The sequence below is a fragment of the Oryx dammah genome, unplaced genomic scaffold, assembly GCF_014754425.2.
Source record: "Oryx dammah isolate SB20612 unplaced genomic scaffold, SCBI_Odam_1.1 HiC_scaffold_2, whole genome shotgun sequence".
In the NCBI taxonomy this organism is placed as follows: Eukaryota; Metazoa; Chordata; class Mammalia; order Artiodactyla; family Bovidae; genus Oryx; species Oryx dammah.
The window spans coordinates 106795316-106867404 of NW_024070186.1; positions in this window are offsets into that span (position 1 = coordinate 106795316).

The window sequence follows — 72089 nt, forward strand, 5'->3', positions numbered from 1 at the left end:
ATTACCTGCTTCTCCCTGGCCAAAAATACCCATTCATTCTGAATAAATTATGCTCCTCAAAGACCATGAAGCTTCCTACTAAACTCCATGTGATATTTAATACAATCCAAGTGAAAACAAAACAAAACAAAACAAAACAAAACTGAAAGAACTCTACATGTTAGACAGATGAATGAGTAAAAGAGATTTCTAATGCAAACAGAAGTACTATGAGTAGGTAAATTGGAGACTAGCTAACTTGCTGAATAAAGTCATGCAAACTCAATTGAAATAAGTGAGACTGGGTCTGGGTCACAAGTTTGCAACCTTTGCAGAACAGATCAATATTTTTAAGGTTCCTTTTAAGAAAGAGTTATCCTAAAAGACTCCTGGGGCAGAGGAAAAACTTCCATTGTTACACGTGTTAGAGAAACTGCACATAGTACATCTCCCTTTGCAGATTTGTAACCTGATCAAACACGTTAAAACAGTGGTCTCCAAATGGAGTACATCAATATCACAGGGTGCACAAGATAATTCATTAAGAGGTAGGAAGGAAACTTGAGAACAATGTTTTTTAATTTTAATTTTTAATTGGAGGATATTGCTTTACAATGTTGTGTTGGTTTCTGCTGTACAACAGGGCGAATCAGTTATAAGTATACATATATCCTCTCCCATTTAAACCTCCCTCCCACAACCCCCGCCGCCGCCACCCCACGCCACCTCACCCACGTCATCTTACCCCTCTAAGTTATCACAAAGCACCAGGCTGACCAGGCTGAATTCTCTGTGTTATATAACAACTTCCCATTAGCTATCTTCCTAAGTGGCACTGGTGGTAAAGAACCCGCCTGCTAACACAGGAGACATAAGAGATATGGGTTTGATCCCTGGGTCAGGAAGATCCCCTGGAGGAGGGCATGGCAACCCATTCCAGTATTCTTGGCTGGAGAATCCCATGGACAGAGGAGCCTGGCAGGCTACAGTAAAGAGTCAGACACGACTAAAGCAACAAGGCATGCATGCACTAGCTATCTCTTTTACATATGGTGATGTGTATAAATCAATGCTACTCTATTTTTATGATATTTTTATTTTATTTTGTGCATTTTATAAAGTACATATTATTATCATGAGTAAGTTATTCAATTTACATGTGAACACACACACTTCTATTGGGAATATGTGCTCAACTGTTATTGATGAAGTGTATGAAGAAAAAATTTGCACACTTCTTCATTACAGCGTCTGAGAACTTTTGTAGTAAAGCAACATTACTTTGAAGTTGTATCACCATAGGCTACTTTATGTGTGTGTATGCATCTTTGATTATGATCCAGTGAAACATACTCTGTGAATCACAGTTTTAGCAGCCAGAAGGTTGTTTTTTTTCTTTTCCCCCATTAACTATATCTTCTAACAGGCAAATGATAATGACCTGGATTTTAGAGTGTTTTGCAAATGCAGTTATTCCTGAAAAGTCTTCATCAGCGAGAACATAGTAAAGCGAAAGTATCAGGAAGAATTTGTACCTTCTTGGCAGCTAAGAAGTTAGCCTGTCAAACTTTAATGGATGCTGTTAAAAGACCTGAGATTCCTGGGTCACTGATGAATGATGGCCTAACTGGTAGCCAGAGCATCAGCATTTTGGGGTGGGGTTGGGGACCATTCTCTAAGATTCACTTCCCACAGGTAGACATGAGGAAGACTGGCTAACAGCTGCATAGATCACAAGCTGCTTTCAGGTGGGAAATCCTAAGTTTTAGGGGGTTTGGGTCTTTTATAATGGGATAAAGTATGCTTCCACTTCAGATAGACACTATATCTATCTTTCAAGGCTGTTCACTATTGTCCTTGAAAAAAAATTGTCATGAATCAAAGGCAATTGATGCCTCTGCCTTCAAAATATGTAGAAACATGCAAAATCATGGAGAATGTCTCTCATTTAAGCTGTGATCATGGATTTAGCTTTACAAAGAGTAAGCCAGCATACCTGCACCTAACCAATAATCTCTTTCAAATTCTTCCACACAGGATCATGTTTGTGGATACACAACCAGTGCAAACATGCAAAGCCCATGCTCAGAAGCCACATCTTGAACTATGGCTTAATGATCTGTGATTGTTCCTGGTTATTGTCTTGAAACTCTTAATAATGTTATCTTCAGTTAGTTCAGTTCAGTCGCTCAGTCGTGTCTGACTCTGCGACCCCATGAATCGCAACACACCAGGCCTCCCTGTTCATCACCAGCTCTCGGAGTTCACCTAAACTCATGTGCATTGAGTCGGTGACGCCATTCAGCCATCTCATCCTCTGTCGTCCCCTTTTCCTCCTGTCCCCAATCCCTCCCAACATCAGGGTCTTTTCCAATGAGTCAAATCTTTGCATGAGGTGGCCAAAGTATTGGAGTTTCAGCCTCAGCATCAGTCCTTCCAATGAACACCCAGGACTGGTCTCCTTTAGGATGGACTGGTTGGATCTCCTTGCAGTCCAAGGGACTCTCAAGAGTCTTCTCCAACACCACAGTTCAAAAGCGTCAATTCTTTTGTGCTCAGCTTTCTTCACAGTCCACCTTTCACATCCATACATGATCATTGGAAAAACCATAGCCTTGACTAAACAGACCTTTGTTTGCAATGTAATATCTCTGCTTTTTAATATGCTATCTAAGTTGGTCATAACTTTTCTTCCAAGGAGTAAGTGTCTTTTAATTTCATGGCTGCAGTCACCATCTACAGTGATTTTGGAGCCCCCCAAAATAAAGTCTAATACTGTTTCCACTGTTTCCTCATCTATTTCCCATGAAGTGATGAGACCAGATGCCATGATCTTAGTTTTTTGAATGTTGAGCTTTAAGCCAACTTTTCCCCTCTCCTCTTTCACTTTCACATTATCTTAGATCTTATGTTTTGTAAATGAAGTCCTATGAGACAATAGTGCTGTTGCCAGGCCCTTGGAGTCCTGGTTTATGCATAATCCCATCTCTTGCTGCCTCTCTGCCTCCTGATAATCAATTCTATGCCATTTAATATTCCTGACACCTCATACTCTGCCCAGCCTCCCCACCAGAGGAAGCCTGTTTCTCTCTAGGGCAGTGACTGGGTTATGTTAATTGGAGGAGGCATTTGTTGCCCTTCTCCCCAGATGAAGGCCTTGGATGATTGTAAGAGCAACAGTCACACATGCATCCAGAAGGTAGTCAGGCTGAGACCATGGAAGAAGGCTCCTAGCCTCACCTTGATCCAGTGCACTGTAAGTACTGAGGATGCATCCATGTGTGCCTAGGATTTTAAAGACCCTGGATACTTCCTATTCTCCATGGTTTGTGCAGCAAGCCTGTGGAAAGAGGAAGTGCTTAGTTTGACTTTTCCAGGTGAGCCTTGCGCCCTTCAGGGTCCAACACATCCTTCTAACAATAGGAAGGAATAGTTGCCCAGCATGACCTGAGCCAACAGCAGGGCCCCCAGTCACGCTAGTGTTTGCACTAGCCCAGTGAATATCCAGATGCCCAAGGGAGCAGTCCTCTTGCTGCCCTGGCAGGGCATCTTTTCTGCCTTCCAACCTTCCTAAGTCTAGTTTTCATTGTCTTTCCTAGTCATTTTGAGGCATCCTCTGGGGATTAACTCGGGCATAAAAATTGCATAATTTTGGTAATTCTTTAAATAAGTTAGAGCTTTCACATTTCCAGCTAAAACTGGCATTGTAAAATATAAAAAGGAATGCTTAAATTAAATGCCAGTAATTAAATATTTTAACTTTCCTTTATTTAGAGTGATATTATATGACAGAGAAAATACAAAATGGCAAGCCGAGAAAGAGATAGCAGAAGAAAGGGAAAGTTTATATATAGTATTTTTTGGTGCTTTTCCCCCACTCTGTTTTTGCAAGAAGGATCCTTGCATTTTCACTTTGCACTTGGCCACTGTGATTTATGCATCAAGCCCTGCTCACCCAAGATATCCCTGCTTCACCTCACTCATTGCCCTTCACTTCAGAGCTCACTGGATCTGAAAACTGTTGAGGAGGTGGCCAAGCTCTGCATCTGTACCATACTCTTTTTCACTTTTTTTTTTTTAAACAAGAGAAAAGAATCCCTGCTTCTATTGTCAAGGGGACGATCTTACAACCTATCCCCTTGCATACTGCACCCTTTACTCTTGTTCTTGTCAGGAATCTCCACTTGAATTTATCCTTTCACTTGAACCATGTAATCTTCACATTTTTCACCTTTCCTGTACAATTCATACAAACTTATACTGTTAACTTTAACATGTACAAATAACATCACATTCAAAACAGGAAAATCTCTTAACCCTTCAACCCTGCTTTTAGTTGCCTTTTCATTTTTCTCCTTTCATTTGCAGCAAAAATTCTTAAGATTTGTGCACATTCATTGTCTCCCTGTCTTCGCTTCAAATTCAGTTATCTTCCCATGCCACTCCTGCTACTGTCTGTACATCTCCACTGAATTTGCTTATTAAATTACCAAATAATCTCTTAATACCAAATTCACTGCTTGCTTATCCAGTCCCCATCTTACATGGCTCTTCAGCAACATTTAGCATAGTTAATGAATTCCTGGTTTCTGTGACTTCTCACTCACCTCACTATTCATCCACCTTGTTGGCTACTTATCAGTTTTCTGCTGACTCCTTCTCTTTCACCAAAACTTTAAATGTTGGAATGCATCCAAAACCATATGCTAGAAGAACAAGATGGCAGAGAGGTAGGTGGATATGTAGTACATCTCTCTTCATGGATATATCATGAATACACCTTCAGACACAGAAGTGCATGCAGAACACCAACTGAAAATGGACAAGAGTACCTGACCAGATGAAATGAATATATAGAAAAATGAAAAACTCGAGATCAAGCCCTGAGCCTTTGCAGTGGGAGCACTGACTCCAAAACCCTAGATTACCAGAGAACTAATCCTAGGGAGTATAAAATAGTGGGAACTCATACAAAGGAAACCACTTGAATGCAAGACCCAACATCACTCAACCACCAGTAGACCTTGTGCAGGATGCCACATCTAAACAACTAACAAAACAAATACACAAACCAATCATCAGCAGACAGGAGTACCACCTCATTCAGCCTTTCCCATCAGAGGAAAAACAAACAAACAAACAAACAAATGCTTAGCACAAATCTCAGCCTATAGGAAACTTACACAAACCACTGGACCAAACTTAGGAGGGCAGAAACCAAAAGGAAGAAAGAATTCAACCTTGAAGTCTGGGAAAAGGAGACCTCCAACACAATAAGCTAAAAAAAAAAAATAATGAAAAGACAGAGAAATACTACACAAATGAAGGAACAAACTAGAAACACAGAAATCCAAATAAATGATGAGGAAATGGGCAAACTACCTGAAAAAGAATTCAGAATAGTGATAGTAAAGATGATAAAAATCCTTGAAAACAAATGGAGAAAATGCAAGAATCAATTAATGAAAACATAGAAGAATTAAAGAATAAACATACAGAGACAAACAATTACTGAAATTAAAAATACTCTAGAAGGAATCAATAGCAGAATATCTAATGCAGAAGAACAAATCAGTGAACTGGAAGATAAAATGGTGGAAATAACTTCTGAAGAGCAGAATAAAGTAAAAAGAATGAAAAGAACTGAGAATAGTCTCAGAGACTTCTGGGACCATATCAAACACACCAACATTAGAATTATAGGGGTCTCAGAAGAAGAGAAAAAGAAAGGGTATGAGAAAATTATATTTGAAAATTTCCCCAACATGGAAAAGGAAATCGTTAAGAGTCCCGTACAAGATAAACCCAAGGAGAAACATGTCAAGACACATACTAATCAAACTAACAAAGACTATTAAAAGCAGCAAGGGAGAAGCAAGAAGTAACATATAAGGGACTTCAGATTATACTACAAAGCTACAGTCACTGTGGTACTGGCACCAAAACAGAAATATAGACCAATGGAACAAGATAGAAAGCCTAGAAATAAACCCAAGCCCCTATGGGTACCTTATTTTTGACAAAAGGGGCAAGAATACACAATGGCGCAAAGACAGCCTCTTCAATAAATGGTGCTAGGAAAACTGGATAGCTACATGTAAAAGAATGGAACTAGAACACTTCCTAACACCATACACAAAGATAAACTCCACAAGGATTAAAGATCTTAAATGCAAGACCATAAACTATAAAACTCTTAGAGGACAACATAGGCAGAACAATTAATGACATAAATCAAAGCAAGATCCTCTATGACCCTTCCTAGAGTAATGGAAATAAAAGCAAAAGTAAACAAGTGGGACCTGGTTAAACTTAAAAGCTTCTGCACAGCAAAGGAAACTATAAGCAAGGTGAAAAGACACCCTTCAGAATGGGAGAAAATAATAGCAAATTAAACCACTGACAAAGAATTAATTTCCAAAATATACAAGCAGCTCATACAACTCAATGCTACAGAAACTAACAACCCAATCAAAAAGTGGGAAAAAGGCTTAAACAGACATTCTCCAAAGAAGACATACAGATGGCTAACAAATACATGAAAAGATGCTCAACATCACTCGTTATTAGAGAAATGCAAATCAAAACTTCAATGAGATATCATCTCACATCGGTTGGAATGGCCATCATCAAAAAGTCTACAAACAAATGCTGGAGAGGGTGTGGAGAAAAGGGAATGCTCTTGTTCTGTTGGTGGGAATGTAAATTGATACAGCCACTATGGAAGATGGTATGGAGATTCATTGAAAAACCAGGAATGAAACCACCATATGAGCCAGTAATCCCAATCCTAGGCATATACCCTGAGGAAACCAAAATTGAAAACAACACATGTATCCCATTATTCACTACAACACTATTTACAATAGATAGAACATGGAAGCAACCTAGATGTCCATCCGCAGATGAATGGATAAGAAGTGATGGTATATATACACAATCGAATATTACTCAGCCATAAAAAGGAACACATTTGAGTCAGTTCTGATGAGGTGGATGAACCTAGAACCTATTATACAGAATGAAGTGACTCAGAAAGAGAAAGATAAATATCGTATTCTAATGCATGTATACAGAATCTATAAAAATGGTACTGAAGAATTTATTTACAGGGCCGCAATGGAGAAACAGAGAATATACTTATGGACATGGGGAGAGAGGAGGAGGGGATGAGATGTATGGAAAGAGTAACATGGAAACTTACATTACCATATGTAAAACAGATACAACAGGAATTTGCTGTATGCCTCAGGAAACTCAAACAGGATCTCTGTATCAATCTAGAGGGGTGGGATGGGGCAGGAGATGGGAGGGAGATTCAAAAGGGAGTGGATATATGTATACCTATGGCTGATTCATATTGAGGTTTGACAGAAAACAACAAAATTCTGTAAAGAAATTATCCTTTTGTGTTGGATGAAGCACAAGCTGGAATTAAGATTGCCGGGAGAAATATCAATAACCTCAGATATGCAGATGACAGAAAAAATACAGCAGAAAGAAAAGAGGAACCAAAGAGCCTCTTGATGAAAGAGGAGAGTGAAAAAGTTGGATTAAAGCTCAACATTCAGAAAACTAAGATCATGGCATCCAGTCCCATCACTCCATGGCAAATAGATGGGGAAACAATGGAAGCAGTGGCAGACTTTATTTTTATGGACTCCAAAATCACTGCAGATGGTGATTGCAGCCATGAAATTAAAAGATGCTTACTCCTTGGGAGAAAAGCTACAACCAACCTAGACAGCATATTAAAAAACAGCTATATTTGCTCACAAATGTCTGTCTAGTCAAGGCTCTGGTTTTTCCAGTGGTCATGTGTGAATGTGAGAGTTGGACTGTGAAGAAAGCTGAGCACCAAAGAATTGATGCTTTTGAACTGTGGTGTTGGGGAAGACTCTTGAGAGTCCCTTGGACAGCAGGGAGATCCAACCAGTCCATCCTAAAGGAAATCAGTCCTGAATATTCATTGGAAGGACTGATGTTGAAGCTGGAACTCCAATACTTTGGCTACCCAATGCGAAGAACTGACTCATTGAAAAAGACCCTGATGCTGGGAGGGATTGAGAGCAGGAGGAGAAGGGGACAACGAGGATGAGATGGTTGGATGGCATCACCGGCTCAATGCACATGAGTTTGAGTGAACTCCGGGAGTTGGTGATGGACAGGGAGGCCTGCCATACGCAGTCCATGGGGTCACAAAAAGTCAGATATGACTGAGCAACTGAACTGAACTAACTGAATTATCCTTCAATAAAAAAATAAATGAAAAAGAGAAAGAAAAAAAAACAAACATATGCTACATGTCTCTCTAACCTTTTTTTTCTCTCTCTCTCATTTTATCCAGTTTGCATCTCCAAATTATATGTCCAACATCCTCATCTTAGATGCCTAACAGGCATTTCAGAGTTAAGATGCCTAAAATGGAACCCTTGATTTTCCCCAACTGTGCTGTGCTCTGGGTTTTTTTTTTTTTTTTTGAGCTCGGTAAATGATATCATCATTCATTCAGTTATTCGAACCCTTTAACTTCCACATGCTGTTCATCAGCAAAGACCATTTTCAAACCTTTAAGCCCAGTTGAAGTCAGTTCTCTTTTCTGTCTGCTTAGATACCACCATAGCCTGAATCACCAATACTTCCTACTACAAGACCCTTGACTAGTTTCCATACTTACCGTCTGCAAACCAGACAGTAAGTTGAGTGATTTTTTAAAAACATAAATTATGTTGGTGTTTAACTCTTAAAATGGGTCTCTTGGCTTTATAAGATCATGCACTAAACTTGGTACCCACTTAGGTTTCTACGCTCACCCTGTCTTATTTTCCCCAGCATATCCCAGGTGCACTGCCTCCCCGCCCCATTCCTTTCACATCCCACAGAGCTCATTTTCTGGACAGCAGACACCTTAGAGGACTGGCTCATATCTCAAACAGTACTGGGAAGATAGTATCCAATACATGTTAAATAAATAAATTATTTATCTTTCAGTTTATCCATCTTTTCTAGTATGGATTTATTAAGTACCCCATATATTATTATCCAAAGATAAATTTAATATTTTTGCATTTAGAAAATACCCCCCAGAATCTGTGAAACACATACTTTCATTTATAATAGTCTCCGTTTTTAAAGTTGTTCATTTCATTCCCTAAAACAGAAGCACTTATTTGTTACTTTAATGTTGTGGTTTGGTTGTTTCCTTTAGACTATTAGAGTAATTGATTGGTAGAATCATGGTTGTGGGAAACCATATAGTTTAATGGAATTCTTGAGAACTAAGAATTAAAATCCATCCTGACTTTATGCCTCTTATTCTTGACCCTGTGCACATCCTTATCTAGAGAATGGTATTAGTATAATATCTTTATTGGTGATGAATAACTTTACGAAACAGAGTATTAAGTAGGTCTATCCTACTTCTGGTAACATAAGGGCGAAAAGCAAATATGAATAGCCTGGAAGCCTCAGAGAACTCACATTTACATCTGATCTTTTACATTTTGGAGATTCTGATAATAAAACATTTTATCAGTGTAAATTTGGATGCTGTGTAGAGAAATATTTAGATCAATTAATAAGGTTATTAAATTGTCTATTGATTTATATATATATAATTTATTTAATTTTAATTAAAGGATACTTACTTTAAAATATTGTCTTGGTTTCTGCCATAAATTAACATGAATCAGCCACAGGTATACATATGTCCCTTCTGGATTATATAGTCATTCAGTTCAGTTCAGTTCAGTTCTAGGACCACCAAATGAATAGGTAGAAGGCAGGTAAGGGGTGGAGTTTTGGAATACTTCAAAAGTTGACTGAGGTAAGTTATGACTGACAGTGAGGCACAAGAGAAAGGACTTTTTTTTTTTTTTTCTGCCAAGACTAAGCACACTCATCTTCAAGACTGTTTTCTCTGGAAATCCTCTCACATTGTTTAAGTCTCAAATTCTCTTATCACAGGGCTTCTTGTGCTGCACCAGCTTTTCATTCTATATGTCTCAATTAAGCTATAGACTCTGTGAAGACAAGACCTGTAAATGTCCTCACTATGGCTATTCCCCTACTGAATTAAATGATTAAGTGAATGGATAAATAGAGCTAAATAATGAATGGATAGAATGCTAATACAATAGCTCATTATCATCTGAAAGAATAGCATGAAGGTATATAGAAACCTATGACAGATCTTCTTTCATGTTTGATGTCTCTTATTTGAATCAGGTAAAGGGAATTTAAAAAAAACACCCTGGAATGATTTTTTTAATTATTATTTGCACCCTGTATGAGACTGTTTGCTAGGTTTGACAATGATAAAAAAAAGAAAAAGGAATTCCATGGACAGAGGAGCCTGGCGGGCTACAGTCTATGGGGTTGCAAAGAGTCAGACATGACTGAGCGACTTCACTTTCTTTCACTTTCATGACGAAATTCTGACTATTTCTTGCTGTGGTTTATTGGTTATGGTTTATAAAATTAAGAAAATGCCTGTCTTGAAACACATCTTTGTTGTTGCTCAGTGACTCAGTCATGTCCAACTCTTTGTGACCTCATGGACTGCAGCACGCCAGGCTTCCCTGTCCTCCACCATCTCCTAGAGCTTGCTCAAACTCGTGTCCTTTGAGTCAGTGATGCCATCCAACCATCTCATCCTCTGTCATCGCCTTCTCTCCTGCCTTCAATCTTTCCAAGCATCAGGGTCTTTTCCAGTATTTGGCTCTTCATGTAAGGCACCCAAACTATTGGAGCTTCAGCTTCAGCATCAGTCCTTTCGATGCATTGAATATTCAGGATTAATTTCCTGTAGGACTGACTGGTTTGATCTCCTTCCAGTCCAAGGGATTCTAAAGAGTCTTTTCCAACACCACAGTTCAAAACGATTAATTCTTTGGCACTCAGCCTTCTTTATGGTCCAACTCTCACATACATGCATGATTACCAGAAAAACCATAGACTATATGGACTTTTTCAGCAAAGTGATGTCTCTGCTTTTTAGTTCACTGTCCAGGCTTGTCACAACTTCTCTTCCAAAGAGCAAGCATCGTTCAATTTCATGGCTGCAGTCACCATCAGCAGTGATTTTGGAGCCCAAGAAAATAAAGTCGGTCACTGTTTCCATTGTTCTTTCTTCTATTTGCCATGAAGTGATGGGACTAGATGCCATGATCTTCTTTTTTTTAATGTTGAGTTTTAAGCCAGCTTTTCCACTCTCCTTTTTCACTTTCAACAAGAGGTTCTTCTATTTCTCTTCACTTTCTACAGTAAGGGTGGAGTCATCTGCATATCTAAGCTTATTGATATTTCTCTCTGCAATATTGATTCCAGCTTGTGCTTCATCCAGACCAGCATTTCAAATGATGTATTCTGCATATAAGTTAAATAAGCAGGGTGACAATATATAGCCTTGACCTGCTCCTTTCCCAATTTGGAACCAGCCTGTTGTTTCATGTTCAATTCTAATTGTTGTTTTTTGACCTGAATACAGGTTATTCAGGAGGCAGGTAAGGTGGTTTGAAATTCCCATCTCTTGAAGAATTTTCCACAGTTTGTTGGGATGCACACAGTCAGAGGCTTTAGTGTAGTCAATGAAACAGAAGTAGATGTTTTTCTGGAATTCTCTTGCTTTTCCAGTGATCCAGCAGATGTTGCCAATTTGATCTCTGGTTCCTCTGCCTTTCCCAAATTCAGCTTGAACATCTGGAAGTTCTCAGCTCATGAACTGTTGAAGCCTATCTTGGAGAATTTTGAGCATTACTTTGCTAGCATGATATGTGTGCTATTGTGCAGTAGTTTGAACATTCTTTGGCATTGCCTTTCTTTGGGATTGAAATGAAAACTGGCCTTTTCCAGTCCTGTGGCCACTGCTGAGTTTTCCAAATTTGCTGGCATACTGAGTGCAGCACTTTCACAGCATCATCTTTTAGAATTTGAAATAACTCAGCTGGAATTCCATCACCTCCAGTAGTTTTGTTCATAGTAATGTTTCCTAAGGCTCATTTGACTTCACACTCCAGGCTCTCTGACTCTAGGTGAGTGATCACACCATCGTGGTTATCTGGGTCATGAAGATATTTTTTGTATAGTTCTTCTATGTATTCTTGCCACCTCTTCTTGATATTCTCTGCTTCTGTTATTCTCCTTTGCCTTTTGCTTCTCTTCTTTTCTCAGCTATTTGTAAGAACTCCTTAGACAACCATTTTGCCTTTTTGCATTTCTTTTTCTTGGGGATGGTTTGGATCACTGCCTCATGTACAAGGTTTTAAACCTCTGTCCATAGTTCTTCAGGTACTTCTGTCTATGAGATCTAATCCTTTGAATCTATTTTTCATTTTCACTGTATAATCATAAGGGATTTGATTTAGGCCATACCTGAATGGCCTAGTGGTTTTCCCTACTTTCTTCAATTTAGGCCTGAGTTTTACAGTAAGAAGTTCACAATCTGAACCACAGTCAGCTCTGGGTCCTGTTTTGCTGATTGTATACTGCTTCTCCATCTTCAGCTGCAAAGAATGTAGTCAATCTGATTTCAGTATTGAGTACCTGGTGAGGTCCATGTATAGATTGTCTCTTGTGTTGTTGGAAGAGAGTGTTTGGTATGACCAATGTGTTCTCTTGTCAAAACTCTGTTAGCCTTTGCCCTGCTTCATTTTGTACTCCAAGGCCAAACTTGCCTGTTACTGCAGCTATCTTTTAACTTTTTTTCACTTTTGCATTCCAGTACCCTATGATGAAAAGGACATCGTTTGTTGCGGTTAGTTATAGAAGGTCTTGTAGGTCTTCATAGAATCATTCAAATTTCAGCTTCACCTAGGCTTAATGTTAGTAAAATTAGCAAAGTATTAGCCACTAAATTCTCCAGGGGATCTTCCCAACCAATGGATTGAACCAAGGTCTCCCACATTGCAGGTGGATTCTTTACCAGCTGAGCCCCCAATGAAGTAATAATAATTAAATGGTAGATATTTTCATTATTACTTCATTGGTGGCTCAGCTGGCAAAGAATCCACCTGCAATGTGGGAGACCTTGGTTCAATCCGTTGGTTGGGAAGATCCCCTGGAGAAGGGAAAGGCTACCCACTCCAATATTCTGACCTGGAGAATTCCACGGACTGTATAGTTCCTGGAAGAAAAGCTGTGACAACTCTAGACAGCATATTAAAAAACAGAGATATCACTTGGTTGAAAAAGTGCATATAATTAAAGCTATGGTTCTTTCAGTAGTCATGTATGGATGTGAGAGTTGGACTAAAAAGAAAGTTGAGTGCTGAAGAACTGATGCTTAACTGTGGTGTTGGAGAAGCTTCTTGAGAGTCTCTTGGACTGGAAGGAGATCAAACCAGTCAGTCCTACAGGAAATCTATCCTGAATATTCATTGCATTGAAAGGACTGATGCTGAAGCTGAAACTCCAATACTTTGGCCACCTGATGTGAAGAATTGACTCATTGGAAAAGACCCTGGGGCTGGGAAAGATTGAAGGCAGGAGGAGAAGGAGACGACAGAGAATGAGATGATGGATGGCTTCACCAGCTTGATGGAAATGAGTTTGAGCAAGCTCTGGGAGTTGATGGACAGGAAGCCTGGCATGCTGCAGTCCATGGGGTCACAAAGGGTTGTACATGACTGAGCGACTGAACTGAACTGATTAACATTTTCTTGTACATCTTGGAGAACTATTAAAATTTTTATATGTATATTTTACAGCAGTATTAAATTTTGAGACTTTTTTGTCTTTTTTTTTTTCTTTTCCCCCTGTGAGTTAATTCATGCTTAAGATAAGACAATGATTTTTAGAACATATAGAATAAAGCATTGCTCTTTAGAATAATTTCAGTAAGTTATTAATTACTAAGCATTTGCATATTCAAATATCCTTTTGTAGGAGAATTATTTCTTTTTTAAATATCAGACTTCTAAGTTTAAGTTCCAGGGACCTGAAGTTAGAATTTTTAGTTTCAAAAGTAGTTGATATCCCATCTTTGAAAATAGAATTAAGTTGGTAATATTTCTTCTAAAAAAAGTTGTTCAAGTAACTTATATTCTAGACAATGTTCATTGTAACACCCGTGTGCCTCTGGACTATATACTTGTAAATATCTACCATACTGATTACGTCTTTTTTTAATCTCCTCTCATTTCTTCCACCTCTTCAATTTGCAGATAAAGATTATGGTACATGAGTTAATCTGTTTTGAAAAAAAACAAAAAGCCACTGCACTCGACTCGTATGCACATTATTTCTCCCCTTATTTTGTACTTACTTGAAATAATCATATGTATTAGTATAAACAGATTTAAAAGAGATTAGGCTCTTGTTTTATGAATTGTTAAACGGTACCGTAATTTTTAAAAATGGCTTTTCAGAGGTGAATTACTGGTTCAAACGTGGGTAAGGTAGAAACGATCAGAAGTTATTACCCTCTGAAAGTTTATAGGTAATTTTTGCCCAGTTTATAGCTTTCCCATGGACTGGTGCCCAGCCTTAACTATTACAGGTATTTTAAGACTGCTGATAGGAGCTTTCCCTGAGAAGGGACACATGACTGGTCCCTGGAGTCTGGTATTAGAGAGCTATCCTAACTCAGGAATAAAATACAGTTGAAAACTTTTCTTGTAACCTTTTAATAATTCCATATAATACATAACTTTCAAATCAATCCAGTTAGATGAAATGAATACTTCTGTATCAATAACATTCAAGGTACACAGAGATTAGTAAATGCTAAGAAGTACTATTCAGAAGACACTAAAAATCAAGCTCACTTCAGTATTTTTGGTGTTGTTTTTAGGATACTATAGTTTTCAATTGATAGTTATATATATATAACCACCTTTCTCCTGATTTCTCTCCACACACGGAAGTTTGAGTTTCAGTTGAATTTAAAAGGGGAAAATTGATTTTTACTGGGACACTTGTGTGTTAATGAAGGTTCTTAAAATCTGCCAGGGCAAGTATTTCTTTGGTAAACCATACCAATTCATATTTATCAAATTTGACAAAAGATATTTGGGAATAACTCAATAATAGCACATTTCAGGGGAAATAAGAGTCAAGCATAATTTAAAGAGTTAACCTCTTCCTTTAAGAATGGGTATTATTATTACTAAATGTTATCAGGAATATCTGACACCACTCTCACTTTCACTTTAAATAGTTGGTAGTCATTTGTCAGATCTCTGTCCCAGCCCATCCATGCTTCATGGTCTGGATTCATGATTTATGGCCCTGTGTGTTTGTGTGTGTGTGTATTTATATATGTGTGTATGTGTTTACATGTGTTTGTGCTTCAGTTTTTTGTTGATCCTATTGGCTGAATTGATAATAATTTCTTGTATTGTCTTTGTTCAGATTGTGTGTCTATTGGAATTCTTCAGACACCTTCAACAATACCTCAAACTACAATCACTCCTGAGCTTGCTGACTTAATTACAAATATCTAACAAATATCTCTGCTTATCTGTTTATCTGCTTTGTTGTGCTGCATTTCTCACTTTCTCACACTTCCCTAGTTTTTCTCCAGCGTTTATATCTGTATTTGGGCAGAAAACTCTTTATGCTTGAGATTTGTTCTCTCCCATTTTCTGAATGAGGTGGAGATATTCCAGATTTGAGGATAACCCAATTTGAGGTAGGAACGTTTTGGTTTTATGCACTATTACTAGGAGCAGTTATTTGGTATAAAACAAAAGAGAGATTGTTTTCTGATACATTTTCTTGCCTGCTGTCTTGTTCTTTCTCCTTCATTTAAAAAGCAGTATATATTAATTGTAGAAAAAATTGAACATAAATACAAAAGAAAAAATGAAAATTCCCCATATACGCAACTCCTTGAAAGAACCAACTATATGCTATACTGCCTTCTGGCCCTTTCTCAGTAAATATGAGTGCTGGTTTGCATATGTTTTAATACATTTAAATAAAATGCATTTGTATATACATGTACTTATACATAGGAGAAGGCAATGGCACCCCACTCCAGTACTCTTGCCTGAAAAATCCCATGGACAGAGGAGCCTGGTAGGCTGCAGTCCATGGGGTCGCTGAGTTGGACATGACTGAGCGACTTCACTTTCAGTTTTTACTTTCATGCTTTGGAAAAGGGAATGGCAACCTACTCCAGTGTTCTTGCTTGGAGAATCCCAGGGATGGGGGAGTTGGACACAACTGAAGCGACTTAGCATCAAGCAGCAGCAGCAGCAGTATTTATACATGGGCTTCCCAGGTGGCTCAGTGGTAAAGAATCCACCTGCTGGATGCAGGAGACGCAGGAAACGTGGATTCAATTCCTGGGTTGGAAAGATCTCCTGGAGGAAGAAATGGCAACCCACTCCAGTATTTTTACCTGGAGACTCCCAAGGCAGTGGAGACTGTTGGGCTCCATAGGGTTGCAAAGAGTCAGACACGACTGAAGCAACTTAGCACCAACACCACACATATACTTATATCCTGGGATCATAGTTTATATAAAATATTTTAGCCTATTTCTTTTCTATTATATTGTGAAATTTTTCCATGTCATTAAACTTCTTTAAAAAATTTATTTTCAAAACTTCTTTACTATAAATTGAAACATATAGTTGTAGAAGCATGATAACTTAAAGAAAGAAACTCAACAGTCACAACACCTAGAGATATCTTTCACTGTTAACATTTTCTTCTCTTTCCTCCTAGACTTTTACATACATATGCAGAATAATTTAAAGATAAACACTAGTATTATATGGTACAACCCATTCTATAACAATCTTTTGAATTTATTCTATTTTTCTGTCATAATTTTAGTGTAAATATCCTTTAAAATAACTGCATAATAATCTAATTCTTCATGTTTAAAGCATTTTGCTAGCCAAGTCAAGGCAACAGTGATTGAATTCTATTCAATCAGCTATTCACTCACTGGCAAAAATGTCATCTTTCAAACCTTATTGTGAATTTTATAAGAGCAAGAAGAAAAAGGGGAAGATGAATTAATAAATATTTGCATATCTTGCCCTTCTCACTTTGGAGTTGAGTGTTATAAAACCTTATTGTCATTATTTGTATTACAATATTTCTTCAGCCATAAGAGTATTAAACTGATTATGGATTAGCTGGTGATATCTATTCTGTGTTATAATTTATTCTTTTCCCTATTTTTAAAAAAGTCTTTTTTATAGAGATTTAGAGACAATAATACAAACAACATTAGATTTAAATGACAAATTATTAACAAAATGTGGATTATGTGTTTGGAGGAGAAAGACCTGATTATGAATTTGAAGTTTAGATTCAAATCCTTATTTGAAGTTCAGGTTCAAGTGTTTCAAATGGAATTAACCCATGAATGCAATAGGGAAGTAGTGGAGAACAGTGGCCTCTAGGAATGAGGTGGGAACAACACAAAAATGTTGCAGTGTCATTGTAATGTAAAGATGGGACACTGTTACCCACTGTAAGATCTGAACCCTGAAAGGAGTTGAAGGAAGGCCAGATCCCAGTTTCATGAAGATTAAATCTCATATCATTTTACAAGTCCTCAAGAAAAGTGATGACAAAACTATGACTATAAATTTGGGTAGGAAAATAAAAGGAATATTTAGTATGAGAAATCATAACAAATTACAAATTATAAAATGTTAAAACATACCACAATCATCACAAAATCTAGAATAATATCCCAATATATTCATTAATGAAACTTCTGACAGACCTCTATAATCATTTTCCTACATTTCTGGCAGCAAACTCTTTGCTTTTTCATATGATAGATATTTTGTTATATCATCTGCTATGGAGAATAGAAAGATAATTAAGTCTTTCCTCTAGCAAGGTTCATGTGAAATTGCTCTTTGTTATTGATAGTTTAAAGAAGTTTCTTTCTGCTTCATAATTCATTACTGATAATGTCATACTATATTTCAGGATTGTTGTCAAATTTGAGAAAGCTGCTCTGAATTTATCAAATGTGAACAGGGAACTTAAAATTTCTCTTGTGCAATGGCTAACTTTAAATACTTTTTGAATTCACAACATTCATAAACCACTGTGCCAGAAGTGTCATTATGTCCTTGTTAGGGCATATTACTATGTTACCTTCTTTGATATGTTTTCATGTCAAGTCAGCAAGAAACTCAAATTATTTTCCGGTGATTCATTCTTTACTTAGATTATTTGTAAAAATCCTCAAATCTATTTATTGTTTCTATTTGAAATGCCTCTTTCACTTAATAAGTACTTTGGTAAATTTTTTTTGTTATTATAATTCATTTCCTAGAGTTACAATTTTTTTTTTCATTTCACTGAGAAGGAATATCTACATACAGTAAAATGCAGATATTAAATGGACAATTCAAGGTTTTGACAAACATACATGCATGTCACTTCAATCACTCAGTCGTGTCTGACTCTTTGGACTGCAGCACACCAGGCTTCCCTGTCCTTCACCATGTCCCAGAGTTTGCTCAAAATTATGTCCATCGAGTTGGTGATGCCATCCAACCATCTCATCCTCTGTCATCCCCTTCACCTGCCTTCAGACTTTCTCAGCATCAGGGTCTTTTTCAATGAGTCAGCATTTCACATCAGATGGCCAAAGGACTGGAATTTCAGCTTCAGCATCAGTCCTTCCAGTGAAAATTCAGGACTGATTTCCTTTAGGACTGACTGGTTTGATCTCCTTGCAGTCCAAGGGACTCTCAAGGTATTGGGGTCTTCTCCAATACCACAGTTCAAAAGCATCAATTCTTTGGTGCTCAACTTTATTTATAGTCCAACTCTCACATCCATGCATGACTACTGGAAAACCATAGCTTTAACTAGCTATCAGGGAAGCCCTGAAAGCTCAGTTTGTAAAGAATCTGCCTGCAATGCAGGAGACCCCAGTTTGATTCCTCGGTGGGGAAGATCCACTGGAGAAGGAATAAGTTACTCCCTCTAGTATTCTTGGACTTCCCTTGTGGCTCAGCTGGTAAAGAATCGACCTGCAAAGTGGGAGACCTGGGTTCAATCCCTGGGTTGGGAAGATCCCCTGGAGAAGGGAAAGGCTACCCACTCCAGTATTCTGGCCTGGAGAAGTCCATGGAGTATACAGTCCATGGGTTAACAAAGAGTCAGACCCGACATCCATGTCACCAATATCTTAACTATAGATGATTTCTATGAGTGCAAGAACATTGTTTTTGTGCCTTTTCAGTCAATCCTCACCCTCACACCCTTGTAGGCAAGTATCTTAGTTCTAACACGATTTATTCATTTTGCTTATTTTTATATTTCATGTGATGCTGTTCAGTTGTGTCTGACTCTTTGTGATCCCATGGACTACAGCACAGGCTTCCCTGTCCTTCAGTCTTTCACAGAGTTTGCTCAAACTCTTGTCAATTGAGTCAATGATCCCATCCAACCATCTCATCCTCTGTCATCCTCTGCTCCTCCTGCCTTCAATCTTTCCCAAATTCAGGGTCTTTTTTAATTGCTCAGCTCTTCACAACAGATGGCCAAAATATTGAAAAGTCAGCTTCAGCATCAGTCATCCCAATGAATATAAATATTGCAATGAATATAATTAAATATTTATATTTCATATAAATAATGTCATGCAATATTTTCTCTTTTGGTCATGGTTTCTTTTATTTGATGTTTTTAAGAATCGTCATACTCTTACATGTAACAACAATTTATTCTTTTTAAATTGATAAGTAGAATTCCATTGTATATGATTATTTGTCTACTTTTGTTAGGAATTTGAGTCATTTTCAGGTTCAAGCTATTATGAATATATTTATCCAATTGTTTTAACACTATTTGTTGAGAAGTCTCTGTATTGTATGATTATCTTTTAGGTAATCAATTGACTATTCATTGAATTATTTGTTTATGCTTACACTAAATCCTGCTGCAGCTGATTATGGCAGAATAGGACATGTGCTCATCTTCTCCTGTGAGAACTCCAAAACTACAACTCGCTGCTGAACAACCATTGACTAGAGAATGTTGGATCCCATCAAAAAAAGATAACCCATGTCCAAGAGCATAGGAGAATCCCCAGAAAGATGGTAGAAGGGGTGAAATCATGTTTAGAATCAAGCCCCATACCCACCAGAGGTGCTCAGAAGGCTCTAACAAACCTTGTGCGCACCAGGACCCAGAGACCCCTCAGAGACTGAGCCAGAACTGTGTTTGAGTGTCTCCTGCAAAGATATGGGTCAGCAGTGGCCTGCTGCAGGGGCAAGGGCTCTGGTGCAGTAAACTTGGGTATGGCATAAGCCCTCTTAGAGGAGGTCACCATTAACCCCACCATGGAGCCATCAGAACTTAGCCAGGACTGGAGAAACAGATTCTTGGAGGGAACAAACCAAACCCTGTGTGCATCAGGACCCAGGAAAAAGGAGCAGTGACCTCATAAGAGACTGACCCAGACTTGCCCGTGAGTGTCCAGGAGTCTCCAACAGAGGTATGGGTCAACTGTGGCCTGCTACAGGATTGGGGGCACTGAGTGTAACAGTGCTTGCATGGGACCTTTTGAAGGAGGTAACCATTATCTTCATTACCTCCACCATAGTTTGGCCTCAGATCAAACAACAGGAGGGAACACAGCCCTGCCCTTCAACAGAAAATTGGATTAAAGATTTACTGAGCATGTCCTGGCCCATCAGAACAAAACTCAGTTTCCCCCTCAGCCAGTCTCTCCCATCAGGAAGCTTCCATAAGCCTCTTATACTTCTCCATCAGAGGGCAGACAGAATGAAAACCACAATCACAGAAAACTAAGCAAACTGACTGCATGGACCACAGCCTTGCATAACTCAATGAAACTATGAGCCATGCCGTGTAGGCCACCCAAGATGGACAGGTCATGGCAGAGAGTTCTAGCAAAACGTGGTCCACTGGAGAAGGGAATGGCAAACCACTTCAGTATTCTGGCCTTGAGAACCCCATGAACATCATGAAAGGCAAAAAGATAAGACACTGAAAGGTGGAACTCCCCAGGTCAGTAGGTGTCCAATATGCTACTGGAGATCAGTGGAGAAATAACTCCAGAAAGAATGAGGAGATGGAGCCATAGCAACAACATCATCCAATTGTGAATGTGACTGGTGATGGAAGTAAAGGCCGATGCTGTAAAGAGCAATATTGCATAGGAACATGAAATGTTAGGTCCATGAATCAAAGAAAATTGGAAGCGATCAAATGAGATGGCAAGAGTGAACATCAACATTTTAGATATCAATGAACTAAAATGGACTGCAATGGATGAATTTAACTCAGATGACCATGATATCTACTACTGTGGGAAAGACTCCCTTAGAAGAAATGGAGTAGACATTATAGTAAATGAGAGTCTGAAATGCAATAAGTAAGGAAGTACATGTTAGTAGATCAGTCATGCCTGGCTCTGCGACCAGGCTCATCTGTCCATGAGATTTTCCAGGCAAGGATACCGGATTGGGTTGCCATTTCCTTCTCCAGGGGATCTTCCAAAACCAAGGATCAAACTCGGTTCTCTTACCGACTGAGCTACAAGGGAAGACGAGAAATGCAGTACTTGGATGCAATCCAAAAAATGACAGAATGATCTCTGTTCGTTTTCCAGACAAACCACTCAATATCACAGTAATCCAACTCTATGCCCCAACTAGTAATGCTGAAGAAGCTGAACAGTTCTATGAAGACCTACAAGACCTTCTAGAACTAACACCTCCAAAAGGTGTCCTTTTTATTAGAGGGGACTGGAATGCAAAAGTAGGAAGTCAAGAAACACCTGGAGTAATGGGAAAATTTGGCATTGGAGTACAGAATCAAGCAGGGCAATGGCTGATAGAGTTTTCTCAAGAGAACACACTGGTCATAGCAAACACCCTCTTCCAACAACACAAGAGAAGACTGTACACATGAACATCACCAGATGCTCAGTACCGAATTCAGATTGATGATATTCTTTCTAGTTAAAGATGGAGAAGCTCTATACAGTCAGCAAAGACAAGACTTAGAGCTGACTGTGGCTCAGATCATGAACTCCTTATTGCCAATTCAGACATAATTGAAGAAAGTAGGGAAAACCACTAGACCATTCACGTATGACCTAAATCAAATCCCTTACATATATACAGTAAAAGTGATAAATAAATTCAAGGGATTAGATCTGATAGACAGAGTGCCTGAAGAACTATGGATGGAGGTTTGTGACATTGTAGAAGAGGCAGTGATCAAGACCATCCCCAAGAAAATGAAATGCAAAAGGCAAAATGGTTGTCTGAGGAATTCTTAGAAATAGCTGGGGGGGGGGGGGGGGGGGCGAGAGAAGTGAAAGGCAAAAGAGAAAAGGAAAGAAATACTCATTTGAATGCAGAGTTCCAAAGAATAGCAAGAAGAGATAAGAAAGCCTTCTTCAGTGATCAATGCAAAGAAAGAGAGGAAAACAATAGACTGGGAAAAACTAGAGATTTCTTCAAGAAAATTAGAGATACCAAGGGAACACTTCATGCAAAGATGGGCTCAATAAAGGACAGAAATGGTATAGACCTAACAGAAGTAGAAGACATTAAGAAGAGGTGGCAAGAATACATAGAAGAACTATACAAAAAAGATCTTCATGACCCAGATAAACACAGTGGTGTGATCACCCGCCCACAGTCAGACATCCTGAAATGCGAGGTCAATTGGGCCTTAGGAAACATCACTATGAACAAAGCTCACGGAGGTGATGGAATTCCTATTGAACTATTTCAAGTCCTAAAAGATGATGCTGTGAGAGTGCTGAACAAAATATGCCAGCACATTTGGAAAACTCAGCGGTGGGCACAGGACTGGAAAAATTCAGGTTTTTTTCATACCGAAAAAAGGCAATGGCAAACAATGTTCAAATTAACACACGATTGTGCTCTTCTCACATGCTAGCAAAGTAATGCTCAAAATTCTCCAAGCCAGGCTTCAACAGTGTGAACTGTGAACTTCCAAATGATCAAGCTGGATTTTAAAAAGCAAGAGGAACCAGAGGTCAACTTGCCAATATTCTTTGGGTCATCAAAAAAGTTCCAGAAAAATATCTACTTCTGCTTTATTGACTACACCAAAGCCTTTGACTATGTGGATAACAACAAACCGTGGAAAATTCTTCAAGAGATGGGAATACCAGACCACCCGACTTGCCTCCTGAGAAATATGTATGCAGGTCAAGAAGCAACAGTTAGAACTGGTCATGGAACAACAGACTGTTTCCAAATGAGGAAAGGAGTATGTCAAGGTTGTATATTGTCACCCTGCTTATTTAACTTATATGCAGAGTATATCACGTGACATGCTGGGCTGGATGAAGCACAAGCTGGAATCAAGATTGCTGAGAGAAATATCAATAACCTCAGATATGCAGATGATACCACCCTTAAGGCAGAAAGCGAAGAACTAAATAGCCTCTTGATGCAAGTGAAAGAGGAGAGTGAAAAAGTTGGCTTAAAACTCAACATTCAGAAAACTAAGATCGTAGCATCTGGTCCCATCACTTCATGGCAAATAGATGGGGAAACATTGGAAACAGTGACAGACTTTATTTTCTTGTGCTCCAAAATCACTGCAGATGATGACTGCAGCCATACAATTAAAAGATGCTTGCTCCTTGGAAGAACAGCTGTGACCAACCTAGATAGCACATTAAAAAGCATTGCCAACAAGGGTCCATCTAGTCAAAGTTATGGTTTTTCCAGTAGTCATGTATTTATATGAGAGTTGGCCTATAAAGTAAGCTGAGTGCTGAAGAATTGATGCTTTTGAGCTGTGGTGTTGGAGAAGACTCTTGAGAGTCCCTTGGACTGCAAGGAGATCAAACCAGTCCATTCTAAAGGAAATCAGTCCTGAATATACATTAGAAGGACTGATGCTGAAGGTGAAACTCCAGTAAGTGAGCCCACTGATGCGAAGAACTCGGCTCATTGGAAAAGACCCTGATGCTGGGAAAGATTGCATGCAGGAGGATGCACAGAAGATGATGACAGAAGATGAGATGCTTCGATGGCATCACTGACTGATGTCATGAGTGTGAGTAAGCCCTGGTGGTTGGTGATGGGCAGGGAAGCCTGGCATCCTGCAGCCCATGAGGTCGCAAGGAGTTGGACACAACTGAGTGATTGAACTGAACTGAACACTAAATCCATGCGGTCTTGATTACTGTAGAGTATAAATAGAGCTACTATAAACATTCTTGTGTAAGTCTTTTTGTGGATATATTTTTAGTTTTTGGTTTTGTAAATAGTGGAATTCCTTTTTCATAAGGTAAGTTTATGTTGAACTTTTATAAGAAAATACCAAACAATATTTCAATATTGTTGAAATTATTGTATCAACTTCACTCTTTATCTTAATTTGCTGCTGTCATTACATGTCGTGTTGCTGTTGCATATTCAGTTTTGCCCTACTCTTTGCAACCCTATGGACTGTAGCCCACCACACTCTCTGTCTAGGGGATTCTCCGGGCAAGAATACTGGAGTGTGTAGTCATTCCCTTTTCCAGGGTATCGTCTTGAACCAGGGATCTCTTATGTCTCCTGCATTACAGGTGGATTCTTTGCCTCTGGGGGAAGCCTTTTTTGTTGTTAGTCTTATTTATTTTTCCAGTCTGGTGAATGAATCTCCTTGTGTTTTAATTTCCATTTACTATATTCAGTCATTAGTTCTGTTAGTATTTTGTAGATCTCTTATGATTTTCTGTAGAATGGTGAGGGTACCTGTTAATAAAAGGATTTTACTTCTTCCTTTTAAACAATGCTAACAGTAAGTGAAATTAACACTTTTGCTTTGTTCCCTGTTTTAGAGAAAAAGTATGCAATATGTCATTATTAAAATGATGTTAGTTGGAAGTTTTATATAGCTGCTATCTATCATGTCAAAGTAGTTCCCTTTCATTTCTAATTAACAAATTATATTTTTTCTTTTCATTAATGAATGGTGAATTTATCAAATAATTTTTCTGCATTGATTGAGATTGTTATATAGTTTTTCTCCTTTATTCAGTTGCAGTGTATACCTAAATGCCCATTTGGAATTCCAGCATGTGACCTTATTTGGAAATGGGGTCTTCACAGATACAGTGGAATTAAGGGAATGCAAAAGTAGGAAGTCAAGAAACACCTGGAATAACAGGCAAATTTGGCCTTGGAATGCAGAATGAAGCAGGGCAAAGACTAATAGAGTTTCGCCAAGAAAATGCACTGGTCATAGCAAACACCCTCTTCCAACAACACAAGAGAAGACTCTACACATGGATATCACCAGGTGGTCAACACCGAAATGAGATTGATTATATTCTTTGCAGCTAAAGATGGACAAGCTCTATACAGTCAACAAAAACAAGACCAGGAGCTGACTGTGGCTCAGATCATGAACTCCTTATTACCAAATTCAGACTTAAATTGAAGAAAGTAGGGAAAACCGCTAGACCATTCAGGTATGACCTAAATCAAATCCCTTGTGATTATACAGTGGAAGTGAGAAATAGATTTAAGGGCCTAGATCTGATAGAGTGACTGATGAACTATGGAATGAGGTTCATATCATTGTACAGGAGACAGGGATCAAGACCATCCCCATGGAAAAGAAATGCAAAAAAGCAAAAGGGCTGTCTGGGGAAGCCTTACAAATAGCTGTGAAAAGAAGAGAAATGAAAAGCAAAGGAGAAAAGGAAAGATATAAGCATCTGAATGCAGAGTTCCAAAGGATAGCAAGAAGAGATAAGAAAGCCTTCCTCAGCGATCAATGCAAAGAATTAGAGGAAAACAACAGAATGGGAAAGACTAGAGATCCCTTCAAGAAAATTAGAGATACCAAGGGAAGATTTCATGCAAAGATGGGCTGATAAAGGACAGAAATGGTCTGGACCTAACAGAAGCAGAAGATATTAAGAAGAGGTGGCAAGAATACACGGAAGAACTGTACAAAAAAGATCTTCATGACTCGGATAATCACGATGGTGTGATCACTCATCTAGAGCCAGGCATCTTGGAATGTGAAGTCAAGTGGGCCTTAGAAAGCATCACTATGAACAAAGCTAGTGGAGGTGATGGCATTCCAGTTGAGCTATTTCACATCCTGAAAGATGATGCTGTGAAAGTGCTGCACTCAATATGTCAGCAAATTGAAAAACTCAGCAGTGGCTACAGGACTGGAAAAGGTCAGTTTTCATTCCAATCCTAAAGAAAGGCAATGCCAAAGAATGCTCAAACTACTGCACAATTGCACTCATCTCACAATGCTAGTAAAGTAATGCTCAGAATTCTCCAAGCCAGGCTTCATAATACGTGAATCATAAACTTCCCGATGTTCAAGCTGGTTTTAGAAAAGGCAGGGGCACCAGAGATTAAATTGCCAACATCTGCTCGATCATGAAAAAAGCAAGAGAGTTCCAGAAAAACATCTATTTCTGCTTTATTGAGTATGCCAAAGCCTTTGTGTGGATCACAATAAACTGTGGAAAATTCTGAAAGAGATGGGAATACCAGACCACCTGACCTGCCTCTTGAGAAATCTGTATGCAGGCCAGGAAGCAACACTTAGAACTGGACATGGAACAACAGACTGGTTCCAAATAGGAAAAGGAGTCCGTCCAGGCTGTATATTGTCTCCCTGCTTATTTAACTTATATGCAGAATACGTCGTGAGAAATGCTGGGCTGGATGAAGCACAAGCTGGAATCAAGATTGCAGGGAGAAATATCAATAACCTCAGATATGCAGATGACACCACCCTTCTGGCAGAAAGTGAAGAGGAACTAAAAAGCCTCTTGATGCAAGTGAAAGAGGAGAGTGAAAGAGTTGGCTTAAAGCTCAACATTCAGAAAACGAAGATCATGGCATCTGGTCCCATCACTTCATGGGAAATAGATGGGGAAACTGTGGAAACAGTGTCAGACTTTATTTTGGGGGGCTCTAAAATCACTGCAGATGGTGACCGCAGCCATGAAATTAAAAGACACTTACTCCTTGGAAGAAAAGTTATGACCAACCTAGATAGTATATTCAAAAGCAGAGACATTACACTGCCGACTAAGGTCTGTCTAGTCAAGGCTATGGTTTTTCCAGTAGTCATGTATGGATGTGAGAGTTGGACTGTGAAGAAGGCTGAGCACCAAAGAACTGATGCTTTTGAACTGTGGTGTTGGAGAAGACTCTTGAGAGTCCCTTGGACTAGAAGGTGATCCAACAAGTCCATTCTGAAAGAGACCAACACTTGGTGTTCTTTGGAAGGAATGATGCTAAAGCTGACACTCCAGTACTTTGGCCACGTCATGCTAAGAGTTGAGTCATTGGAAAAGACTTTGATCCTGGGAGGGATTGGGGGCAGGAGAAGAAGGGGACGACAGAGGATGAGATGGCTGGATGGCATCACTGACTCGATGGACATGAATCTGAGTGAACTCTGGGAGTTGGTGATGGACAGGGAGGCCTGGCATGCTGCGATTCATGGGGTCACAAAGAGTCGGACACGACTGAGCAACTGAACTGAACTATACTGGATTAGGTAAGCCTTAATACAAAGGTTAATGTCATTTATAACTTTATTGCTACTTCCATCTTGGGTATTCCTTTGGAAAAATGTATGGATTCATTACATATTCTAATGTATTATCTATAGATTATAAGATAAAGTCAAGCATGTACCTGCTGATACTGTTTATGTTGACCTGTCTTGTCAACTTAGAAATGTCTCTTAATAGTAGGCTTCCCTGGTGACTCACATGTTAAAGAATCATCCTGTAATGCAGGAGACCACGTAGGGAAGATTCCCTGGAGAAGGAAATGGCAACCAGCTCCAGTCTTCTTGCCTGGAGAATTCCATGGACAGAGGAGCCTGGGAAATTGTAGTCCTTGGGGTCGCAAAGAGTTGGAGACAACTGTGTGTGAATATCCCTCACTCACTCCAATACAAAGATTGACATCTTTAGAAGAGAGAAATTTAAGCACAAAAACAGAAAGGAGAAGCCATTTGAATCTTAAGCCAGAAATTAGAATATTATATGTACAAGCCACGGAATGTCAAGAATTGCCAACAATCACCAGAGGCTAGGACAGATGTGTGGGGCAGATTCTTTCTTAGAACCTTCAGTAGTAACTGACACTACTATTTTGATTTGGGATTTATAACATCTGGAAGAATTGTAAGAGATTAAATTTCTTTTAAGTCATTCAGTTTGTGGTACACTGTTACAACTCTAGGAAACTAATACAGATTTTTGATATTAGTTTCCCACACTATTATTTCCTATTTCCTGGAAAGCAGAGTCTGAGGTGGATATCTGTGTAGAGGATTTTTTTTTTTTTTTTCTGAATCAATACTTGAGTCAGACCAAAGGAGTCAGAGGTGATCAGAGGAAGAAATTGGACTTTTGATGCAATCACAACAAAAGCCTCACCTGAATCCACATGTACTTTGAGAGTAGAATGACCTTTGACCTGTCCCACATTAGAGAATGGAGACTGGGATTTTACTCCCACATCAGTCACTCACTTCTAGCACTCAAGGAGAATGAAGGTTTCAACCCAGAATATGTCGGGAAATCTGAACAGCACTGCAGCCTCTACTGTAGTCACTTATTGTACTATTTGGATCTATAGTTTTTGTACTGTTTCTGGGAGCAGTTCTTCAGAATTCTGACGAGAGTTCTTGGGAAGAAGATTGTTAGTGGCATAAATTAAAGCCTCTGCATTTGCAGGTAATGTAAGACTAAGGTTGATATTCATATTTCATGATTTATTTACTCTACTCTCCATCTTAGTTTTCCCTCATTCATGATGTGATTATTCAGATCATAATCCATGAGTGATACTCTGGTCACTGCTTTTTTCTCAGATTATGGCTATTGCAGTTGTTCAAATATGATTTGGGGGGAAGGAAATGGCAGCCCATTTCAGTATTCTTGCCTGGGAAACCCATGGACAGATAAGCTTGGTGGCCTACAGTCTGTGGAGTCATAAAGAGTCGGACACAACTGACCACACACACATATATGATTTAAGTGGGGCAAAGAAATAAAAAAGACATCCAATTGGATCTCTCTGTGCTGTAAAATATACTCTTTCCATCACCTATTGTGTATCTTCAGCCCTATCTGCTCCTAATTGACAGGGTAAATTATATTTGCCATGTAGTGACTTCATTTTTTGCATGCTTGTCTCAGCACACAGCCTAAAGTACTCAGGTGATACCCGTAGCTTGAAATTTGATGAAACTATGATTATATTTTCCTAATGGACCCATTCTGCTTCTGTATATCAAGACCTCTTTGCTCATAAAATCTAGAATTGTAGAATGGCTGTGCAAAGAGTCACTGAGAGTGATGTTAAGTGAGGCCATTTCGGATTCCACATTTTGTTCTCCAAACCCTGTGTTATTGGGGATACCACACTATAAAAGGGTCATTGATTTAGAATACATATTACATCCTGGATGATGGTACCAATCCTTGCAACATATCATCTTCAAGCTTAAATCCCAGCTGTGCCTTTAAATTCTGTTCTCTATCTTAATAGGCCCATAGCTTTGGGTGTTATGATATATGATAGGATGAATGGACACCATAGTCTTATACCAACTTCCAAACCTTCTTTGCTGTAAAATTTATCTCTTAATTTTTAAAAACCTTTTATTTTGTATTGGTGTATAAATAATTAATAATGTTGTGATAGTTTCAGGTGAACAGTGAAGGGACCCAGCCAAAAATGTATCTCTTACAGATGCAGTCTTATGTTGTGTGAGATCCCATGATGCTGCATCCAAAACTCTGAGAGCTTTCACAGAGTGATTCTTTGGGCTGGGTGGCAAATGAATGTGCAATATATATGCTGGTTCTAGTAAAATAAACCTCTGACTTTTCCAGGATTGAAGGTGTCCAAAAAAGTCAACTTACTATGAATTGGGTTAGTTTGGCTATTTTGAGGGATAGTAGTGTATCAGTGACTCAGCAATGGTCTCTGTTACTAGCAGGTTGAAAATTAAGTAGCAGTGGTGTGTAGCTCAGATGTGGTGAGTATGTGCTCACAATTTTGGGCTCATACATAGCTTCCATACCTGTAGCCATATACTCACTGTGCCAGGAATAGTCAAAGACAAAAACTAACTGATGTTAACTGATCACATACAACTGTTTAGCTGTCTTTGACTCATTAGTAAGGAATGTTCTTTGGTGGGAATTAAAATGGCACACAGATCACACTTTGTGCCTATTCCAATGAGTTTTTTTTTTTTTTCAAAGATTTTATTATTTTTTGGTAATTTTTATTTTTACTTTATTTTGCTTTACAATACTGTATTGGTTTTGCCATACATTGACATGAATCAGCCATGGGTGTACATGAGTTCCCAATCCTGAACCCCCCTCCCACCTCCCACCCCATATCATCTCTCTGGATCATCCCTGTGCATCAGCCCCAAACATCTTGTATCCTGTATCGAACATAGACTGGCGATTCATTTCTTACAAGATAGTATACATGTTTCAATGCCATTCTCCCAAATCATCCCACCCTCGCCCTCTCCCACAGAGTCCAAAAGTCCGTTCTATACATCTGTGTCTCTTTTGCTCTCTCGCATACAGGGTTATCATTACCATCTTTCTAAATTCCATGTATATGTGTTAGTATACTGTATTGGTGTTTTTCTTTCTGGCTTACTTCACTCTGTATAATTGGCTCCAGTTTCATCCATCTCATCAGAACTGATTCAAATGTATTCTTTTTAATGGCTGAGTAATATTCCATTGTATATATGTACCACAGCTTCTTATCCATTCATCTGCTGATGGACATCTAGGTTGTTTCCATGTCCTGGCTATTATAAACAGTGCTGTGATGAACATTGGGATACATGCGTCTCTTTCGATTCTGTTTTCCTTGGTGTGTATGCCCAGCAGTGGGATTGCTGGGTCATAAGGCAGTTCTATTTGCAATTTTTTAAGGAATCTCCACACTGTTCTCCATAGTGGCTGTACTAGTTTGCATTCCCACCAACAGTGGGAAAAACTCCAATGAGTTTTACATAATTCTGTGGTAAAAGGATTATCTATTTGATGGTGAGTGGCTTACATTATTCCCAGGTGGCTCTAGTGGTAAAGAATCCACCTTCAATGAAAAATGAGTTCCATCACTGGGTCAGGAAGATCCTCTGGAGGAGGGCATGGTAACTCTAATATTCTTTGGCAGAGGAGCCTGGCAGGCCACAGTCTATAGGGACTCAAAGAGTCAGACACCTGAAGCAATACACAACTGAAGCTTACATCCTAAAGTCTCCTATGCTCTAGAAATGCAAATTTTATATTAAAAGAGCATATGGTTGAAAAGAACATCTGTGGGTTGGATATTGAGGTATAAATGAGGAATATTGGATGAGGCTGTGATACTAGCATTATGAATGACATATAACCACTACCCCATTATCTTCTACTTTGTCTTTTGGAGACAGACCAATTTATGTTTAAGTCTCACTTTCTACCTGGGACACAAACAGGAAGAACCTAATTTATAGTGTTGCTTTGTTTTCCCACTTTATAAAAAATAATAACTATACATGGAGGGGAATAAAACTTTCCAAAGACTTCAAGTTTCATTTTATGCTCTTTGTTTTTAAGCTTAGTGTCAGATTGATTAGCAAGCAGAAAAAAGTAGTTCTTCAGCTTGTGAACTGGGGAGCAATTATCACTAAATGTAGACAGTATAAATATTATAAATTCAATCCCAAGCTACTTTCTGTGAGAGGAGTAGTGGGTGTCCTTGCTGTGTTCATGTGTATGTCTACAGGAACAAAGAGCAGAATGTTTCATTCATATAAATTGGAAGGGATATTAAAAATAACTTTGAAGTTATTTAATATCTTGCTCCTGAACTCACACCTTGAGTATTTCAGAGATTAAGGACTGAATCTACCTATGACACAATTGCCCTCATCTCACTGGCTAGCAAAGTAATGCTCAAAATTCTCCAAGCCAGACTTCAACAGTATGTGAACCATGAACTTCCAGATGTTCAAGCTGGATTTAGAAAAGGCAGAGGAACCAGAGATCAAATTGCCAACATCCGCTAGATCATCAAAAAAGAAAGAGGGTTCCAGAAAAACATCTACTTCTGCTTTACTGACTATGCCAAAGCATTGACTGTGTGGATCACAACAAACTGGAAAACTCTTCAAGAGATGGGAACACCAGACCACCTGACCTGCCTCCTGAAAAATCTGTGTGCAGGTCAAGAAGCAACAGTGAAGATTGGACATGGAACAACAGACTGATTCCAAATTGGGAAAGGAGATCATCAAGGCTGTAAGAATTGTCACCCTGCTTATTTAACTTATATGCAGAGTACATCTTGTGAAATACCAGGCTGGATGTAGCACAAGCTGGAGTCAAGGTTGCTGGGAGAAATATCAATAACCTTAGATATGCAGGTGACACCACCATTATGGCAGAAAGTGAAGAACTAAAGAGCCTCTTGATGAAAGTGAAAGAGGTGAGTGAAAAAGTTGGCTTAAAACTCAACATTCAAGAAAATAAGATCATGGCTTCCAGTCCCATCACTTCATGGCAAATAGATGGGGAAACAATGGAAACAGCAACAGACTTTATTTTGGGGGGCTCCAAAATCACTGCAGATGGTGACTGCAGCCATGGAATTGAAAGGCATTTTCTCTGTGGAAGAAAAGCTATGACCAACCTAGACAGTATATTAAAAAGCAGAGACAGTACTTTGCCAACAAAGGTCCATCTAGTCGAAGTTGTGGTTTTTCCAATAGTCACATATGAATGTGTGCATTGGATTATAAAAAAGAACTGAGTGTTGACGAATTGATGCTTTTGAACTGTGGTGTTGGAGAAGACTCTTGAGAGTCCCTTGGACTGCAAGGAGATACAACCAGTCCATCCTAAAGGAGATCAGTCCTGAATATTCATTGGAAGGACTGATGCTGATGTTGAAGTTCTAATACTTTGGCCACCTGATGAGAAGAGCTGACTTATTGGAAAAGACCATAATTCTGGGAAAGATCGAAGGTGGGATGAGAAGGGGACGACATAGGATGAGATGGTTGGATGACATCACCGACTTGATGGAAATGAGTTTGAGCAAGATCCAGGAGTTGGTGATGGACAGGGACGCCTGGCCATGCTGCAGTCCATGGCATTGCAAAAGGCTGGACACAACTAAGCAACTGAACTGAACTGAATGTTCAGAAAATAGGCAAAGAAACCTATTTGTGTAAATGCTATTTCATCAGAGGTAGACTTTCCAACTGATCACTTTATTCACATGCTCAAGTCTTCAGGAGACCTGATCAAGTTCTTGTCTGAGCATGCCTAGAGTGATTCTTTTAAGGCTGAGCTTCAGGTATGACATACTATATTATATCCAGAACCTTTTTACTATGTTATCATCTCCCCCACTGGTTTAATTTATGTATTTAATTTTAGCTTCCAGGGTGCCATGTAGCTAATTACTTGAGAACTACAGAACCTTACAAATGGAATTTTTGCTTCTATAATTTGTGGTATATTAAGTATAATAATGTACATTTAATTTCCTCAAAAAAGATGATTATGCTAATAGAAATATTTGAATAAAAATTGCACTTTGTGCTGGATTATGTTCTTTACCTACTAATTTATATTAATACAAGTCAGTAAGGAATTTCTAATAAGCCACTTCAACCCTAGGCAGGCAAGTCTGTGAATATCATAGAAGCACAACCCTCGCCTTTGATATGTTGAGGAAAAGTGGCTATCTCACAGTTTAGGAGAGCCAGAATTCCTATTAGATAAAAGTTCATGGGGAATATTATCTAGTTCTAATGTGTAAAAGAGACAATTTGGGTATATGGACTTCAGTGGAAGAAATAAACTTATATGTGGATATCTGAGAACAAAGACATCTTCTTTGATAATTATTTTGTATTCATTATAAAAACCAATCAATAATTGTGTGATCATTTTGTGGAAAGAGGTCTTATCTCTATTTCTATATTTAAGGAAATATCATTTTTAAACTCAAATTCAGACTTCTGATAGGTTCTCCTTAACCATGGTAGAGTATGGAGTTTGAGGGAGGGTAGAAATTAAAACTATGAACCAAGTACTTTGGTTTTATTGTGGCCATTTTTATTCATGTATTCTACATGAGAATTAGTATTTTTTTTCAAGTTTCATTGCCTTTGTTTTGAAAATATAAGTACTCATTTAGGAAAACACAGACTTCTAACTCATCATTAGATATGAAGTGTGCAATTAATATGCTTGACTGGAAGACCAGTACTGGTCACTACTTATTAGAACACTCAACCTCAACAGGTACATTTGGTTGGATATTGTTGCTGAGTTACTAGGTGGATTTGGTTTGTGCTTAGAAACTTACACCTCTTTGTTCACTTACATGAAAGACAAAATTAGAGAATATGTAAATTTTCTCATACTTTTATTTTTTGTCATCATAAATGCATTAAAACTCACTAATTCAACAAACATGCATATTATGTGCTCATTATCAGTCAGTTCACTTCAGTTCAGTCTCTCAGTCATGTCCAACACTTTGCAACCCCATGGACTGCAGGACAAAAGGCTTCCTTGTCTATCACCAACCCCTGGGGCTTGCTCAAACTCATGTCCATTGAGTCGGTAATGCCATCCAGTCATCTCATCCTCTGTCATCCCCTTCTCCTCCTGCCTTCAATCTTTCCCAGCATCAGGATCTTTTCCAGTGAGTCAGTTCTTCTCATCAGGTAGCCAAAGTATTGGATCTTCAGCTTCAGCATCAGTCCTCCAGTGAATATTCAGGACTGATTTCCCTTAGGATGGACTGGCTTGATCTCCTTGTAGTCCAAGGGACTCTCAAGAGTCTTCTCCAACACCACAGTTCAAAAGCATCAATTTCTCAGTGCTCGGCTTTTTTTTAATAGTCCAACTGTTACATCCATACATGACTACTGGAAAAACCACAGCTTTGACTAGATGGACCTTTTCTGGCAAAGTAATGTCTCTGCTTTTTAATATACTGTCTAGATTGATCATAGCTTTTCTTCCAAAGAGCAAACATCTTTCAATTCCATGGCTGCAGTCACCATCTGCAGTGATTTTGGAGCCCCCCAAAATAAAGTTTGTCAATGTTTTCATTGTTTCTCCATCTATTTGCCATGAAGTGATGGAACAAGATGCCATGATCTTAGTTTCCTGAAAGTTGAGTTTTAAGCCAACTTTTTCACTCGCCTTTTTCACTTTCATCAAGAGGTTCTTTAGTTCCTCTTTGCTTTCTGCCATAATGATGGTGTCATTTGCATATCTGAAGATATTGATATTTCTCCCAGCAATTTTGATTCCAGCTTGTGCTTCATCCAGCCTGGCATTTTGCATGATGTACTCTGCTTATAAGTTAAATAAGCAGGGTGACAATATTCAGCTTTGATGTACTCCTTTTTCAATTTGGAATCAGTCTGTTGTTCCATGACCAGTTCTAACTGTTACTTCTTGACCAGCATACAGGCTTCTAAGGAGGCAGGTAAGGTGGTCTTGTACTCTCATCCTTTGAAGAATTTTTCAGTTTGTTGTGATCCACACAGTCAAAGGTTTTGGCATAGTCAATGAAGCAGAAGTAGATGTTTTTCTGGAACTCTCTTGCTTTTCTAGTGATCCAGCACATATTTCCAATTTGTTCTCTGGTTCTTCTGCCTTTTGTAAATCCAGTTTGAATATCTGGAAGTTCACGGTTCACGTACTGTTGAAGCCTGGCTTGGAGAATTTTGAGCATTACTTTGGCCCCTATGTGCTGAAGAAACACAAGCTGGAATCAAGATTGCCAGGAGAAATATCAATAACCTCAGATATGCAGATGACACCACCCTTCTGGCAGAAAGTGAAGAGGAGCTAAAAAGCCTCTTGATGAAAGTGAAAGAGGAGAGTGAAAAAGTTGGCTTAAAGCTCAACATTCAGAAAACGAAGATCATGGCATCTGGTCCCATCACTTCATGGGAAATAGATGGAGAAACAGTGGAAACAGTGTCAGACTTTATTTTTTGGGGCTCCAAAATCACTGCAGATGGTGACTGCAGCCATGAAATTAAAAGATGCTTACTCCTTGGAAGAAAAGTTATGGCCAACCTAGATAGCATATTCAAAAGCAGAGACATTACTTTGCCAACAAAGGTCCATCTAGTCAAGGCTATGGTTTTTCCTGTGGTCATGTATGGATGTGAGAGTTGGACTGTGAAGAAGGCTGAGCGCCGAAGAATTGATGCTTTTGAACTGTGGTGTTGGAAAAGACTCTTGAGAGTCCCTTGGACTGCAAGGAGATCCAACCAGTCCATTCTGAAGGAGATCAGTCCTGGGTGTTCTTTGGAAGGAATGATGCTAAAGCTGAAACTCCAATACTTTGGCCACCTCATGTGAAGAGTTGACTCATTGGAAAAGACTCTGATGCTGGGAGGGATTGGGGGCAGGAGGAGAAGAGGACGACTGAGGATGAAATGGCTGGATGGCATCACAGACTCGGTGGACGTGAGTCTGAGAGAACTCTGGGAGATGGTGATGGACAGGGAGGCCTGGCATGCTGCGATTCATAGGGACACAAAGAGTCGGACGTGACTGAGTGATTGAACTGAACTGAATTGTATGTCAGTTGTTTGTTACTTGTGATGGTTTCTATTGTGGTAAAACCAGACTAATATCTGCCTGCACAGAGTTATTAGACATGTATTATCACAGATTTAAAGGACTTAAAGTTGGACCTATCCATTACTTTTTCTGTCTATAAATGTAATAAGCTATTAAGGCAATATCCAAATAATATAGAACAATAAAGAATGAAAGCTTTCTATTAAGGCTACATTGGAAGGTCATGACTAAGAGCAAGGGTCTGATGTGTAGAATCAAAAAGGCTCAGCTACAAATCCTGCCTTAAACATGTATTAGTTCAGAGTACTTCAGTAAGTCATTTTCATTCTCTAAGTCTTAGTTTCATTGTCTTATAACAGAGACAGTTATAATAGCTACCTAATAAGCAATACCTTGCACATAGTAAGCACTCAGTAATTAGTAGCTATTCATAATACAACATTTGATGAGTCACTTTAGTAACTCAACTAGCAAATGTAACATACAGATGCATCCTGGCATTTTTAAACGAATTATCTACCTCAACTCAATAGAAATGTGTTACCCAATTTTTGGATAAATCTCAAAGCACTGCAAAAATTAAAGAAGAAATTCTGCCATTGTAGTTCAGTTAATCTATAATGGAGAAGGTGCCACTCTGGTTCTTCAAAAGCAGACAATGTGACTGTTGACATTAAAAGTCTTAATTTTCTATAAATATAAATAAAATTTTAGAATCAGAATGGTGATCAGAGACCTTATTTACTGGATGAGAAAACAGACAGAGATATAAGAAATGAAGGATATTAAGACTTATTTTGCTATTTTCCCCAATTATCTTTCTGTAATTTGAAATTTGGAAGAAAAATATAATTTTCTTCAAATACTCCTTAGACATTTACTTAATTTCATACAATGCTCTTTAAATGCATGAAAGGTAAAACTATGTAGAGGTGAGGCAAATCTATGAAAACAACACTGTGAATTCTAGTGACATTCTCATGCCACTTTCTTGGGCTAATAAGATGTTTGAAGTTTGGTCTCTTGTTCATAAGAAAACTCTTCCTTTTGTCTGTTTGATGGCATTTTTTTTAAACACAAATTTTCCTGTAAAAATCAGTGGTGGCAACAAGCCAAGATTTGAAAGTAAGACTCATGGAATGCATTCTCAAAGAATTTAGTCAAAGTCATAGTTCTCTGATGAGGGATTTGGTGCTTTTATGTCAGCACTGTTGGCATTTCATCCTGCAATGTCAATAATCTTTTTCAACAATTTTAGCTTATGTACCTGAGGATTGTCTGCCTATAAATTACATCATAAAATTAATACTATATTAATATTGAAGACGATTGTTCTTGTGCTTCTGAGCTTTTGGAGTACAGTGGAAGCTAATTATACTCTAGCTTATGGGAAATTCTAGGCTTTTAATATTTTCTTTGTCTAATGAGCTCACAAGCGATGTTACCTGTACTCTGAAAAATTGTGGTTGTTTTATTAATTATTCCTCTAAATTAGCCTGTCTGAGGTTACTTTGCCCTTGGACAATTAATTGTTCCTTTCTCTGTGTTCCCGTAACACTCTGTTCACACCATTATTGTAGCACAGAAGACATTGTCTTATAATTAACTATTTACATTTATTTGTCTTTCTCACTAGACTTGGAGCCAGTTGAGGGAGAGAGATCTAGCAACCTTTATTGTTAATAGACCAACATCTAATTCGGGGAGGATCCAGGCTAGACTTGATATATGGTAGCGCCATGCACACTTATACATATTTGCAGAGGTTTGCTGTATTAGACATTTCTCATGAATTTGGTTAAAGTTTTCATGGTGATAGTCTATGTAAGGATGATAGCAAGTGGAGAATTAGTATTTATTGAATGTCTACTGTTTACACTGTTTGTAGACTGTGCTGTGCTTAGTAGCTCAGTCATGTCCAACTCTTTGCAACCCCATGGATTATAGCCCGCCAGGCTCCTCTGTCCATGGCGATTCTCCAGGCAAGAATACCTGAGTGGGTTGCCATGCACTGCTCCAGGGGATCTTCCCAACCCAGGGATTGATCCCGGGTCTCCCTCATTGCAGGCAGATTCTTTTACCAACTGAGCCACCAAGAAGCCCAAGACTATCTCATTTAATTGTCACAGTAACACCTGCATAGTGGTAGCATCTACAATTTCTTTTAATATTAATATTAGGAAGATTTTACTCAATACATTTAGAAATCTTTCCAATTTCATCAGGTCCTAAAGAATTAGGGCTTGAAAGCATTACTTTAGCCTTCCAAAGCCATGGTGTTATCATTCAGTCTTCTGGCCAGACAGAAAGGATCAGATCAAGGTTTAGGAGAGAGTAAAACAGTTAAAAACAGCCAAGTGATTTTCTAAAAGGACAAGGTACTTCATAATTACAGGGAATAAAGTTTTACTCATAAGATAATGGAAAGAAAGGAAATGCTCTACTTCAGGTCTTTGGTGGCCATTTGTCCATTGGTTGCTTATTGCTTTCAGTTCAGTTCAGTCACTCAGTCGTGTCCGACTCTTTGCGGCCCCATGAACCGCAGCACGCCAGGCCTCCCTGTCCATCACCAACTCCTGGAGTTCACTCAGACTCACGTCTATCGAGTCAGTGATGCCATCCAGCCATCTCATCCTCAGTCGTCCCCTTCTCCTCCTGCCCCCAATCCCTCCCAGGATCAGAGTCTTTTCCAATGAGTCAACTCTTCGCATGAGGTGGCAAAAGTACTGGAGTTTCAGCTTTAGCATCATTCCTTCCAAAGAAATCCCAGGACTGATCTCCTTCAGAATGGACTGGTTGGATCTCCTTGCAGTCCAAGGGACTCTCAAGAGTCTTCTCCAACACCACAGTTCAAAAGCATCAATTCTTCAGTGCTTAGCCTTCTTCACAGTCCAACTCTCACATCCATACATGACTACTGGAAAAACTATAACCTTGACTAGATGGACCTTTGTCGGCAAAGTAATGTCTCTGCTTTTGAATATGCTATCTAGGTTGGTCACAACTTTTCTTCCAAGGAGTAAGCGTCTTTTAATTTCATGGCTGCACTCACCATCTGCAGTGATTTTAGAGCCCCCCAAAATAAAGTCTGACACTGTTTCCACTGTTTCTCCATCTATTTCCCATGAAGTGATGGGACCAGATGCCATGATCTTCGTTTTCTGAATGTTGAGCTTTAAGCCAACTCTTTCACTCTCCTCTTTCACTTGCATCAAGAGGCTTTTTAGTTCCTCTTCACTTTCTGCCAGAAGGGTGGTATCATCTGCATATCTGAGGTTATTGATATTTCTCCCAGCAATCTTGATTCCAGCTTGTGCTTCATCCAGCCCAGCATTTCTCACGATGTATTCTGCATATAAGTTAAATAAGCAGGGAGACAATATACAGCCTGGACGGACTCCTTTTCCTATTTGGAACCAGTCTGTTGTTCCATGTCCAGTTCTAAGTGTTGCTTCCTGACCTGCATACAGATTTCTCAAGAGGCAGGTCAGGTGGTCTGGTATTCCCATCTCTTTCAGAATTTTCCACAGTTTATTGTGATCCACACAAAGGCTTTGGCATACTCAATAAAGCAGAAATAGATGTTTTTCTGGAACTCTCTTGCTTTTTCCATGATCGAGCAGATGTTGGCAATTTAATCTCTGGTGCCTCTGCCTTTTCTAAAACCAGCTTGAACATCAGGAAGTTTATGATTCACGTATTATGAAGCCTGGCTTGGAGAATTCTGAGCATTACTTTACTAGCGTTGTGAGATGAGTGCAATTGTGCAGTAGTTTGAGCATTCTTTGGCATTGCCTTTCTTTAGAATTGGAATGAAAACTGACCTTTTCCAGTCCTGTAGCCACTGCTGAGTTTTCCAAATTTGCTGACATATTGAGTGCAGCACTTTCACAGCATCATCTTTCAGGATGTGAAATAGCTCAACTGGAATGCCATCACCTCCACTAGCCTTGTTCATAGTGATGCTTTCTAAGGCCCACTTGACTTCACATTCCAAGATGCCTGGCTCTAGATGAGTGATCACACCATCGTGATTATCCGAGTCATGAAGATCTTTTTTTGTACAGTTCTTCCGTGTATTCTTGCCACCTCTTCTTAATATCTTCTGCTTCTGTTAGGTCCAGACCATTTCTGTCTTTTATCGAGCCCATCTTTGCATGAAATATTCCCTTGATATCTCTAATTTTCTTGAAGAGATCTCTAGTCCTTCCCATTCTGTTTTTTTCCCTCTATTTCTTTGCATTGATCGCTGAAGAAGCCTTTCTTATCTTATTGCTTACTGTGAGTCAAATATTATCCTGGTAAACTCCGGGAGCTGGTGATGGACAGGGAGGCCTGGCATGTTGCAGTCCATGGGGTCACAAAGAGTCAGATGCAATATAGCGACTGAACTGAATGGAACTGAACTGATCCTGGTATATGGAGATTTTCATACTGTTCATGGGGTTTTCAAGGCAAGAAGACTTAAGTGGTTTGCATTCCCTTCTCCAGTGGACCACGTTTTGTCAAAAATCTCCACGATGACCAGTCTGTCTTGGGTGGCCCTACACGACATGGCTCATAGTTTCATTGAGTTAGGCAAGGCTGTGGTCCATGTGATCAGATTGGTTAGTTTTCTGTGATTGTGTTTTTCATTCTGTCTGCCCTCTAATGGAGAAGGATAAGAGGCTTATGGAAGCTAGCTGATGGGAGAGACTGACTGAGGGGAGAACTGGGTCTTGTTCTGATGGAAGGGGTCATGCCCAGTAAATCTTTAATCCAGTTTTCTGTTGAAGGGCAGGCCTGTGTTCCCTCCCTGTTATTTGACCTGAGGTCAAACTATGGTGGAGGTAATGAAGATAATGGTGACCTCAGACTGCAAGGAGATCCAATCAGTCCATCCTAAGGAAATCAGTCCTGAATTTTCATTGGAAGGACTGATGCTGAAGCTAAAACTCCAATACTTTGGCCATCTGATTCAAAGAACTGACTCATTTGAAAAGACCCTAATTTGGGGAAAGATTGAAAGCAGGAGGAGAAGGGGACAACAGGATGAGATGGTTGGATGGGATTATTGACTTGATGGACATGAGTTTGAACAAGCTCTGGGAGTTGGTGATGGACAGGGAAGCCTGGTGTGCTGCAGTCCATGGGGTCACAAAGAGTCAGACACAACTGAGCAACTGACCTGAACTGATATGGAGATTAATAAGCAATTGCCCCTCATTTCAAAAAGAGTTAACTACCATAGTAGTAGGAAATGGATATTTAATCAAACAGATTTCTTGTTATAGGGATTACAAGTATCTATGACACCATGTGAAGCAATGAAAAGTAAAAGTGTTAGTCAGTCAGTTCAGTTCAGTCTCTCAGTCATCTGTGATTCTTTGTGACCCCATGAGTCACAGCACACCAGGCCTCCCTGTCCATCACCAACTCCCAGAGTCTACCCAGACTTATGTGCATCAAGTCAATGAGGCCATCCAACCATCTCATCCTCTGTCATCCCCCTCTCCTCCTGCCCCCAATCTCTCCCAGCATCAGAGTCTTTTCCAATGAGTCAACTCTTCACATCAGGTGGCCAAAGTATTGGAGTTTCAGGTTTAGCATCATTCCTTCCAAAGAAATCCCAGGGTTGATCTCCTTCAGGATGGACTGGTTGGACCTCCTTGCAGTCCAAGGAACTCTCAAGAGTCCTCTCCAACACCACAGCTCAAAAGCGTCAATTCTTTGGTGCTCAGCTTTCTTCACAGTCTACTCTCACATCCACACATGGCCACTGAAAAAACCAAAGCCTTGACTAGACGGACCTTTGTTGGCAAAGTAATGTCTCTGCTTTTCAAAATGCTGTCTAGGTGGTCATAGCTTTTCTTCCAAGGAGTAAGTGTCTTTTAATTTCATTGCTGCATTCACCATCTGCAGTGATTTTGGAGCCCCTCAAAATAAAGTCTGACATGGTTTCCACTGTTTCTCCATCTATTTCCCATGAAATGATGGGACCAGATGTGCTTACTATTATTAATTATTAGTACCTACAGGCTATTATTATTCAAGGTAAACAAAGTTAAGTAGGCACTTACTAGGTAGACAAAACAAAGAACTTTCAAAAGCTACAGCTTATGAGAAAGGGAGGAGGTGACTTTGTTTTTATTAAGATTTTAAAAAGCAAATTAAAGATTCAGAAATGACCTAAATCAAATCCCTTATGATTGTACATTGGAGGTAATGAATAGATTCAAGGGATTAGATCTGGTAGACCAGTGCTTGAAGAACTATTGATAGAGGTTTGTAACTTCATTCAGGAGGCTGTGAACAAAATCATCTCAAAGAAAAAGAAATGCAACAAGGCATAGTGGTTGTCTGAAAAGGCCTTACAAATAGCTGAGAAAAGAAAGAAGTGAAAGGCAAAGGAGAAAAGAAAAGATATACCCAACTGAATGCAGAGTTCCAGAGAACAGCAAGGAATGATAAGAAACCCTTCTTAAATGATCAATGGAAAGAAATAGAGGAAAAGACTAGAACAGGAAACACTAGACTTGAGATCTCTTCAATAAAATTAGAGATTCCAAAGAAATATCTTATCCAAGAATGGGCACGATAAAGGAAAGAAATGGCAAGGACCTAACAGAAGCAGAAAAGATTAAGAAGAGGTGGCAAAAACACACAGAAGAACTATACAAAAAAGGTCTTAATGACCTGGATAACCCTGATTATGTAGTCACTCACATAGAGTCAGAGAACCTAAATGTGAAGTCAAGTAGGCCGTAGGAAGCATTACTATGAACAAAGCTAATGGAGGTGATAGAATTCCAGCTGAGCTTTTTCAAATCCTAAAAGATGATGCTGGAAAAGTGTTGTATGTCAACAAATTTTGAAAACTCCACAGTGGCCACAGGACTGGAAAGGTTCAGTTTTCATTTGAATCCCAAAGAAAGGCAAAGCAAAAGGATGTTCAAACTACAGTTGTGCTCATTTCACACACTAACATGGCTTCCATGGTGGCTCAGGTTGTAAAGAATCTCCCTGCAATGTGTTCAAATCCTAGGTTCAGAAGATTCCCTGGAAAAGAGATAGGTTACCCACTCCAGTATTCCTGGGATTTCCAGGAATTCCTGAGTTGATAAAGAACAATGAGGGAAACCTGAGTTCAGTCCATGCGTTGTGACAATTCTCTGGAGGAGGGCATGGCAACCCACTCTAGTATTCTTGCCTGGAGAACTCCCATGGACAGAGGAGCCTTGTGGGCTACAGTTCATAGGGTTGCAGAGAGTTGGACACAACTGATTGACTAAACTCAGCAGAGCACTTCTAGTTGTGCAAACTAGATTTAGAAAAGTCAGAGGAACCAGAGATCAAATCGCCATAGAAATCCATATCAAATTGATTATAGAAAAAGCAAAGGAATTTCAAAAAGCATCTGGTTCTGCTACATTGACTATGCTAAAACCTGTGTGTGGATCATAACAAACTGTGAAAAATTCTTAAAGAAATGGGAATACTAGACAACCTTATCTGCCTCCTGAGAAACCTATATGCAGGACAAGAAGCAACAGTTAGAACCAAACATGAAACAATGGACTGGCTTAAAATTGAGAAAGGAGTACTGCAAGGCTGCATATTGTCACTCTACTTATTTAACTTGTATGCAGAGTACATCATGTGAAATGCCAGACTGGATGAATCCCAAGCTGGAATCAACATTGCCAGGAGAAATATCAACAACCTCAGATATGCAGATGATACCACCCTAATGGCAGAAAGCAAAGGGGAACTAAACAGAGTCTTGATGAGAGTGAAAGAGGAGGGTGAAAAAGCTGGCTTAAAACTCAACATTCAAAAAACTAAGATCATAGCATCTGGTCCCATCATTTCATGGCAAATTGATGGGGGCAAAGTGGAAACAGTGACTTTATTTTCTTGGTCTTCACAATCATTGAAGTCAGCGACTGCAGACATAAAATTAAAAGCCACTTCCTCCTTGGAAGAAAAGCTATGACAGAGCTAGACAGCATATTAAAAAGCAGAGACATCACTTTGCCAACAAAGGTCCAAATGGTCAAATCTATGGTTTTTCTTGCAGTCATGCATAGATGTGAGTGTTGGACTATAAAGAAAGCTAGGCACTGAAGAATGATGCTTTTGAACTGTGGTATTGGAGAAGACTCTTGAGAGCTCCTTGGATAGCAAAGATATCAATACAGTCAATCCTAAAGGAAATCAGATGCTGAAGCAATACTTTGGACACCTGATACAAAGAGCCAACTGAGTTGGAAAAGGCCCTGAAGGTGGAAAAGATTGAGGATAGGTGGAGAAGAGAATGACAGAGGGTGAGGTGGTTGGATGACATCACTGATGTAATGGACATAAATTTTTAGCAAATGCCTGGAGATAGTGAAGGACAGGGAAGCCTGGCATGCTGCAGTCCATGGGATCATATGAAAAGAGTCTCATATGCATATATTTAGTTTGAAGATGAAACTGAATGAAACAAATGAAAGACATTTCCAGTTCACACATTTTAGTTAAAATATTTGTAAGCTCCCATGCATATAGAGGGGGTTTCCAGGTGTGCTAGTGTAAAGATCCCACCTACCAATGCAGGAGATCTAAGAGACTTGGGTTCAGTCCCTGGGTTGAGAAGATCCCCTGGAGGAGGGCTTGGCAACCCACTCCAGCATTTTTATCTGGAGAATCCAATGGATAGAAGAGCCTGATGGGTGGCAGAGAGTTGGACATAATTGAAGTGACTTCAGTTATGTACAGGTCAGAAGTGGACTGCTTCAGGGGCAGGGGGGCTGGGTGCAGTAGACCTGGGTACGGCATAGGCCCCCTTGGAGGAGGTCACCATTAACCCACTATATAACCACCGGAACTTACACAGGACTGGGGAAACAGACTCTGGGAGGGCACAAACAGAACCTTATGCGCACCAAGACACAGAAGAAAGGAGCAGTGACTCCACAAGAGACTGACTCAGACTTGCCAGTGAGTGTCCAGGAGCCTCTGGCAGAGGCATGGGTCAGCAGTGGCCTGCTGCTGACGTGGGGGCACTGAGTGTAGCAGTGCCTGCATGGGACCTTTTGAAGGAGGTCACCATTATCTTCATTACCTCCACCATAGTTTGGCCTCAGGTCAAATAACGGAAGAAACACAGCCCCGCCCTTGAACAGAATATTGGATTAAAGATTTACTGAGCATGAGCAATATTGCATAGGGACCTGGAATGTTAGGTTCATGAATCAAAGCAAATTGGAAGTGGTCAAACAGGAGATGGCAAGAGTGAACGTTGACATTTTAGGAATCAGCAAACTAAATTGGACTGGAATGGGTGAATTTAACTCAGATGACCAATATAGGTACCACTGTGGGTGCTGCTGCTGCTGCTAAGTCACTTCAGTCGTGTCTGACTCTGTGCGACCCCATAGATGGCAGCCCACCAAGCTCCCCCGTCCCTGGGATTCTCCAGGCAAGAACACTGGAGTGGGTTGCCATTTCCTTCTCCAATGCATGAAAGTGAAAAGTGAAAGTGAAGTTGCTCAGTCTTGTCCAACTCCTAGCGACCACATAGACTGCAGCCCACCAGGCTCCTCTGTCCATGAGATTTTCCAGATAAGAATACTGTGGGCAGGAATCCCTTAAAAGAAATGGAGTAGCCATCATAGTCAACAAAAGCGTCTGAAATATAGTACTTGGATGCAATCTCAAAAACGACAGAATGATCTCTGTTCATTTGCAAGGATACCATTCAATATCATGGTAATACAAGTCTATGCCCCAACTAGTAATGCTGAAGAAGCTGAAGTTGAACGGTTCTATGAAGACCCACAAGACCTTTTAGAACTAACATCCAAGAAAGATGTCCTTCTCATTTTAGGGGATTGGAATGCAAAAGTAGAAAGTCAAGAAACACCTGAAGTAACAGGCAAATCTGGCCTTGGAGTACAGAATGAAACAGGGCAAGACCTAATAGAGTTCTGCCAAGAGAATGCACTGGTCATAGCAAACACCCTCTCCAACAACACAAGAGAAGACTCTACACATGGACATCACCAGATGGTCAATACCAAAATCAGTGTGATTATATTTTTTGCAGGCAAAGATGGAGAAGCTCTATACAGTCAGCAAAAACAAGACTGGGAGTTGACTGTGACTCAAATCATAAACTACTTACTGCTGAATTCAGACTTAAATTGAAGAAAGTAGGGAAAACCACTAGACTACTCAGGTATTACCTAAATCAGATCCCTTATGACTATATAGTTGAAGTGACAAATAAATTCAAGGGATTAGACCTGATAGACAGAGTGCCTGAAGAACTATGGACAAAGGTTAATGATATTATACAGGAGGCTATGATCAAGACAATCCCCAATAAAAAGAAATCCAAAAGTGCAAAATGGTTGTCTGAGGAGGCATTACAAATAGTTGTGAAAAGAAGACAAGCAAAAAGCAAAGAGAAAAGAAAAGATATATCCATTTGAGTGCAAAGTTCCAAAGAATAGCAAGGAGAGATAAGAAAGCCTTCCTCAGTGATCAGTGCAAAGAAAGAGAGGAAAACAATAGATGGGGAAAGACTAGAGATCTCTTCAAGAAAATTAGAGATACCAGGGGAACATTTCATGCAAAGATGGGTACAATAAAGGTCAGAAATGGTATGGACCTAATAGAAGCAGAAGATATTAAGAAGATGTGACAAGAATACATAGAAGAACTATACTGAAAAGATCTTCATGGTCCAGATAATCATGATGCTGTGGTCACTCACCTAGAGCCAGACATCCTGGAATGTGGAGTCAAGTGGGCCTTAGGAAGCATCACTACAAACAAAACTAGTGGGGGTGATGGAATTCCAGTTGAGCTATTTCACATCCTGAAAGATGATGCTGTGGAAGTGCTATGTAAGCAAATTTGGAAAACTCTGCAGTGGCCAAAGGACTAGAAAGGGTTAATTTTCATTCCAATGCCAATGAATGCTCAAATTACCGAGTACTTATCTCACTCACTAGCAAAGTAATGTTCAAAGTTCTCCAAGCCAGGCTACAACAGTATATGATCCGTGAACTTCCAGATGTTCAAGCTGGACTTAAAAAAGAGGAAAAAGAGATGAACTTGCCAACATCCGTTGGATCATCGAAAAAGCAAGAGAGTTCCAGATAAACATCTACTTCTGTTTTGGGTTTTGTTTGTTTGTTTGTTTGTTTGTTTGTTTTTGACAATGCCAAAGCCTTTGATTGTGTGGATCACAACAGACTCTGGTAAATTCTTCAAGAGATGGGAATGCCAGACCACCTGACCCACTTCCTGAAAAATCTGCATACTGGTCAAGAAGCAACAGTTAAAACTGGACATGGAACAACAGACTGGTTCCAAGTTGGGAAAGGAGTATTTCATGATAGTACATTGTAACCCTGCTTATTTAACTTATATGCAGAGCACATCATGAGAATTCTTGGACTGGATGAAGCACAAGCTGGAATCAAGTTTGCCAGGAAAAATATCAATAACCTCAGATATACAGATGACACCACCCTTATGGCAGAAAGCAAAGAAGAACTAAAAAAGCCTCTTGATGAAAATGAAAGAGGAGAGTGAAAAAGTTGGCTTAAAACTCAACATTCAGAAAATGAAGATCATGGCTTCTGGTCCCATCACTTCATGGCAAATAGATGGGGAAATAATGGAAACAGTAACAGATTTTATTTTATTTTATTTTTTTGGCTCTAAAATCACTGCAAATGAGGACTGCAACCATGAAATTAAAAGATGTTTGCTCCTTGGAAGAAAAGTTATGACCCACCTTGACAGCATATTAAAAAGCAGAGACATTACTTTGCGAAAAGAGGCCCATCTAGTCAAAGTTTGCTTTTATAGTTGTCATGTATGGACATGAGAGTTGTACTATAAAGAAAGCTGAGTACCAAAGAATTTGAACTGTGGTGTTATAGAAGACTCTTGTGAGTCCCTTGGATTTCAAGGAGTTCCAACCAGTCCTTCCTAAAGGAAATCAGTCCTTAATATTCATTAGAAGGACTGATGCTGATGCTGAAGCCCCAATATTCGGCCACCTGATGTGAAGAACTGACTCACTGGAAAAGACTCTGATGCTGGGAGGAGATGGGGTCGACAGAGGTTGAGATGGTAGGATGCCATCACTGACTCAACATACATGAATTAAGTCAACTCCAGGGGTTGGTGATGGACAGGGAAGCCTGATGTGCTGCAGTCCATGGGGTTACAAAGAGTTAGACACCACTGAGCCACTGAACTGAACCGAACTCAGGTGACTTAGCACATGCTTGTAGATTTTAAGTAAAATTGTTAGCAACTGTATTGACAAATAGTATTCTGAATAATTGCTTGTTTGTTTTTACCTAGGAACGTATCAGTCAGTCAGTCAGTCAATTCAGTCGCTCAGTCGTGTCCGACTCTTTGCGACCCCTTGAACTGCAGCATGCCAGTCCTCCCTGTCAATCACTGTCTCCGGGAGTCCACCCAAACCCATGTCCATTGAGTCGGTGATGCCATCCAACCATCTCATCCTCTGTTGTCCCCTTCTCCTTCTGCCCTCAATCTTTCCCAGCATCAGGGTCTTTTCCAGTGAGTCAGCTCTTCGCATCAAGTGGCCAAGTATTGGAGCTTCAGCTTCAGCATCAGTGCTTCCAATGAACACCCAGGACTGATCTTTTTTAGGTTGGACTAAAAGTATTGATATCCTTGCAATCCAAGGGACTCTCAAGAGTCTTCTCCAACACCACAGTTCAAAAGCATCAATTCTTCGGTGCTCAGCCTTCTTTATAGTCCAACTCTCACATCCATACATGACCACTGGAAAAACCACAGCCTTGACTAGATGGACCTTTGTTGACAATGTCTCTGCTTTTGAATATGCTATCTAGGTTGGTCATTAATTTCCTTCAAAGGATTAAATGTCTCAATTTCATGGCTGCAGTCACCATCTGCATGATTTTGGAGCCCAGAAAAATAAATTCAGCCACTGTTTCCACTGTTTCCCCATCATTTGCCATGAAGTGATGGGACGAGATGCCATGATCTTAGTTTTCTGAATGTTGAGCTTTAAGCCAACTTTTTCACTCTCCTCTTTTACTTTCATCAAGAGGCTCTTTAGTTCTTCTTCACTTTCTGTCAGAAGGGTGGTGTCATCTGCATATCTGAGGTTATTGATATTTCTCCTGGCAATCTTGATTCCAGTTTGTACTTCTTCCAGCCCAGCGTTTCTCATGATGTACTCTGCATAGAAGTTAAATAAGTAGGGTGACAATATACAGCCTTGACGTACATACTCCTTTTCCTATTTGGAACCAGTCTGTTGTTCCATGTCCAGTTCTAACTGTTGTTTCCTGACCTGCATACAGATTTTTCAAGAGGCAAGTCAGGTGGTCTGGTATTCCCATCTCTTTCAGAATTTTCCACAGTTTATTGTGATCTACACCATCAAAGGCTTTGGTATAGTCAATAAAGTAGAAATAGATATTTTTCTGGAACTCTCTTGCTTTTTTGATGATCCAGTGGATGTTGGCAATTTGATCTCTGGTTCCTCTGCCTTTTCTAAAACCAGCATGATCATCTGAAAGTTCAGAGTTCATGTATTGCTGAAGCCTGGCTTGGAGAATTTTAAGCATCACTTTACTAGCATTGTGAGATGAGTATAATCGTGCAGTAGTTTGAGCATTCTTTGGCATTGCCTTTCTTTGGGATTGGAATGAAAACTGACCTTTTCCAGGCCTGTGGCCACTGCTGAGTTTTCCAAAATTGCTGGCATATTTAGTGCAGCACTTTCACAGCATCATCTTTCTGGATTTGGAATAGCTCAACTGGAATGCCATCACCTCCACTAACTTTGTTCATAGTGATGCTTTCTAAGGCCCACTTGAGTTCATATTTCAGGATGTCTGGTTCTAGGTGAGTAATCACACCATCCAGATTATCTGGGTCATGAAGATCTTTTTTGTACAGTTCTTCTCTGTATTCTTGCCATCACTTCTTAATATCTCTGCTTCTGTTAGGTCCATACCATTTCTGTCCTTTATTGAGCCCATCTCTGCATGAAATGTTCCCTTAGTATCTCTAATTTTCTTGAAGGGATCTCTAGTTTTTCCCAGTTTATTGTTTTCCTCTATTTCTTTGCATTGATTGCTAAAGAAGGCTTTCTTATCTCTCCTTGCTATTCTCTGGAACTTTGCATTCAAATGAGTATAACTTTCCTTTTCTCTTTTGCTTTTCACTTCCTGTATTTTCACAGCTATTTGTAAGACCTCCTCAGACAGCCATTTTGCTTTTTTACATTTCTTTTTCTTGGGGATGGTCTTGATTCCTGTCTCCTGTACAATGTTGCAAATCTCTTTCCATAGTTCATCAGGCACTCTGTCTATCAGATCTAGTCTCTTAAATCTATTCGTCACTTCCACTGTATAGTCATAAGGGATTTGATTTAGGTCATACCTGAATGGTCTAGTGGTTTTCTCCACATTCTTCATTTTCAGTCTGAATTTGGCAATAAGGAATTCATGATCTGAGCCACAGTAAGCTCCTGGTCTTGTTTTTGCTGATTGTATAGAGCTCCTCCATCTTTGGCTGCAAATAATATAATCAATCTGATTTCAGTTTTGACCATCTGATGACATCCATGTGTAGAGTCTTCTTTTGTGTTGTTGAAATATAGTGAGTAGCTGGTAGTATGTTTGTTATGTCATATCATGACTTTGATGTGAATGATTAGCATGTATTCAAATAGTTATGATCAATGAAATACACGCTTACTGTATATATAGATTGTCTGCACTAAACATTCCATTTTGTAGAATCCTCTAGATATGTATTTATTACTCAAGCCTGATCACATATTTTCACTAATTTAAAGTTAAACTTGCATTGTAACCTAGTTCTCTTTAAGAGGCACCAAAAGCATTACTTTGTTTGATCAAGCCAAGTAAATATTTGAAGTTCTTTTTTAAAAGTCTTTGTTGATGAAATAAGACTATCTAAACCACTTCTACCACTTCGATAGCAACTTGGTTCTTGAATCTGGCTGATTACTTCTCTGACCTTTCATAAGATGTCTGTCAGAAGATCAATTCATGGACTTCCCTTAGGAGTTAAGCCTATTGTCCAATTGTTCAAAGTATTAAAAAAAATCTTTCCCCCGCCAAATGTAAGTTCAAAGTACCTTTTCTTTAGCTCTAGGGAACTGATCTTTTCCCTATTTTATTCGGAGACTGTGAATAACTCCGTAACTTCATTTATATTTTTAACTTGAAGTTATAGACTGTGATCAAGTGTCGACTAGTCATTTTTTTATCGCCTCCTAGAGAGATATGGTGCCCCCTCAGTATTTCTCTTCTTTTTATCAATCAACCTTTTTGTCAGTTCTGCTATCTTTTTGCCTCCAGGTTTTTCCCTCTCTTTCATTTACCTGCAGGAGTTTGGTCTGTACCACAGTATCCCTTCTGATTGTCACACTAGGACTAGGTAGCTTTTGCTATTCATCGGCCATGCAGCCTCTTTGTCACGTAGCCCTTGTATTGTATCTGTCCCAGCTGCGTGTTTTTCTTTCTTTGTAATGCTAGTTATACTCAGGAGTTGGTTTAAGTGCCCACAGTCACATTCCAAAGTTACTAAGAATTACATCTTTTCCTCAGTCTGAAACTCCATTTGACCTGAGTAGAATATAGGTGATTTCATGCTTCTAAACTTGTTCCTTAGGTTTTATCAGAGCTGAGTTTGCAGGGCCAGAAGGTTTTATTCAATATTATTTGAAGGGGAAGATTTTTTAAGAAATAATAAATTATTTTTTTCTGAATTGTGTCTTTCTTAGATTGTCATACACTCTGAATTTAATAAATATTTGTGAAAAAATTATGTAAAAAAAGTATGTGTAAGGCATGGGTTAAATGCTTCAAAAATTAAAATTATTCATAGGAAAATTGTTCTTTCATTTATTAACTGTTTTTGTAGGCATGGAAATGTATTTGGGCTCATGCAGCCACAGTGTTTCCAATGCTACAGCTGTTTGAGACTGGTATATAAAATGGATAATAGTCTCACTTACGGAACCGTAGCTGTTCAGATCCTGATTTTCCCACTTACTTGACTTGCTTAAATCTTTTGCTTCTCCTCTGTAAAACTGAATATAATAATAATACCTATCTCATGATATTGTTAAAGATTTTAAATGGGGTCACCTATGTAAAATACTTAGTGCTTCCAAGCACTCAATAGGGGTTGCTATGTTTATTTTGTGCTTGTAGAGGACACTTCACCTATTGGCTGCCTTGAAATCACATATTTTTATTATTTGGAGGAGATCTCTAAATAAAAACTGGAATAAAGGCCAAAAAATCTGGACTAAGTGGAAAGAAAGGGGAAGTAATTGCTTTGCCTGCCTCTAGAAGTTACAACATTATCTCCTGAGCTTGAAATAAAAGCCCATACTGTGTTGAAAATTGGTATTTGTAATCATCATGGGGATTATGGGGCAGCAAAGTGAAACACCAGTCCCAGTGATGGGTACTGTAAGGTTATACTTTGTAGGCAGATAATTTCTTGGCTTCCCCAGACTTGACTGCCTTTTCGATTCAGAAAAAGCTGCTGGTTCTGTCTGAGTTTCTCATACCTGCATGGACACTCTCAATAGGCAATAACTGGTGCAATGATAGAGCTCATCTCATTGTTTTGTCTCTAAGGAATTGTTGTCTTTTGTTGCCTACTGTCTAGTATCTTGAGTGCCTTTATTTTTCCCCATGTATTTTGTCCATTTGTTTTAGATATTTCATGTGGGAGGGTGAATCTGTTCTCTGTTACTTTCTTTTGACTAGAAGTGGAGTCTGTAATCTAGTTTGTGTCAAGCACCCAGATCCAAATCAGGGAACGTTGATGAGACAGGTTGTATACTGATGCCCTTTGTTCCTATCTAAGATCTGCTATATGTACCTATTCAGTTCAGTTCAGTTGCTCAGTCTTGTCTGACTCTTTGTGACCCCATGAATCACAGCACGCCAGGCCTCCCTGTCCATCACCAACTCCTGGAGTTCACTCAAACTCACGTCCATTGAGTCAGTGATGCCATCCAGCCATCTCATCCTCTGTCGTCCCCTTTTCCTCCTGCCCCCAATTCCTCCCAGCATCAGAGTCTTTTCCGATGAATCAACTCTTCACATTAGGTGGCCAAAGTATTGGAGTTTCAACTTTAGCATCATTCCTTCCAAAGAACACCCAGGACTGATCTCCTTTAGAATGGACTGGTTGGATCTCCTTGCAGTCCAAAGGACTCTCAAGAGTCCTCTCCAGCACCACAGCTCAAAAGTATCAGCTCAAAAGTATCAATTCTTCGGTGATCAGCTTTCTTCACAGTCCAACTCTCACATACATACATGACTACTGGAAAAACCATAGCCTTGACTAGACGGGCCTTTATTGGCAAAGTAATGTCTCTGCTTTTGAATATCTTGGTCGTGAAGATTTTTTTTGTACAGTTCTTCTGTGTATTCTTGCCACCTCTTCTTAATATCTTCTGCTTCTGTTAGATCCATACCATTTCTGTCCTTTATCGAGCCCATCTTTGCATAAAATGTTCCCTTGCTATCTCTAATTTTCTTGAAGGGATCTCTAGTCTTTCCTATTCTGTTGTTTTCCTCTATTTCTTTGCATAGATCACTGAGGGAGGTGTTCTTATCTCTCTTTGTTATTCTTTGGAACTCTGCATTCAGATGCTTATATCTTTCCTTTTCTCCTTTGCTTTTTGCTTCTCTTCTTTTCACAGCTATTTGTAAAGCCTCTCCAGACAGCCATTTTTCTTTTTTGCATTTCTTTTCCATGGGGATGGTCTTGATTCCTGTCTCCTGTACAGTGTCACGAACCTCATTCCATAGGTCATCAGGCACTCTATGTATGAGATCTAGTCCCTTAAGTCTACTTCTCACTTCTACTATATAATCATAAGGGATTTTATTTAGGTCATACGTGAATGGTCTAGTGGTTTTCCCTACTTTCCTCAATTTAAGTCTGAATTTGACAGTAAAGAGTTCATGATCTGAGCCACAGTCAGCTCCTGGTCTTGTTTTTGCTGATTGTATAGAGCTTCTCCATCTTCGGCTGCAAAGAATATAATCAATCTGATTTCGGTGTTGACCATCTGGTGATGTCCATGTGTAGACTCTTCTCTTGTGTTGTTGGAAGAGGGTGTTTTCTATGACCAGTGCATTTCTAGGCAAAAGTCTATTAGCCTTTGCCCTGCTTCATTCAGTATTCCAGGGCCAAATTTACCTGGTACTCCAGGTGTTTCTTGACTTCCTACTTTTGCATTCCAGTCCCCTACAATGCAAAGGACATCTTTTTTGGGTGTTAGTTCTAAAAGGTCTTGTAGGTCTTCATAGAACCCTTCAACTTCAGCTTCTTCAGCATTACTGGTTGAGGCATAGACTTGGATTACTGTGATATTGAATAGTTTGTGTTGGAGACGAACAGAGATCATTCTGTCATTTTTGAGATTGCATCCAAGTACTGCATTTCAGACTCTTTTGTTGACCATGATGGCTACTCCATTTCTTCTAAGGGATTCCTGCCCACAGTAGTAGATATAATGGTCATCTGAGTTAAATTCACCCATTCCAGTCTCTTTTAGTTCGCTCATTCCTAGATGTCGATGTTCATTCTTGACATCTCCTCTTTGACCACTTCCAATTTGCCTTGATTCATAGACTTAACATTCCAGATTCCTATGCAATATTGCTCTTTACAGCATCAAATCTTGCTTCTATCACCAGTCACATCCACAACTGGGTATTGTTTTGCTTTGGCTCCGTCCCATCATTCTTTCTGGAGTTATTTCTCCACTGATCTCCAGTAGCAAATTGGGCACCTACCAACCTGGGGAGTTCTTCTTTCAGTATCCTATCATTTTGCCTTTTCATACTGTTTCATATCTATAATATACTAACAAAAATTGACATTTTTCCATAAGCAGAATTGGTTTCTGTTGGTTAACTCTGGAAACAGGAGGTTTTAAGTCTGTCCAGTATGGCTTCAGTTGTAATTGTGGGAGTATATTCCTCACTTAACTCTTGGGGCTTGAGGTTTGTAGTTGATTTAATAAATATTTCTTCCCAAATATTCATCTGGCATTCTGCTCTCCTTTGTTAACTGAAGAGAATAGGTAGGTGATAATTCTGATATGTTTATTATTAAACATTCTATTTATGCCTTTTTATAGTGATATGTTGACTCTATAAAATTGTGACACTATATTGAATTATTGATAATGGACATGAAGGGGGAACTTAGCCAATATCATGAGTGCCATTGGAATTTTCAATGAATATGCCTCGACCTGAAGTAGAGTCATCAAGATGCTGACCATGGTATCATGCCTGGTGTAGCAGTCTTATTCTTCCATTTTCAGAGGATGAAGATTTTGTTAATCATTCTACCCTTCATGTTCCTTATCTGTTAAATGGAGGTCATGGATTATGAAGATTATATAAATAAACTCAGTCAATTGTACTTATTATTTTCAACTCATATTCCATTCTTATTTAAGAAAAAAAAAATTCCAAAATGTCACTCCATTGTATATTAAAAATTATGGGTTGAAAATTCCTTACAAAAGCTTTGAGATATTATTACAGTGTCAAGATTATACTGCAAAATAAAACCATGGTCTTGATATTCATCACTTCTTTCTTTTTTTATTTCTTACATAGAATTTCTGCCATACTCAAGAATATTTCCTCTGCATTGTCTTTGTTTATTTATCATATGCCTATTTCAAAGACTCTTCAAACTTCACTTCTCTAGCAGATACTCTTTCCTCATAGCTCACCAAAATGTATCTCTTCTTTCATTTGGTCGCAAAGAGTTGGACATGTCTGAGCGACTGAACTGAACTGAAAATTGTTTATTTCACAAAACTCTCCACTTATCACTGAAGTTTAAGTTTGGCAACCTCTGCAATAGTGAGGCTTAGTAAATAAAAATTATCTTATACTTCAGCACTTTTAATAATATGGACTTTGCTGATGGCTTATCATTTGGTCTCCATATTTTAGTATTTTCCTTAATTATTTGTTTTATTTTATTTTATTTAGTTTTTACTGGAGTATAGCTGATTTACAATGTTGTGTTACTTTCTGCTGTGCAGCAAAGTGAATCAGTTATATATATATATATTTATACATATATATATATATGCATACATATATCTAGCCTTTTAAAAATTCTTTTCTGATATAGATCCTTACAAGAGTATTGAGTAGACTTCCCTGTGCTGTACATACATCATTGTTGGTTATCTATTTTGTATATGTGTGTTCTTAGTTGCTCAGTCGTGTCTGACTCTTTGAGACCTCATGAACTATGGCCTTTCAAGTTCCATTGTCCATGGAATTTCCAGGCTAGAATATTGAAGTGAGTTGCCATTTCCTGCTCCAGGGGATCATCTCAACCCAGGGATCAAACCCACGCTTTGCATCTCCTGCAATGACAGGTGGATTCTTTACCATTGCATCACTTGGAAAACTCCATTTTAAAGTGTGTATATGTCAGTCCCAATCTCCCAAGTTATATCCATGCCCTTTCCCTCCAGTAATCATAAGATTGTTTTCTACAGCATAACTCTACTTCTGTTTCGTAAATAAATTCATTTGTACCACTTGTTTAATTTCCACATATAAATGATATCATATGATATTTGTCCTTCTCTAACTTACTTTACTCAGTATGACAATCTATGGATCCATCCATGTTGCTGCTCAGCCATAAAAAAGAATGAAATAATGCTATTTGGTTTATTGTAAATAATGAATTACTAAATATGAATATCTGTATGTAGTGCTCTTTTAAAATAGGGTTACTGCCCTTGCTAATTTTATTTTATTTAATAGAAGTATTCTAGTTTAAAAATTCCATTATGAATTTTTTCTGTGTCTACCACAATATCAGAAGATGAGTAACACGAAAAAATTGCTGACTTATTTAATTATCTTTTTGTTCTTCATTTGAAGAAACGATGTTGAAAAGAAATGCATTTTTGTCCAAAAATAATATTGAACATCTATTGCTTTTTATAATTTCCTGTGTTTTTTGTCTTCAGTCAGATTCTATAACGTGATAAGTTCTTTGTATATTCATGAAAAAAAAGGAAGCCTGGAGTGCTGCAGTCCATGGGGTTGCAAAGAGTCAGACACAACTGAGCGGCTGAAAACAAATAATAAAAGAGTTATATTTTTCTTAGTCTAATACACCTTTCTCCAAATAAATAAACAGCAACTAGAGCAAGAACAAGAGAACTATCTGTCTAAAGGCTACCAGAAAGAAGAGTCAGTTGGTGTACATTCAGCTCAAAACCAATGCATGTTTGAAACTCTGTAACAGTACAAACTTGAAAATAACATAAAATTGACATTTAATCAACTTACATTTATTTCAAGGTAGCAATAGTGGTAAAGAACTGCCTGCCAATGTAGGAGACATAGGTTCCATCCTTGGGTCAGGAAGATCCCCTGGAGGAGGGCATGGCAACCCACTCCAGTATTCTTGCTGGGAGAACCCCATGGACATAGGAGCCTGGCAGGCTACAGTCCATAGGGTCACAAAGAGTCAGACATGACTGAAGCGACTCAGCATGTATGAGCTTTTGTATTTCCACCTTATGTGAATTAGGGCTTTTTTAAATTACAGTGTTTCCTTACTCTATTTTCTATCATTCAGTGAGGAGCCACTTAAAACTATCAACCAATATTCCTGACTAGCTCTCATCATGCGTATACAGAGACATGTGTTTATGTGCCATCAGCTCTACTACTGAATAATGATCTTTTCTGAAAAGTTGTATTCAAATAGGCATTCTTGGTATTAAAAAGTATTATAACATAATTCTTTAGAACTGTTTATCAAAAACGAAGTATTGCTGAACATTTATTATAGTATAAGACATTGGCCTAGGTGCCAGAACAATATAAAATATGACCATTGCCTTTAGGAAATGGAAAGTCTAGTTGCAGAGATATGGAGACACATCTAAACAAGTGAAAAATTATTTTTAAATTATTGATATCTCATATGTGCTATTACAAGTATATAAGATATATATATATATTCTAAAAATATAATAATGTAAGATATATGTATCTTATATCACTTATATTTACATACTTAGATCACTGTTTCAGTATATAAGATGTAATTATAATTAAAAGACAGAGTCCATAGAAGTATATGGAATGGAAGATAGTAATATCCCTAAGAAGAATTTGCCTGGTTATTTGGAAGTGAATTATATGAATATCAACACAATTGTATAATTAAGAAATGCAAAATATGGATATACATGTATTCAAAAATATAGTAAAATACAATCCTAGGACATGTGCAATTTAAAATCTGAGATTTAGTTATCTATTGTAACTATTTTGACTATGTTTGATTTTCAAGTTAAACAGACCTTAAATTTAGATAAAAGGAAACTAAGTTGATATTAAAAAAAACAGTAGATAATTTTCTTTAAAATAAAGCTATTGGCTTTTGAATAGTTTAATTGTTTAAAAAATATATATCTGTTCAGAGATTCTCTGGGTCCAGGAGCTTTTCCCAGTAAGTAGAGTGTATCAGACTTGAGACTAAAACTGATACTGGAAAATCATTTGATCTAACAAAAAATGATTTCCTTCATTTTTAAAATGGAGATAATAAAGGTACCTTCCAAGTAAAGTCATTGGAAGATATTCAATGAGATAATGTAATTTCTCAGCTTTATATTGTATTAGATATTATGAGTTCTAATGTATACATAAAATACCTATTAATATTATTAGATTATATATATCTGCCTTGTAAATTGAAGATCTTAGGATCATTTTTATATAATGCTGTTCAATTCCATTACAGGTCACATGACTCTGTACCCTTTCTTTTAAGAGATAAGTTGTTCTTGCGACCCCTTGAACTGCAGCATGCCAGGCCTCCCTGTCAATCACTGACTCCAGGAGTCGACCCAAATCCAAGTCCATTCAGTCGGTGATGCCATCCAACCATCTCATCCTCTGTCGTCCCCTATCCTCCTGCCCCCAATCTTTCCCAGCATCAGGGTCTTTTCCAGTGAGTCAGCTCTTCACATCAGATGGCCAAGTATTGGAGTTTCAGCTTCAACATCAGTTCTTCCAATCAACACCCAGGACTGATCTCTTTTAGGATGGACTGGTTGGATCTCCTTGCAGGCCAAGGGACTCGCAAGAGTCTTCTCCAACACTACAGTTCAAAAGCTTCAATTTTTTGGTGCTCAGCCTTCTTTATGGCCCAATTCTCACATCCAAACATGACTACTAGAAAAACCATAGTTTGACTATGCAGACCTTCATTGGAAAGTGATGTCTCTGCTTTTTAATACACTGTGTAAGTTTGTCATAGCTTTTCTTCCAAGGAGCAAACATCTTTTTCACCACCTGCAGTAATTTTGGAGCCCAAGAAAATAAAGTCTCTCACTGTTACCATTTTTCCCCTATTTGCAGTGATGTGATGAGACCAGATGCCATAATCTTCGTTTATTGAATGTTGAGTTTTAAGCCAGCTTTTCCACTCTCCTCTTTCACCTTCAACAAAAGACTCTTTAGATCCTCTTCCCTTTCTGCCATTAGAGGTTATCTCCATATCTGAGGTTATTGATATTCCTCCCAGCAATCTTGATTCCAGCTTGTGATTCATCCAGCCCAAAATTTGCATGATGTACTCTGCATATAAGTTAAATATGCAGGATGACAATATGCAGACTTAAGGTACTCCTTTCCCAATTTTGAGCCAGTCTGTTGTTTCAAGTATGGTTCTAACTGTTTCTTCTTGTCCTGCATACAGGTTTCTCAGGAGACAGATAAGGTCATCTGGTATTTCCAGTTCTTTAAGAATTTTCCACAGTTTGTTGTGATCCACAGAGTCAAAGGCTTTAGTGTAGTCAATAAAGCATCCAGATGTTTTTCTGGAATTCCCTTGTTTTTTTCTGTGATCCAGTGGATGTTGGCAATTTGACCTCTGGTTCCTCTGCCTTTTCTAAATCCAGCTTTTATATTTGAAAATTTTCGGTTTACATACTGTTGAAGCCTATCTTGAAGAATTTTGAGAATAACCTTCCAGCATGTTAAATGAGTGCAATTGTACAGTAATTTGAACATTTGGCACTACCCTTCTTTGGGGTTGGAATGAAAACTGACATTTTCCAGTCCTGTGGCCACTGCTGAGTTTTCCAAATTTGCTTGTATATTGAGTGCAGCATTTTAACAGTGTCATCTTTTAGGATTTGAAATAGTTCAGCTGAAATTCCATCACCTCTTCTAGCTTTGTTCGTGTGATGCTTCTTAAAGCCCACTTGACTTTGCACTCCAGGGAGTCTGGCTCTAGGTGATTGATTACACCATTGTGGTTATCCAGGTGTTAAAGACTTTTTCTTCCTTTCTTTTTTTTTTAAAAATAAATTTCTTATGTATATTCTATCCCCCTCTTTTAATATCTTCTGCTTCTGTTAGATCCATACTTCCTGTTCTTTAGTGTGCCCCTCTTTGCATGAAATTTCCCTTGATATCTCTAATTTTCTTGAAGAGATCTCTAGCCTTTCACATTCAATTTTTTTCCCTCTATTGCTTTTCATTGTTCACTTAAGAAGCCTTTTTTTGTCTCCTTGATCTTCTTTGGAACTCTGCACTCAGGTGGATATGTCTTTCCCTTTCTCCTTTGCTTTTCACTTATCTTCTTTTCTCAGCTCTTTGTAAGGCTTCCTCAGACAACCATATTGCCTTTTTGTATTTCTTTTTCTTTGGGATGGTTTTGATCACCACCTCCTGTTCAATGTCCTCCTCCATCTATAATTGTTCAGGCCCTCGGTCTATTATTTCTAATCCCTTGAATCTATTTGTCACTTCCACTGTATAATCATACCTGAATGGCCTAGTGGTTTTCCTTACTTTCTTCCTAATACTCAAGAGATGAGTATTAGGAAGAAATTGTTATTTTTCACATACAAAGTAAGAGAAACAGAATCTCATCTGTTAAAGAGTAATTATTAGTTCACATAACTAGTAGACAATATTAATTAACCATCTTTTATGCACTAAGCATTTTGTTGTTGTTCAGTCACTAAGTCATGTCTGACTCCTTGCGACCCATGGACTGCAGCATTCCAGGGTTCTCTGTCCTTCACCACCTCTTGGAGCTTGCTCAAATTCATGTCCATTGAGTTGATGATGCCATCCAGCCATCTCATCCTCTATCACCCCCTTCTCCTGCTGCCTCCAATCTTTCCCTGCCTGAGTCTTTTTCAATGAGTTGGCTCATCACAGGTGGCCAAAGGATTGGAGCTTTACCTTCAGCACCTGTCCTTCCAACGAATATTCAGGACTGATTTCCTTTGGGACTGACTGGTTTGATCTTCTTGCTGTCCAAGAGATTCTCAAGAGTCTTCCCCAGCACCACAGTTGAAAGCATCAGCTCTTTGGTGCTCAGCCTCCTTTATGGTCCAGCTCTCACTTCTCTACACGACTGCTGGAAAAACCATAGCTTTGACAATACAGATCTTTGTCACCAGCGTTATGCCTCTGCTTTTTAATATGCTGTGTAGTTTGGTCATAGCTTCTCTTTCAAGGAGCAAGCATCTTTTAATTTCATGGCTGTATTCACTCTCCACAGTAATTTTTGAGCCCAAGAAAATAAAATCTGTTACTACCTCTACTTTCCTCCCATCTATTTGCCATGAAGTAATGGGACCAGATGCCAGATATCAGTTTTTTGAATGTTGTGTTTTATGCCAGCTCTTTCACTCTCCTCTTTCTCCATCTCAAGAGGCTGTTTAGTCCCTCTTCATTTTCTACCATTAGTGTGGTATCATCTGCACATCTGAAGCTGTTGATATTTGTACTTAAGTAATTCTCTGTGGTAAGTACTGTTGACCTTGGTTTATAGATAAAGAGACAGGTTCAGAGTGCTTAGATGAATTGTCCAGAGTCACATAGGTGATAGTGAGAAAGCAGATATGTCAATATCTAGTTTTAACTATCTTCAAAGATTAAGCATAATTCTGAACTGTGATGGATATGGAGATGCACTGCCTTAGTTCTTCTAATGTGCAATATCATGTATCAGCTGCTCCCTAAAGGATCCTAAAGGATCTTCAGTGAGTTTCCAGGGTGGCCAACACTCAGTGACTGGTACGGCAAACCTAATTCACTGTTTTGACCCAGCTTACAACTCTGATGGACCAATTTGATTCCAAAGCCTCTTATGTGCTTGGTTGAGGTTTTCAGCCTGCTTATATTACAACCTTAATTTTTTCTCAGCCTGATCTTGATCCCTGGACCTTCTTGCACCAGTGTTGATTCCAAGAGTACTCCCTAAAATATCCTAAACACTAAAGTCAATCTCAGTTTTGTTTCCTGGAGAACACAACTTGCAACACAGGTCAGTTAGAGAATGGTCTATTGAATCCCTTCAGCTATCTCTTAGTATCCCAGTTAATTTTAAAGTTTTTTTTTTTTTTAAGGGATGTTTTAATGCTAACTATGGAATCACATTATAAATCCTTTCTGGCTACTTTATTTATATAGAATTTTACCTGTTGAAATAGACAAAATTGATAGTTTTAAAATTTATGGTTAAATGTAAGATATCTTTGGAATAGATATCTTACAATATGTCCTGGTGATACATATTTGTAAAATGAAAAATAACTGTCCGGTTTTGGTAAAAAGATGGACTTTTAGACTGTGGGTTGGAAAGACTGAATTTTTGCTTTGTCCATTCACATAACCAGCTGGATTACATAGTGCAGCTCTATCTTCTTTTAGTGTCTTATCTTCAAAAATAAAATGTTTCCACTTGACTCTATACAGTTCCAAGAATGTGCTGTTTTTTTGTTTCTGGTTGATCTTCAGAATTTTTTTTAGCATTAAGCCTCTCTGCTTCCTCTAGTATTTCTATGAAGTAGTTAATGAACTAGAAACAATTGCTTCAAAACACTAGTAGAGTTTTAAAGGAACCCTGAAGTGAATCATTTACAGTGTAAATAATCACCACCTAATTTATGTGATTTGTAAATTCAGATTTACTATTGGAGTATGTTACTTATTCTAAGAAAATCTGACCTTTGACAGTATGGTAGAGGTAGCTTCTAAAAACGGTCACACTTTGGAATGTAGTTTCAAAGGTGAAAAAGGGCACCATATTGAGGCCACATTTTTAACATTTTAACATTCTCACCAATAAGAATTCTCCAGTTTTTGTGACTGAGAACATTATTTCTCAGTTGACTAAAATCTTTAGAGTTTCTGAACTGTATTCAACAGCAGTTAGTTGTACATGTCCTTGAAAATAACCTTGACATCCTTAATACCCTCTGAGAACACAGAAGTGCACAGAGATTTTATTTTCACTGCTTTGGGAATAATGTACATTCTGCTTCATTTCTCTAAATAAGACTATGTTAAAGTTATTTATTTTGCCAAGTTATGTTCAAGGAAATATTATCCTAACTACTAATCTAGGCTCATGCTAAAATATCAAAACTGATGATGCATTATGAAACATAAAATTTTAACCAAACAAAGAATGAACAGATAGTGCAAAAGAGATGTCTCTGAAGGAAATTGCTATATATTAAGGATTATGTATAAATTAAAAATCTTAAAAATAATAATGTCCAGGATGTCTCTTGAGCACAGTGATAGATTGTAAAAATCATTTCAAGTTGTAGGTCATATATCTAGATAGTCTCAAAAATAAACTCTAATAATAATCCCTGAACCTGGCTACCTCACCTTCCTGAAGTTCCTAGATTGTCATTATTGAAAATCGTTGCTTCTCTTCTTCTCTCTCATGGAACTTTGTTTTCATGTTTCTTGCCCTCAATTCCTTCTCCTTCTATTACATGTAATTGTTTATATATTCTCTCCTCTTATTAGATTATAAACTTTTGAATGTAGAAGTTTATTTTCCTCTAAATCTTTGAAAATATGATTGAACTATGATGAGAGTAATCACAAAATAGTATTAGATGAAAATGGGTTAAATCTAGTCTGAAAAACATTTCCGTATTCTGCATTAACTTTTTATTTGTAACTGCAATCTTATATAAACAAACAATCAGATGAAACATAATACAATTTTGGCAACGGAGCATTTATAGCAATGAAAGTTGTTCTAAGGAATGGAGAATGTTTTAAAAGTTAGAATCCAAACTAAATATGAACACAATGTTGAAGAAGAAGTAAGAAGCATAATTATTTTATGGCAACTGTTGTTATTATACTGTAGATGATTTAATTCTTTATAAATTTTAGAAATCTCTTAAAAATGAAAGAAAAATTTCAAAATCCCAATAGAGCTCTTTGGAATTTGCCATCTTGATTTCTTGATTTATATTTTTCAGTATGAACAGACAGAAATAAAACATAAATGTAATTTTGCCTGTTCATTAAAGAAGCTAAAATATGAAGGATGCAATTAGGATTATCTCCTTTCCCAGCGGTTTCAATAGCTTGTGCTGTATTTTCCTTTTCCATCCTGTAGCAAAATATCTTGTAGATCTCTTCATCATCAATTTCAGAACTGAAACTATCTCACTTATATATAATAAAATACCTAGTCTTATATGAGTCAGAACTTTCACTCCTTTCACCTGTTTCACCTAGTCTTCCTCTACTTCCTCTCAGAATGATGAAAAGAGTATTATTCGCTTTCCTTCTGTCCACCCTTGCAAGGCTGCTTCTGACTCCTCTAGGACTGGGAAACAATAGGAGCATTAGCAGAAAAAGGCAGTATTACAACGGGTAGCATTTGTCACAGGTGCCCATACGACATATGTGAGGTATTTTTGTTGACTCTTCTGAGGATCCTTTTATTAGGGACCCCGATAGTGCATCCTTTACATGGGTGATCGATTTTTTAAATTTATTTATTTTTAATTGAAGGATAATTGCTTTATAATATTGTGTTGATTTATGTCATACATCAACATGAATCAGCTATAGTGTACATAGATTTCCTCCCTCTTGAACCTCCCCCCCCACCTCCCACCCCATCCCACCCCTCTAGGTCATCACAGAGCCCCAGTTTGAGTTCCCTGAATCATTCAGCAAATTTCCACTGGCTATTTATTTTACATATGGTAGTGTATATGTTTCCATGCTACTCTTTTCATTTTCCCACCCACTCCTTCCCCCTGCCCTCACCTGGGATTCATAAGTCTGTTCTCTGTGTCTATATCAAATTGCTTAATTTTCTGTTACAGCCTTAAGCTCCTGCACTCAGACCATATGCCCTGAAGAAACTCTTCCTGGGATCTTCTTGACTCAGCAATCAGCCTCCTTCAGTAGGGTTATTACCACATTGCTTATGTCTTATTATTTTTTATAGTATCTATGGCATAAAATTACATATTTTGTTATGAAATAGAATGACATTTATTATAATATGACTTATTACATGAAAAATATGCCCAGCATGACTTCCAACTTGTTAAAAAGCCATATGGGTATTTGCACAAACTGGTAAAATCATGTCCTTAAATATATTAAGAATCTTTAATTCTGAGATTTCAAGTGGTTTTTATTTTCTTCCTTGTAGTTTTCCCCATTTTCCAAATTTTCCATGATGAACGCTGATTGTTTTTGTAAAAAGAACAAGAATAAATGCCTTTTAAAAAATAGCATTTTAGGGGACTTTAATGTGAAAAAGAAAAGCTATTTTGAAAGTTAACATTATTGCAGTGTCTGATGGAGGCAGCAACAGCCCCAGAAGGAAATAGACCAGGTGATGCTAAGTCACAGTTTAGAGGCAGTTTATATTGTGAGTGTGGTGGGTTGAACACTGTTTCGCCCAGATTCATGTCCCTTGAGAGACTCAGAATGTGATACTTGGAATAAAGTTCTTTGTATATATAATTAAGATACAGATCTTGAAATGATATCATCCTGGAGATTCAAGCGGGCCTTCAATTGAGTGATTGAGGTCCTTATAAAAGAGAGGCAAATCTGAAATTCATCAATTCACAGGAAGAAGTCATGTGAAGATGGAGGCCAGCTTTGGAGGTATCCAGTCACAAGCCAAGAAACACCAAAGGTTGCCCTCAATCACCAAAAACTGGGACATAGGCAGGGAACAGAATCTCTCTCAGATCCCCCAGAGGGAACCAACCCCACTGAGAGCTTGATTTTGGCTGCTGGTCTCCAAAACTGTGAGACAATAAATTTCTACTGTTCTAAAACTTTAAATTTATGAAGATTTGTTGCAGCAGCCTCAGGAAACAAATATAGTAAGAACCAGGAACACATACATTGGTTGATCAGTTTCTACTTGGGTTTTATCAATACTTCATAACATTTAAGGTAATATTCAAGAACATGAATATGAATATGATAGAAATCAAAATGGTGATTGAAAATTATGACTAAAAGAGAGTTATACAAAGGTTTGCTTTATGTTCTTGTGTAATATATGAAGGATAGTTCAAGAAGCTATTTTCTGCTCTCTTTCTGTGCTCTCACATACTGTGTTATGGGAGGACTGTGTGGATGTTATTGATTTGGGGTTTTTTTTTTTTCTCATTTAATTTTTATTTTTTTAATTTTCTTAAATCCCAAATAGCAAGTTATATTTTTTCTAGTGTTTCCTAAAAATGTGAATTGGACTGTATATGAAATATTTGGGGGCTTCCCTGATGGTTGAAATGGTATAGAATATGCCTGCAATGAGTGGGTTGGGAAGATCCCCTGGAGAAGGAAATGGCAACCCACTCCAGTATTCTTGCCCAGAAAATCCCATGCACAGAGGAGCCTGGCAGGCTACAGTCTGTGGGGTCACAAACAGTCAGACACAACTGAGTGACTAACACACACTAACACAAGAAATATTTAACTCAGAGAGCTGCTTTAAAAAATAATCACTGTTTGCCACAACACTTCCAACTGAGAAGCAGAAGGTGCTAATACCTGTAACTTCAGACCTTTTCAATGCATTGGATGGAATAACAAAACATGTTATGAGCTGTGATGATTATTTCAAGAAGATTGTTCTCCACATCTAATTTTTCAGTTTATAGCAAGAATTGGTTTTCTAAATCTGAGCCCTGGGAAATGATTCTTAGGGTCAATCCAAATCTACGTGAACAGTGAATAATCAAGAAATCCAGGCTGCATTGTGTGGCACAATCAGAGTTCTACAGCTTGAGATAAGACTTGTGTTGCATGAGGAGTGTGAAGAGATGTAATATTGACATTTAGGATGTAGTTTATGAAATCCTGGATCTCTGTTTATTTCTTTGCCCTATCTTTGGTCATTCTTAACTGAAAAAGAAGGAAAGGGAATATAGTATAAATGAAACTTTAATTTACTAATGTGTTATGAGTGTAATGAGACCTTAATACTTATTATTATTTATTTATGTGTTTGATATGATATTATTTATTGTAATATATTTTATATTAATATTCTTTATTTTGTTAATGTTGAAATTATTTTAATTTGTAATTTATACTTTATTTTTTTACTAAAGAATTCTAAATAACTTTACAAGATTAAAATCAGTATTGTGAAGTTAAAAAAAATCAGAAACCCTTTAAAAGAGTTTTTAACCTAATGTTCATAGTTATAACCTGTGAAATTCCTGAGTGTTTATGTTTAATTTTACTGTATGTGTTCATTAATTGGGGGGTGGCTTCATAACTTGATCATGTTGTTCAAGTATTAGTAGGTCCAGAACTGTTAGGGATCACTACTTTGGAAAGAGGAAAAAGATCATTGTACATAATTCAGAATAGTTAGTTACATTTATTGAATATTGAATTTCACTTTCAGAATTCTTGTAGACAAAGTAAAACACACACACACAAGCACAGAAGCTATATATAGCTCTTGTATAATAAAGAAGTACAATTTCATTTGCAGGGATAGAATATTTTAAATACTGAGTTTCCAGGGAAATCAATCATATAGCTGGTTCAATAATAAACATAACACAATTTAATTTCTAAGTATCTTTGACAGCAGGATTGCAGAAGATATGAATGCTTTAAATTTGTTTCTGGTGAAATAGAATGAAAGAAAAGCTGAAGACATACCTTTACATCTTAACTGTGAAGGCATGACTATGTGTTGGCGGTAAGTAATACAGACCAGATGTAATAATATAGAAATATAGCTCCAGCCTAGAGAAATGAAAGTTTAACATATCTTTTAGATGAGCTCCTTCAAATATCAGAGAGGGCATGTGGTGAATGTCAGTCATTCCATTGTTGAATTCTTTGGTACTGGCCTAAAAAGAAATTGGTTGAAGGATCATTTATTCTAAGAACTTGATATTAAAATGACAACTTTTATTGATTTATGTCATGATGAAGAGACCATCTAAATATGCATAGGTGTGGATAATAGAAGTGACCCAAAACATGATCAAACTTTTCTCAAAAGTGAATATTTTATCCCAAATACGTAGAGAGTTACTCAGGTAGAAGTTATGCAGTTGGAGTTACTCAGATGTTAGAATTTAAATTCAGGACGTACTAAGCTGCTTTAAACCATTTGAATCATAATTATGGGTCTATAGGATATTTACTTTTCCCAGAACAAAATATTGATGAATCCACTAGTATATTTTTGATAATTTTATTTATATTATCTATTTAGACAATTACAAATATTTAACAAAGTTGATTATAATCTTTGCAACCAAACATGGAGAAACTCTATATAGTCAGCAAGAACAAGACTGGGAGCTGACTGTGGCTGAGATCATGAACTCCTTATTGCCAATTCAGACATAAATTGAAGAAAGTAGGGAAAACCACTAGACCATTCAGGTATGACCTAAATCAAATATCTTATGATTATGCAGTGGAAGTGAGAAATAGATTTAAGGGCCTAGATCTGATAGACAGAGTGCCTGATGAACTATGAACGGACGTTCGTGACATTGTACAGGAGACAGGAATCAAGACCATCATCCCCCCCAAAATGGAAAAAAGCAAAATGGCTGTCTGGGGAGGCCTTACAAATAGCTGTAAAAAGAACAGAAGCGAAAAGCAAAGGAGAAAAGGAAACATATAAGCATCTGAATGAAGAGTTCCAAAGAATAACAAGAGATAAGAAAGCTTTCCTCAGGAATCAATGCAAAGAAAAGAGGAAAACAACAGAATGGAAAAGACTAGAGATCTCTTCAAGAAAATTAGAGATACCAAGAGAATATTTCATGCAAAGATGGGCTCGATAAAGAACAGAAATGGTATGGACCTAAAGAAGCAGAAGATATTAAGAAGAGGTGACAAGAATACATAGATGAACTGTACAAAAAAGAGCTTCATGACACACATAATCACGATGGTGTGATCACTCACCTAGAGCCAGACATCCTGGAATGTGAAGTCAAGTGGGTCTTAGGAAGCATCACTATGAACAAAGCTAGTGGGGGTGATGGAATTCCAGTTGAGCTATTTCAAATCCTGAAAGATGATGCTGTGAAAGTGCTGCACTCAATATGCCAGCAAATCTGGAAAACTCAGCAGTGGCCACAGGACTGGAAAACATCAGTTTTCTTTCCGATCCCAAAGAAAGGCAATGCCAAAGAATGCTCAAACTACTGCACAATTGCACTCATCTCACATGCTAGTAAAGTAATGCTCAAAATTCTCGAAGCCAGGCTTTAGCAATACGTGAACCGTGAACTTCCAGATGTTCATGCTGGTTTTAGAAAAGGCAGAGGCACCAGAGATCAAATTGCCAACATCTGCTGGATCATGGAAAAAACAAGAGAGTTCCAGAAAAACATCTATTTCTGCTTTATTAACTATGCCAAAGCCTTTGACTGTGTGGATCACAATAAACTCTGGAAAATTCTGAAAGAGATGGGAATACCAGACCACCTGACCTGCCTCTTGAGAAATCTGTATGCAGGTCAGGAAGCAACAGTTAGAACCGGACATGGAACGAAAGACTGGTTCCAAATAGGAAAGGGAGTACATCAAGGCTGTATATTGTCACCCTGCTTATTTAACTTCTATGCAGAGTACATCATGAGAAACGCTGGGCTGGAAGAAACACAAGCTGGAATCAAGATTGCCAGGAGAAATATCAATAACCTCAGATATGCAGATGACACCACCCTTATGGCAGAAAGTGAAGAAGAACTAAAGAGCCTCTTGATGCAAGTGAAAGAGGAGAGTGAAAAAGTTGGCTTAAAGCTCAACATTCAGAAAACGAAGATCATGGCATCTGGTCCCATCACTTCATGGGAAATAGATGGGGAAACATTGGAAACAGTGTCAGACTTTATTTTTGGGGGCTCCAAAATCACTGCAGATGGTGATTGCAGCCATGAAGTTAAAAGATGTTTACTTCTTGGAAGGAAAGTTATGGCCAACCTAGATAGCATATTCAAAAGCAGAGTCATTACTTTGCCCTCAAAGGTCTGCCTAGTCAAGGCTATGGTTTTTCCTGTGGTCATGTATGGATGTAAGAGTTGGACTGTGAAGAAAGCTGAGCGCTGAAGAATTGATGCTTTTGAACTGTGGTGTTGGAGAAGACTCTTGAGAGTCCCTTGGACTGCGAGGGGATCCAACCAGTCCATTCTAAAGATCAGTCCTGGTTGTTCTTTGGAAGGACTGACGCTAAAGCTGAAACTCCAGTACTTTGGCCACCTCTTGTGAAGAGTTGACTCACTGGAAAAGACTCTGATGCTGGGAGGGATTGGGGGCAGGAGGAGAAGGGGACGACTGAGGATGAGAAGCCTAGATGGCATCAACAACTCGATGGACGTGAGTTTGAGTAAACTCTGGGAGTTGGTGATGGACTGAGAGGCCTGGCGTGCTGCAATTCATGGGGTCGCAAAAAGTTGGACACGACTGAGTGACTGAACTGAACTGAACTGAACAAAGTTAATATACGTTTAGCATAGGTGTAACAAGCTTTTTTTTTTTTTCTATCCATGTTTTATTAAGGCTACATTTAGTTCTTAATGGGCTTCCCAGGTGGCTCAGTCAGTAAAGAGTCTGACTAACACACAGGAGACCTGGGTTCGATCCCTGGGTTGAGAAGATCCTCTGGAAAAGGAAATGGCAACCCACTTCACTATCCTTGTCTGGAGAATTTGATGGACAGAAGAGCTTGGTGGGCTATAGTCTATGGGGTCACAAAGAGCTGGACATGACTGAGTGACTATTACTTTCTTTCACTTAGTTCTTAATAATAAATATATATTTTCAGAATAAATGTTGTTTGATTCTTTGTTCTTTTAGACATGGATATGTATCCAATCTGTCTGATAACCATAGCAACTATTATATTCCTATACTTATTCACTACTGCTTCATTCCAAAGAGATGTGAGAGTTTAGAAAGAGTTCTTTCTGTATTGTTTCAAAAGGTGAGGGAGTGGGGAGTCTCTAATGTGCTATTTTCCCTCTCAAATGATAAAGCCTGAACAACAACAACAAATCTGAAAGCTCTTAATAGCTTTAAAATATAACTTTCACTGCTTTTGGCTTCTTATGTTTAAAATCTTT